The 72,089-nt window shown below is 33.7% G+C and overlaps 2 protein-coding genes and 2 long non-coding RNA genes across 4 annotated transcripts; 1 reads left to right on the top strand and 3 right to left on the bottom strand.

The window, feature by feature from the left end:
• Positions 1-12,476: 12,476 nt before the first annotated feature.
• LOC140178119 (uncharacterized) lies at positions 12,477-14,299 on the bottom strand. Its single transcript, XR_011870362.1, has 5 exons — positions 14,170-14,299; positions 13,627-14,089; positions 12,933-13,543; positions 12,782-12,837; positions 12,477-12,701 (listed from the first exon to the last, which is right to left on the bottom strand). It is a non-coding gene; the product is annotated as an uncharacterized lncRNA (long non-coding RNA).
• A 743-nt stretch (positions 14,300-15,042) lies between these two features.
• On the bottom strand, positions 15,043-21,761 carry LOC140178118 (uncharacterized). The gene is made up of 3 exons (XR_011870361.1): positions 21,155-21,761; positions 20,648-20,722; positions 15,043-15,317 (listed from the first exon to the last, which is right to left on the bottom strand). It is a non-coding gene; the product is annotated as an uncharacterized lncRNA (long non-coding RNA).
• Positions 21,762-55,341: 33,580 nt separating this feature from the next.
• Positions 55,342-57,521, bottom strand: LOC112733068 (uncharacterized). Its single transcript, XM_025781928.1, has 4 exons — positions 57,433-57,521; positions 56,780-57,315; positions 55,465-56,685; positions 55,342-55,349 (listed from the first exon to the last, which is right to left on the bottom strand). Exons 1-4 carry the CDS (start codon positions 57,519-57,521, stop codon positions 55,342-55,344), a joined length of 1,854 nt encoding a protein of 617 aa, XP_025637713.1.
• A 3,212-nt stretch (positions 57,522-60,733) lies between these two features.
• LOC112737751 (protein trichome birefringence-like 39) lies at positions 60,734-67,872 on the top strand. The gene is made up of 5 exons (XM_025787814.2): positions 60,734-61,153; positions 61,890-62,061; positions 65,448-65,623; positions 66,204-66,362; positions 67,000-67,872. The coding sequence occupies exons 1-5, from the start codon at positions 60,861-60,863 to the stop codon at positions 67,286-67,288; spliced, it is 1,089 nt and encodes a 362-aa protein (XP_025643599.1). The 5' UTR covers positions 60,734-60,860; the 3' UTR covers positions 67,289-67,872.
• The last annotated feature ends 4,217 nt before the right edge of the window (positions 67,873-72,089 follow it).

Raw genomic sequence — 72,089 nt, 5'->3', positions numbered from 1 at the left:
AACAATAATGAATTCTAACTACAATTGAATACAAAGAATTAACAACAACAACCAAGGAAATCACAATTATCATGAATTACCTCAAATTGCATTATTGAAAGGGAATAAAAGAAACAATAATCTATCCAAAACAAAGTGAAGAATCACAAGAATTAAAGTACATAACTAGAGAGAGGAAGAGGAGAAGATTAAGAATTGGTAAAGGAGAGTTGAATTAAGACATGAATTAAACCTAGATCTAAGAAGAGAGATTAACCCTAACCTAATCCTAATCCTAGAGAGAAGTGAGAGCTTCTCTCTCTAGAACTACTCTAAACTAAAGCTATCACTTGCTTCTAATCTAATTCCCTATCCCCTTTAATCCTTGATCCTTTTATTCCTTTCTATCAGCAATTGGCGAAAAATGGGTTCAGAAACCCCTCAAAATTTCCAGGCACGTGTTGCCTTAATGAAGTCATGTGCAGACATCGACGCGTGCGTGTCCCTGGCTGATTCCGCAATGTGCGCGCAAGCGCCTTGTGCACGTGTGCGTGCATGGTCGTGATCAATTCTTTGGCTTTTTGTGCTTCTCTCCACTTGCATGCTTTCTTCCTTGCTTCCTTTGATCCATGCCTGGCCTATTTCAATCCTGGAATTACTAGCAAACACATCAAGGCATCTTATGGAATCAAGGAGAAATCAAAATTCATCAAAATAAGGCCTCAAAAGCATGTTTTTACACTTAAGCACAAATACGGGAGAGATAACAAAACCATGCTAATTCATAGGTTAAATGCGAGAAAAGGTCATCAAAATACTCTAAATTCAATACAAGATAAACTCTAAAAATGGGGTTTATCAACCTCCCCACACTTAAACCTTAGCATGTCCTCATGCTAAAATATCAAGGAACTAAGGGGTATGACATTTATTAAATGCAACTAAACTATATGAGTCCTATCTATATGCGAATACCTTAAGCAAATGGAAATGCTTAGTTCAAACAAATCAATTCCCAAGAGACATGTATAAGCACAATAGCTAGGCAATAGGAATTAAGCCCAAACCACAATTGTATTGAATTATCAAAAACAAATCAAAAGAGTCCAAGCTTGCAAGAATATAAATAATATGGGTGAACACATGTACTTGAACTTTTGAACCCTCACCGGATGTGTATCCGCTCTATTCACTCAAGTGTTTAAGGGTTAATTCACTCAATTCTCTTCTAATCAAGCTTTCTAAACTTTGATTTTCTTCTAACAATCAACACTTATTCAATGTATGCATAAATTCATCATGAGGTCTTTCATTTAGGTTGTAATGGGGTTAGGGTTAAGGTAGGATCATTTATGGTTAAGTGGGCTAGAGTTTAGATCTTTGATTAGTATAGACTTTCCCACCTAACTATATAATAACCTATACAAATTCAAACTACTCTAACTACCCATTCTTCACCCTTTTTTTTTTTACATACTCATGCATCTTATTTCTTGAGTCATAACACTTATGCATTGATTCCCTTTTGTTGAACTTCACATCGGGGCATTTTGTCCCCTTTTATTATTTTTTTCTTCTCCCTTTTTTTTATCATCTGTACAAGGACATCAATTGCATAAGGTCTTATACATTCAATCAATACATGAGTATGTTCCCAATTCCTAAATATGGAAGTGTACTACCCCTTTTTATCCCATCCAATGTTCCCAAGCCTCACCAATTTTGAATAATAAACACTCTCACTAGCCTAGGCTAATCAAAGATCCAAACAAGGACTTTTCATTGGTTTTCCGCCTTGGGCTTGTAATGTGCTAAAATGAGAATAAGTTGGTTAAGCCTAGGCTCAAAATTGGCTAACAATGGAGAGTAAAAAGGTAGGCTAATTGGGTAAGTGGGATAATGAAATGATGGCCTCAATCATACAAATGCATGAATACAAGAAATAAATGGACATATAGAATCAAGCAAATCAAGGATCACAATCATAGAAAGAGAACAATTGCACACAAGAATGGAAAATAAGTGGTTATAAAATGTGACCACATCAATAGGCTCAAGTCTCACAAGCTTGTGTTCTTAATTCAATACATGCTTCACAAAGTATGAAATCAAGCAAGTTGCACCAAAAGTTTCCTTCAATCAATTGGGTTGGTGCCCTATGTCCTTTAATTAAAATTCTTGGAAAATCTCAATATTTGACTAAGCATTGTTGTGATTGAAAAATCCAAAAATTTTCCTTAGTTTATCCTTTTCTTTTTCACTTAAAACCAATTTCCTATGCAAAAAGGATGACTAAGTTTTCGCTTAAAACATGATTTCTAATCACAACCGCAAACTAAAAGGAAGGATATACAAAAGAAGATGTGCAAAAATGTATAAAGAAAAATCCAACTAAAAATATGGAATCTACCATCTAAAACATCTAAAGATATCCAAAAGCATCAAAATATCTAAAATCCAAAATAAGCAGTAAAGGTATCCCAAAACGAGCCAAAATAGCAAGAGTATCCAAAATAAACTCGAGATGCATCAAATATATACAAGAGATATGCAAAGTAAGGTAACTAAGAAAGTGGCCAAAATGTTCACCGGTCCTCTAATGATGCTACCGGTGACCTCCCCACACTTAAGACCAAGCATCGTCCTCGATGCTAAACCGGAGGATCAGTGGAAGGTAGAACGGTAGCTGCGAAATCTGTCTGAGGCTGTGGAACCGGCTCCTCATGGGTTTGTGGAATCTCTGTAGTGTCAGGAGCAGCTGGAGGTGCATCCTGCTGAATCGGCTCATCCGCATCCTCCTCCTAATGATCCTGCTCATCGGAGGCCGGAGAGTCTGAAAGCGGAGGTAACTCAGCGCCAATGGAGACAAGTGCCTGATCTATCCGATCCAGTCGGCGTCTGACATGGAGCCTCTCGCGCTCCAAAAACCGAAACAGACGCTGGACCAGTAGGTAAGTGGGCTCAGGTGCTGAAGGAGGTGGGGCTACTGTCGAAGAAGATGGTATAGCTGCCTCGACTGCTGCTCTAGCTCGAGAACGGCGGCTAGTCGGGGGCTTCTCGTGCACCCATACACCCTAAGGAATAGTAACTTCCTTGTCATCGTCATCTGGAGGTGGTGGTGTCACGTCATTGTCCTCCCACGGGACATCAGCTAGCTCAGCTAAGCTAGTAACTAGTGTCGGAAACGGTAACAAGCCGCGAATATGAGCTCTCCACATGCTATGCCTAATCAGTCGGGGAAAATATACCTCCTTCCCCTCCATGACACACCCAATCAAGACTAGCATATCCATCGGAATCTCTGAAAAGTGAGTGGTAGGGAAGACATAGTGGGCAAATATTTGTTGCCAAGTCCTAGCCTCCCTAGTCAGATATGCAAATAGCATGCCCTTGGGCTTTGTGTTGCTCGAATCCATCACCCAGGAAGCATCTGGTGTAGCGATCACGCGCCTAAGCGCCTCATAGTCAAAAGTCATGGAGAGGAGAGCTACCTCTGCCTGCTGGTAGGCACAAGTCTCAGGAGTACCAACTCTGCAGAGCAGTGCATCCTGTAAGGCATCCTCAGTGATCATAATCTCTCTACCCCTCAAGTATACTGAATCCAAGTTTTGTCGGAAGAAGTTACAGTAAAATTCCTTGACCCACGAGATGTTAATCCGTCCCAAGTCCCTATCGACGAAATCCAAGCCCAGCTCAGAAATACGGGCGTTTATGGCACGCCTCACATCATTGGGAAGATTCAGCTTCTTCTCAATATTCAGATTTTTCTTTGCATAACGGGAAAGGCGTAGCTCGCAGTAGAGATTTGGAAACTTGGTTGGATCAGTGGATAGAAGTAACTGATTTTCTTTCTCCTCATCATTCAGCGGATTCTTAGCATAATTAGCATATGGTGAGGGTGTAGAGGTCTTGGAGCACTTCCTCTTTTTGGAAGCAGTGGCTATAGCCTTTCCTTTATCCGACATCCTGAAAACATAGATAATATAACATAAGCCTATAGCCAAGTAGATACAAAGCGCTCAAAGCAAAGCATATTCATGAAGTGAATAAAGGAAGAAGGTTTCTTGGAATGCAAGCAACAGAATACAGAATTCAAATCGAACTTCAAACCAAGAATGCAAACCATGTCTTGCACATTATTCATTAATTGAGTTCAGAAAGCACCATATCCAAAAGAATGACATAAAGAGTTAGGTTGAAAACCAAAAGAAGTTAGTTGGTTAAACGAGTTAGAGTTAGAAATCAGTTTGAAAATTAGTGATATGGTGATTACTATCTCAATTTGAAAAGAGTGAACAAAACAATGCTGTAAGCACGTTCACAATCATGAATTGCAACAAGTTATTGATGATGAAATATGATATTGCTAGAAAGCGACTAATATGAAACAAACCATCAATCAATGTGAAGGATCACTAGTAATGTATAACTTCCAGAGAACTACAAGCAATGGTCAATCGAAAAGCTTATTCAACCATGCAATGCATAGAAGCAAATCAACATGAATAACAAGCAGGAATATGGAAACATGACCAAAGAACTTGTTCTTGAGGAGTTTTCAAAAACCGTATAGGCAACAGAACACTAATTGAACAGAATTCATCAACTAGGGTTGTTACATTCATCAAATAAGATCAATATAAAAACTGTGGTTAATGAAAATCCGGCAGCATTTCAGCAGCAAATTGGCTAATCCCCAAAATTAAACAGTCGCAACAAATTCCATATGAATTCAACAACAATGAGGAACACAAAACCATATGTGAATTCATATAGAAGCAGCAGACAGTCAATAGTTTAACAACAAAACAATTCAAACAGCACAAAGGGTATAAGCAGTTACTGCAATCAACAATTCCTTCACCAATTCATCACAAATGAGCAGCATTAACAGAATGCATGAACACAGGGCAATGCATCAGAATAGAGCAGTTTCATATAGCAACAGAAAATCAAACAATGCCTAATTCCACTACTCAGCCCAGATTCGCTAACCACCTAAATCAAACTAAACTAACTAACTAGCCTAATTCTAACTACACTAATGTAATTAACAAAAAGCAGCGAAACAAACTAAAACAGAGGAGAGGAGGAACCTGGGTGCAGAGATTGAACAGAGAAAAAGGAAGAAAAAATGAAGTGAGGCGGTGAGAGGAAGAACTGGCCGGAGCAGCGCGGCTGTTGGGTTGCACTGGCGGCGATGGTGGTCGCGGCGGTTGGCACAAAGGCAGAGAGGAACGGAGACAGAGAGGAAGGGTGAGTGGAAGAGAGAGGGTGATGAAGAGAGAAGGGCGAGGCAATGATGGCGGCGGCGGCGACGATGACGGAGCGCTCGCCGGAGGTGAGGCGGTTGCTGGGAGAAGTTCGAAGATTGAGTGGTGGGAGAAGGGAAATGGAATGTTAGAGGGGGAGAAGTGTAGTGCGCGAATGCGCTAGGGCTTGCGTCTCTGAGATAAGTGAAAATTCGAATCCACGCGCGCGCACACTGTGCACGTTCGCGTGGGTGGAGGGAATGGAAGAAAGGCGCGGAAGAGCCATGCACGCATGCGCACATGTGAAGGAATCGGGATGGGCGCGGACGCGCAAGGTGCGCGTCGGCGCGGATGTGCTGGGCTGAAGGCATAAAAGGGGCCCAGAGTTGGCACAACTCTCGGGTCTTTTGGCTTAGAGGATGCTAAGAGGCATCGACGCGCGAGCGCACTGTGCGGAAATAGAGAGGGGTGCGGACGCGTACAGCGTGCGTTCGCGTGAGTTGAGTTGAGCTGGGGGCTTAAAGTTGGCCTAGATCCAGCGCAACTCTCTAGATATTGGCCCAGAAGTTGTAGCAGCGGATCGACGCGTACGCGACAGATGCGCGTACGCGTGCATTTCCCTATAGCTGTATGGACGCGCACGCACGTAGTGCGCGTCAGCGTGGAAGGAATTGGGCTTGAGGCACAACGCTGGCCTAAGAGAGGCCCAACTCTCTGGAATATGGGTGATGATGCATCCGCTCAGGGACGCGTGCGCGTACGGTGTGCGCGCACGTCCTCCCCACCCCCTTTTTTTTTCATGCAGAAAAATTATGCTCAGGTGCTCCCTATACTGCTCGCAACTCTTTATTCAATCAACCATCATACAATTCACAAAAATGAAATTTGATATTATTCATCTACTACTAAACACAACATACACGTGACTAAGCTAACAATTAAGTTGTACAACCAAATTATGTGAAACATCTACCTACAATGGTAACTCAAATCACTTATTAGGCAAATTTAAAAGAGAATGGAAAAAGTTTACCATGGTGGGGTGTCTCCCACCTAGCACTTTTAGTTTAAGTCCTTAAGTTGGACATTTTGAGGAGCTTATTGTCATGGTGGCTTATGTTTGTACTCATCCTTGAATCTCCAAGGATCCTTGCTTCTCAATTGGTTGACAGAATTTCCAACCATTTTCGTCAAGCTTGGGCAAAGTTCTACCCAAGATATGAGTCTCCATAGTTGGTCTTCACCTAGCAAGCCGGGGTCCCATATCTTATCCTCGCACCCGTCTTCAATTTGATCTTCATACTTTTTCCTTCCGGGTGGTAGACATATAGAATTCTCTTTAATATACCAAGCCTTCCTTTGAGACCCATGCAAAGTGGTATTCTTCCAATCATCGTTCCTATGCCTTGAAACTTTGACCTTAATGAGCCTAATTCCTAACTTGCAACCACTACACAATTCTCTTTTTCCTTTAAGTCCACAAAGAGCTCTAGGTTGTCCATTATTCTCAATCAAACCATATTCAAGTGAGAAATTAAAGCTTAGAGATAGAGATTTTACCCACTTAAATGTTATATTGGATGGTAACTTGGGAAGGGATACCTCCCCGCACTTAGACAATGCAAGGTCTACTTCCTTGTACTCTTCTTTGTGTGTTTCCACCTCTTGACAAATTTCTTTAATTTCAACCATTTCCCTTTTACTGGGCTTGGTGTTGTCTTCAAGAACCTCGGTTTCTTGCCCAATGGGAGGTGATTCAATTTTGGATAGAAATTCATTGATGACTAATTCCATCTCTTGATCAACCTCTTTATAGTCTTCAATCTCAATATACACCGTGCCAACGTTTTCCTCTTGGTAACTCTCTTTCTCATTGCTCACCAAGGGTATGGGAGGTTGTGCACACTCTTCTATAATTTCAACTTCATGTCCAATGGGAGAAGATTCCATTGTAGAGAGAAATTCATCCATGATTGAATCCATCTCTTGATAAACCTCTTCCATGTCTCCAACGACGGTATGCCTTAGAGGTTGCGCACCTTCTTCGACTTCAATATCAAGCTCCTTGGAAGAGTGCTCCATGGTGCTACATTCCCTTGGACTTTTAACATCTCCTAAATCTTTAACCACTTCTTCCTTTCCTTTAATGATTATAGCTTCCTCTAGTTGCTCCAACACAAAATGGCATTTCTCATCCCCCACCGGAGTTTCCAATCTCTCCTTCATGCTTTGCTCTTCTTTTGCGGTTCCACATGTGGCTACGGAAGCACCTCGAGTATTCAAACATTGGTGGGCTAAAGTGTGCACCACCTTGGTCAAATTGGTCACAAACTCAAGTGTATCCTGCTTCATAGCTTCTTGTCCTTGAAGTAACAAAGTGAGAGGATCGTCTATTGGGGCTTGGGGTGGGTAGGAAGGTTCATCATTTTGGAGAGAGGGTTCATGGTAGGACGGTGGTTCTTCTTGGTAAAGGTATGGAGATGGTGAGTATTGAGGTGGTTCTTGGGAGTAATCTTGATATGGTTGTGGTGATTCTAGAGGTTCTTGCTCATAATGGCCATAAAAATATGGTATGGATGATTGGTTATATGATGGATATGGATCATAGGGTGGTGCTTGGTAATGAAAGGCTTGTGAGAGTGGTTGAGGTTCATGTTGAGGATGAGATTCATAGGCATATGATGGTGGTTGTTGAGTATCACAAAAAGAATCATCATAGCCGTTAAATTGGTATGCATTAGGATGGAAATTATACCTATAAGTATCCGGAGGTTGTTGCCAATAGGAGTGATCAATTCCTTGAGGTTCCTCCCATCTTTGTTGGTTCCATCCATAATGAGTGTCATCATTGAAGTTCACATTTCCTACAACACAATTAGAACCCAACTCATAGCCAAGGTGAGAATTCATAGCGGAAAAGAAAAATAAAACTAACAAAACTAGCAAATAAAGAAAAAAAGTAAGATATTCACACTATTCACATATATACAATAACCAATAAAACAATACCATTGCAAGTCCCCGGCAACGGCGCCATTTTGATGAACGGATTTTTGACGGTTTAGAATTTCTCAAATAAAATCTCGTCGAAGTATAGTTTCTAAACCAAGCAATGATCCTTTCATACAAAAAGTTGTTTGTCACTAAAACAAACCCCTAAATTTATAAACCGAAGTATTCGAACCTCGGGTCGTTCTCCCTAGGAATTGCAATGAAGTGGTTTGTTATTGGTTGTAAGTTATTTTGGGGTTTTAGAATTTTGTGCAAGAAATATAAATGGCAAAGAAAATAAACTAACAATTAACAAAGCTCTTGGCAAGATATGAGAATTAGAAATCCTATCCTAGTTATCCTCCTCACTTGTGATGAGAATTGTTCATTGCTCCCACTTAGTTAACCCCTAACCATGGAGGAAAGTCAAGTGGATGAATCAATTTGATTCCTCAAGACCTAATCAACTCCTAAAGGAAAGACTAGCTTTAGAGGCATTCAAATCAATTAGCAATCTCTAATTATCAATCAACAAAGGAATTAGATAACTCAAGAGTCACTAATCACTCTACCTAGGCCACGAGGAACAAAATCTATACAAAAATCCAACCAAGCATTTCATCAAACACTCGGAAGGCACAAAAGAAAAGTATAGCAAATCACAACAAGAATGAATTCTAACTACAATTGAATACAAAGAATTAACAACAACAACCAAGGAAATCACAATTATCATGAATTACCTCAAATTGCATTATTGAAAGGGAATAAAAGAAACAACAATCTATCCAAAACAAAGTGAAGAATCACAAGAATTAAAGTACATAACTAGAGAGAGGAAGAGGAGAAGATTAAGAATTGGTAAAGGAGACTTGAATTAAGACATGAATTAAACCTAGATCTAAGAAGAGAGATTAACCCTAACCTAATCCTAATCCTAGAGAGAAGTGAGAGCTTCTCTCTCTAGAACTACTCTAAACTAAAGCTATCACTTGCTTCTAATCTAATTCCCTATCCCCTTTAATCCTTGATCCTTTTATTCCTTTCTATCAGTAATTGGCGCCAAAAAATGGGTTCAGAAACCCCTCAAAATCGCCAGGCACGTGTTGCCTTAATGAAGTCATGTGCAGACATCGACGCGTGCGCACAGAGTACGCGTGCACGTCCCTGGCTGATTCCGCAATGTGCGCGCGAGCGCCTTGTGCGCGTGCGCGTGTATGGCCGTGATCAATTCTTTGGCTTTTTGTGCTTCTCTCCACTTGCATGCTTCCTTCCTTGCTTCCTTTGATCCATGCCTGGCCTATTTCAATCCTAGAATTACTAGCAAACACATCAAGGCATCTTATGGAATCAAGGAGAAATCAAAATTCATCAAAATAAGGCCTCAAAAGCATGTTTTTACACTTAAGCACAAATACGGGAGAGATAACAAAACCATGCTAATTCATAGGTTAAATGCGAGAAAAGGTTATCAAAATACTCTAAATTCAATACAAGATAAACCCTAAAAATGGGGTTTATCACCTTTACACCAGCTGCATGAGTTTTAATCCCTTGGTCTTCTTCACCACTAGGTCCATTACCGCCCATATCGCTGTTTCTAGCTTATTGTTTCAACTCGTCAGCAATAGCCTACACTGCAGTAGCTCTATCGTCAACTGTATCACCTCACTCACGTCCACGAGATGCCCTTTGGGTCCTGTCCATACCGAACAATTGATATTAAGGTGATCAGTCTTAATATCTCAAGTCTAGTACTTCGAATCTTCAAAGGTAATGCTCATGAACATTTATGCTTTATCTGTCAAGCAAACATCCTAAATAGTATATGCACACAGCCAGAGTATGCTCAGAAGCGTAATTAGTCCATTTTCTAGGCTCTACGGGAACGAACTACTCCGATACCATAATTTAACACCCTACCACATAGAGTCTGATGCTTAAGTCATAAAACTAAGATGAAAAGGTAGTACGACCTCTAAAAGTAATATATATAATAATAATAATAATAATAATAATAATAATAATAGTTGAAAGAAATTTTATAACGAGGAGCCTTTGAAGAAAAGTCTAAAACAAAAGTTGTAACGCTCACATTAACAAAAAAATTGCGTACGAAGAAACGTAAGATATATATGAATAATAAAAAGGAAGTGTCAAAGATACAAATATTCAAGCTCCAGGCTCAACCTGCGAAGCCAAGGTTAGCCAGAGAATATTTACATAAGTATATACAAGATAAACCCAAAAGGCCCACAAGACAGCTTACAGAACTTGTTTCTCCAAATCACCTCTAAGAAGGAAATAACATAATCTATGCAATGGAGATATATATCAAAAGCAAAATAGAAACCCATAAGGCAAGAGTTCTTCGCTTCAGAAACTTCCATAATGGCTCAGCGAGGTGCCTCACGTCCTGCATCTAAAAATCACAAATATTGTATGGGGTGAGAACTAGAGGTTCTCAGCATAGTAACGGTGCCCACATAACTAACACATAATGTTCCGGGAAAACCAGAGGCGATCCTAGAACTTCGATACTCATATTATAAAACTTAAAGATTTAAAACGGAAACCATAAACATGGTGGTTCTCTAAGGTTCTTCAATTTAACCAAACCCTAATTAAAACTCTCAACTACTCTCCTTCCTCCACAATCCTCCAAAACACCAGTAGAACCACACAGACAAACAAAGCAGACAAAGAAAACACAAGCAGGATATAGATACGGCAGGTAGCAGATATAACAGGTAAGCATAATAATCACATAAGCAAGCCCAATTAATGCACAACCAAATAAAACAAACATATGCATATGCTGTATGCCTGTCCTATGGCTGATGATATCATCTGTTTGTTATATAGCCAACCCGACATGTCTTGATAGCTAACCATGGACTGAAATACCCATTGCGTAGCAAGTGGCTTTGAGCTACAACCCCCTGTTACTACCCGCTTAACCGAGAACAAGTGGAATAACCACTACTGCGGCTACTATCTAGGCGGGTGTTTAAAAGCTCAACCTGGAGCAAGTGGAATAATCTACTACTGCTGCTACTACCCAGGCGTCACAATCACTGACCTGGAGCAAGTGGGACGAACCACAATCCTTGCTACTATCCAGGTATCTCAAACATACATTCATTCAATCAATAATCAATCATCATTATTATCAAATCTCAAACATTGACCCAAAGCAAACGGGACAAACCATAATCCTTGCTACTGCCCAAGTTTCTCATTCAAAAATTCATTATCATATTAATCCTTTCATAATCATTCAAAATTTCATAATTAAACTCAGTTTTCATAATTTTTCTTCCTCATCTCATACCTGGAGCAAGTGAACAACGCCACTGCCTACTACCCAGGGGTCACATATCACAGTCACTTACATCCCATCATTTCTTCATTTCCTCAATCACAATTCATTACTCTAAACCTTTCTTCTTTGTTAGGTTAACTCCCTCTCAAGGTTTAACACCCCACTATGCCTAAAACTAAGTTTTAGGGTCTTAGAAAGTAAAAATAGAAGTTTAGAGGTTTAAAATCATGTTTAAAATCACAAAATACAATGTTGCTGAAAAATAGGATCCCGCGTACGCGAACCATGTCCCGCGTATGCGGAAGTGTAAATTTTTCCAACTCGTGTACGTGACATACTCCCGCGTACGCGAGCATGTCTGGCCGAACCAAACGGCTGCGTCGCGTGTACCCCTGCGTACGCGAGCCTCCCACAAATTCCAAAACTATTAAGTGTTGCATAATTGCCTTTCGCACACCAAACTTCCGACGAGCATAACTTTTTTGTTTTAAAACATTTTTCAACCGTTCTTTAAACGGTGTAAGTTTCATGGACCCAATTTTCATATAAAATAAGTTTGAGGAACATTGAAGGTCCGGAAGCCAAGTTATGGCTCACCAAAGTTCGATCATAAATCAACTTTATACAAAACATTCTCAACCTCTATTTTCACAAAAGTTACACTTTTTTAACAAACTACTTCAACCATATAGAACCCAAATCACACCAATTACACCTTAATTCTTCATTCTCATATCAAGACATTCCTTCCACAAAATCATTAATACCAACACTAACAATTTCACTCATTACAACCTTATTCCTCAACTTACCAACAATACTAATTCATACATCATTAATATCATCACAACATCAATCAACTTCATTCAACACTCCATATAATTCTACACACATCACAATTAACCAAAACTATCAAATATACACCAACATACAATTCATCTTATCCTAAGTCATCTAGCCTAAGTTTTCACGTTACATTATATTTTAATTACGAGAAACCGAAATCATACCTTGGTCGATTCCTCCTAATGCATGGAACACCTCAAGTATTCACTGTAAACAAATATCCACAGCCCCAAAGTTCAAGTTCAAGCTCCCAACTTTGCCAATTAGCCTCCAATAACACCAAATTGTTTCCAAGTACATAATTCAATCTAAATTTTCATACAACAACACTAGAATTACCTTAGGATTCAAAAATTCAGTAATTTGACAAGGATTAAGATTTCCTTACCATTACCCACGAGTCAATTGTGCAAAGCCCAACACTATCCACGAGCTAATTTGACCCTAAAACATCAAAATCATATATATTCAACATAATTTCATATTGAAGTTTCGAAATTGGGGGAGAAAATTCGAAACTGAAAATGTAATCTCCTTACCGAATTGATTAATGGGTTTTGTAAAGAATTCCAATACGAACGCGTGACCGCTGACGACTCATCAATCGGAGCTCCGGATTGAAAGTTATGGCGAATTGAAAATGGAGCAAGGGTTTGGCTATGGCTTCTTCTCCCCCAAACCCATTTCAGCGTGTTTCCATTGTAAATTGAGGAAGAACGGCTGATGCCCTCCATTTTATGTAAGTGGGCTGGGCTTTGGTCCCATTTTGGATCCAGTTTTGATCGATTCGGCCTGTTCAACCCAATCTTGGGCCAAATTCTTTAAAATTAATGTCAAAATTCTTATTTTAATTAGCTCTATCTCATTAAAATATAAAATTGAAATTTCTAATTCTTAAATTAATAATAATTTATTGACTAATCATTTACTAATTTTACGAGTTCTACAGAAGCTGCCAGTACAGAGGTGCGGGGGTCTCGGGCGAAGAACGACCCTAATCCAAAGACGCGATTCTTGTAAGGCTCAGAGGCGGTCTCGCGCCAAACTCTATTAGGATCTACCACCGAGGCATCGGAGCTGGCGGGGTCGTCCCCACTAGGCAGTTCAGATTGCTGGGTCACAACCTCCAATCTCTACGTATAATCCTCCTCTATAACACACATTTTCATTAGAATGATAGTTAATTAACTTTAAACCGAATAAATTTCAAAGTTATAATTAATTGAAACTCACATAATGAGCTGCAGACCGCTCATCGGCAAATCTCTCCTTGTTAGTCTTCAACGTATGGGTATACTTGAAGGTCTCCGCCAATGTCGCCTTATGATCTAACGACTTAGACTACACATATTGAAACCAACAAATAAAATAAATCAAGTAATAATTAACAAATATTAGAAAATAAACTACATACCAGGCTACTCTTCGTCTTCATGAAAGTTGCCGATCCACCAGTATACTTCGACGATCTCGGCGAAGCCCTGTTAGCTCTGTTTGTCAGACGACAATACTTGAACCCCTCATCAGTACTAAAATAGACGTCCAGTTCCTTCTTAATTTCTAGACGAAGCTAAATAGTAAGGTTGTCGTGCCCCTGCTGAATGTCCTGCATTATCTGCTGAAGTCGTTTAGCTATCCGATGATTGTAGATCTTCTTGATCAAGATATTATGTTTCTTATCCCAGATAAATTTATCCTACACAAAGTAATTCAATAACATTAGTTAGCCAAAATAAAAAACAATTAAAATACAATTAATTCACTAAGGATTCTTACCGCCCATTTCTGAAACCATCGCTCTCAAGTCTCAGCAGGGATCTTCGTGTAGCTCGGCCATGCAGTGTCGTACATGGACTTAATTACGTTGGATATCTCCTGAGTGCATGTATTGTTATTTAGTGCAAACCTATCAATGAAAAACTTAAGATTAACTTACACATAAAAACACATAAAACTTAACAAATTCAAAGTAGATTGCAGATAAAAGACATTAAAATAGTGTGTACTCACGCCTGCATGCCATTAGGCCAAATCCTCGTCCGTATCACAAGCTGTGGTGGAGGAGCATCTGGTTGAGACGCAATTAGGGGTGAAAAAAGGTCAGACAGCCTGTCAGGGGCTTGCAACCTGGTCTGTGTTTAGTCTGGCCTGGCCTAGCCAGTTGTAAAATAGGCAGAGGCTCAGACTCATGTAAAAGTCTTAATATGTTAATAGGTGAGGTCCAAGCTCACTAATTAGCCTTATTGGCCTGTCAGTTCTGTTTGGACCTGTTAACACATAATTAAATATATAAATAATTTTTTTATTATTAACAAAATTATGAGATATTTTAAATTTATTATATTTTATTATAAATACTTTTGTATATTTTAAATACTTTAAAAGTTTGAAAATTCTTATAAATATTAAATATGACATATTACATATAAATTTTTTTATTAAAAAATAATTTTTTTAAATAATTTTTTTATTTTTGTAAAAAAAAATATCAAACCTTTTAATATTTTTCAAGCCAGGCCAAGCTGAATAACAGGCCAGACTTAGTACTTTTAAAAAAGTCTATAACAGGTTGCAGACTAATCTCAAGCCAATTAACTACATGACAGACCAGGCCTGTTAAGAGCAAAGCCTGGCCTGACCTGGCCTGTTTCCACCCCTAGACGCAATAGAGGAATCACCCACCACGGGCTATGTCGCTGGAGCTGTAAGGGACGGAGGGGGTATAGCAGAAGGAGGTACGTAATTTGAGTTCGGGACCATGAGAAACTGCTGGTCTGCTGGACCCGCCCGTGACGTCACAAGAGTCGATGGGGTAGTTGGAGTAGAGGGTGATGATTGAGCAGTCCCTGAAAATTCGGTGGAAATCCTCCCTCTCCCACAACTATGAAACCCACTCGTTCTATTTGTGCTACCTGTCGTCATGTCTACAAAGAGAATATATTATTAACACTAATCAAGATAGATACAATACAAATCTTTCAACATTTATATTATTTCAAAAAAATTTTGAAATAACCTCTCCTAAAATTGGACATATATCCACCTTTAATTTACGGTTCCCATAAATCCAACTAACCTCAATCCACAACATCAGTCAAAACTCAATTAAATTCACATATTTCCAACAAAATATATTAACTTGTTTATACATTAAAAAAAAACATTTTAGTTTGAGTTATGCTAAAAAATTTCAACAAATAATTATTTATACATTTAAAGTCATTCGAAGAAATTTCATACCTCCATCACCGTCTATCTTTTTATTCCAAATTCACTTCATTTTCATACTTAATTTATACTATATATATAATATTGTACATATAGCACGCATTTTTACTTAACATATATATATACATATATATATATATATATATATATATATATATATATATATATATATATAAATAGTGTTAAATTTGAAGCAATTTATGCTCATGTAAATTTATTTAAAAGTGCATCTTAATTATTGATACTAAACTTAATTTAATCCTAAATCCTAAATAAGCATATGATAACCAAATTTTAAATCCTAAATTAACTTAATCCTAAATTAGCATAGGATTATCAAATCCTAAACTCTAAATTAATATATAAGTAAATCTTAAATCCTAACTTAACCTTGAATCCTAGATTAGCATGCATATAATAATCAAATTCTAAATCCTAAATTAATATATAATAAAATCTTAAATTAACCTAAACAAAGAAAAAGAGTGACCATGGCACTTAAGTAGCGAACAAAGGAAGAAGAACTCAGAGGAGTGAGATGTGGTGGTTGTGCTGAACGACAACAGCCATGATGTTGGAGAGAGAGAGAGAGAGAGAGAGAGAGAGAGAGAGAGAGAGAGAGAGAGGGTTGGTTTCCCTGAGGGGAGAGGAGGCGGCGACAGAAGGGGCCGACGGTGGTAGGGCTGACAGAACAGCGGGGAGAAGAGAAGGGTAGAGAGAGTGGAAGAAGAGAGGTTAGAGAGAGAGAGAGGATATTTCTAAATGATGGGAGAGAAGGTTTGCACTTTGAATTTTAGGACTCGTTACAGTCGGATAAATCCGACGATAACGCATTGCGGTCACCAAAACACAGCGTTCCACTAAATGGGTTTACCGGTGGAAAAATCCGTCGATAAATCCCACGCTACATTTTGCGTCTATTTTTCCCATTTTTCTTCCAATTATTACCGTCGAAAACAGAAATCCGCCGATAATAATTTCACCTGACGAATTCCACACCAAAATTATCAATAAATATGTCGATAAAACCGACACTAATGTGCGACGCTAAATCTGACGGTAACTCCGACAATAATCAGCGCATTTCTTGTAGTGTTGGTCATTTTAAAAGTTATTTTCGGTTCTTTTAGAAAATTAATCCGAATCATATTTTGGTCTTTCAAAAATAAATTAAAATAATATTTTAGTAAACATACAGGGAATGACATAAATAATTATAAATTAGGACCTGTGAAATTTTTATGAAAATCTGTCTCCATAAATAAATAGGTCAGGAAAGAAGACAGGCGATAAAGATACCCACTCCATAGGGTCTGCAAAATCTCCAAAAAAAATTACTAAAATATTTTTATTTATATATAAAAAGTAAATTATAAATTATCATATTGGATATTTAATATTTATATTTGATTATGTTAAATTGTGCTTAGAACTTTGAATTGTATTATCTTATATTAAACTTTGTTGAATTTTTTGAGGATGTGTTATACATGTGTTTTGTGTTAAACTTTTTTTAAAAAAATGTTACAATACCCATGAATACTTGTGACTATCTGCTGTTCTAATAGAGAAAACTAAACAGAGATATGGGATGAAAATAGAGATCATTCTCATAAAAGGGATGAGGAACGGGGAAGAGATATTTGCTTCAACGGATATCTATTGTCATTCCTAATGTCATATCATATTATATAATTTTGGTTTAAATATTAAAAATATTGTAGTGCAAATTGGAAGAAAATAAATTGTGATTTAAATTAAAATTTAATCAATTTTAAAATTACATGACAAAAAAAATACATGTCATTATATTTACATGCCATTTAAAAAGTGTATTTATTACTTTTCCAATATAAGGATATGAAAGAACCACATGCTTCTCACAATTATTTCAATTCAATAATAGAAACACTTAAATAAATATTCGCAATTTCTCTTTAGCAGGTCCTTTCATTTTCTAGTAATAAAAACACCAGAAGTTTCTGTCCAATGTCTCCGGAACCGCTAAATCTAAAATACGAAAAATATATGCACTAATTTTGTGTATTCTTTTTACATTTTATTAACTTTATAATTAAAAATTATTGATAAAAAAAGTTCTTTTATATGATAAAACAAAATGTACCGAAAAATACATAAAAAATAATACAAACATGATTTATTTTCCTCGAAATTGAAAAGTTGGTACTGTCACTGTTGTATGTTATTCACCGACACATACTAGGGCAAAAGGAAACTGCCAAATCGTAATTATTTAACTTCTGTGATATATGCTCTAAGAGTTAAGTAATTCAATTAATTATAGACCAACTTTCGGATCCCTTTTGTCTATTAGTAGAGTAAATTACTAAAATACTGCAAGTTTATATCGCTAAGAAAAGTATTTTCGAAAAATAAAATTTTAAAAATTAAAAGAATGCGATAGAAATGATTAAATATTAAATATTAAATATATATATTTAAAAAGGTTTTAAAGAAATTAGATTTTAATGAAAATTTTTGTAAGTATTATCTTAAAATTTGGTAATTCTATACAAAATGACTTTTTTTTAATTTGTTAATGATTTTATTTTTTTTAAATAAATAAAAAATATCTGAAGATTAAATTTTATTTTGATTTTTTATATATATCTTTTAAATAATTATACTAAATATTTTTACAAAATTTCAGATCATATTATTTATTAAATATAAAAAGTTATTTATCACATATAAAATTATATTTTTTTAATTATTTTGTGTTTTTTTTTTAATTTTTGATTGTTCAATTAACATTTGTATTTTTTCGAAATTAATTTTATCAGTCGTGTAAACTTTCAACATGGCACCATTTACATGTTATGTTTGCTAATATATAAGATAAGAGCATAGCTGTCATATGACCACCTAATCCAGCATTGATAATAATGGAGTACTAGTAATTTCTTGTGCCCTAGCTAAAGCAAAAATTAAAGAATATGTCCTTTCTTAGGTCCCAAGTTACGTTCATCAAATGCAACCATTTGGCACTTCACTAGATAACACCTCCCATTATTGGCTGGGTAATTGTACTTAAAACTTTTTTTTTAGGTCAATTATCATATTGGTTTTTATAGTTTTATTAATTTTTAAATTAGATTACTATAATTTTTAAATTTTGTAATTGATTTTTTATATTAAATAAAAATTTTAATTAAATTCTTTTTAATTTATTTTGTTAAAAAATATAATTTTATAAATATTTTTTTATTTTGTATTTGATCTATAATTAATTATACAATATTTTAAAAGTAAATATTTAAAAAAAAATTTTACTGAAAAACAATAACTATTAAGATATAAATATAATTTTTTTTATCTAATTTATCAAGATTCAATTAAAAATGTTTAAACTATAAAAATCTATAAGTAATTCATTTTTTATTTAGGACGGATGGGCCTGAGGAGGTTTATTAGGGGGTTAATAAAGTGTATTTTGGAAAAATAAATTATTATTTTTGTATTCATAAATTTTGTGAATGTTAATAAAAATATCCATCAAATAAAAAAATTAACGTTATATCCATAAAAGATGAATTTTATATAATAATACTATCTAAATTTTAATTTTTTGCTAATTTTTTAATAAAATTTTTAAATTATTCAATCTTTTATCTTTACCTTTTTTTTTAAATTTCAAACTTTCACAAGTCTTCTACTACTATCAGCACTTTTTTTTATTATCACTGCCTCTCTTCATTTTCTATTGCCATCATTTATCATCACCACCATTATTACCATCATTTTCATTTTCTTTTAATTGGTAGTACGCAACACTCAAGAACCTTCTTCTTTTTTCCATTTTAGCGGTAAAAAATTATTAGATTCCATTATTGTACACTCTCAATTCAATCTTTTTTCTTGGAATAATGATATATCGGTATGCCATGGTGTGTGTCAGAATAGGAGCATGAAAGCGCACTTCCTCTTCAAAAGGTAAGGCTTCATCAACGTCTCTCACGTTAAGCTCCCTGGTCTCTCCCTCAGTGAACCCAACGTCTACGATTTCGGCACTCCTTATTATAAGCAAATGTTTCATGATCTTCACAAAAAAATCTTGAACTACATCCTCCTCTTCCTCCTTCTTCTTCAATGAATCAATTTTTTATTTTTTTTTTTACATTTTCAGAGATCATGAGTTGCTTCAAATAGATAAAAAATAAAAAGAAAAAATCAAACTTTTAGAAAATACTTGAGTATAAAGAGAGAAACGTGGCCAGAGATACGAGTCATCGTGAGTGAATTACTTGCAGAGGAGGATGGCGGACATAGCTTAAGCCTCCTGGTGAGGGAAGAAGGAGAGGAGGTGTGCGAACTTTAAGAAGAGAGTGTCGAGATCGATCTACTTGCAGAGGTTGAAGAGCGTCTCAGCGTGAAAACGTTGCTCGTTGGAGGAAGACATCAGATACGATATTATGATCTCAAATGGAGATGGGAATGGATCAATGGCTCACATGGCAGCCAGTTCTGATTGCTATAATTGAGTTGACTCTTGGAAATTATTTTTTCTATTTTTTTAGTTTTTTGGTGGCTGACGGTGATAAAGGAAGAAGAGTGAGAATTGTAAAAGTTTGAAATTTAGAAAAGAAATAAATGGGATAATTTGAAAATTTCATTAAAAAGTTAATAAAAAATTAGGATATTAGTACTGTTGTCAGATGAAATTCATCATTTATAAATATAATATTAATTTTTTTGTTTGATAAATATTTTTGTTAATATTCAAAAATTTATAGATACAAATGATAGTTTATTCTATTTTAGAGGGGGTAATAAGTAATTTGTGGGTTTACGGTCATCTCTGATTTGTTTTAACTCCTCACAAAGGCATTTTAGTTCATTTGCTAATTTTTCTTTCTCATTTAGAGCTTCACTCTGTGAAGCCTGAAAAAGCACGTAACAGCATAATGCTCCAAATCAAAAGTATTTCCGATTTTCACAATAATATTTTACGACATGTTAGGAAGAACTGCATTAGCAGGTGAAAAAAAAGAAAGAAAAAACTTACTCGCTGTGCCTCTAGTTCAGAGGGCTTTCCACTTGTGGACCCTTGAGCGTCATTGCTAAGGTTTCTCCACTTATCCTGAATTACGACAAAAGAATAAAAATTAAAAATCGTAAATTGATATTAGATGCGAAATTCAGAATCACATCACCAACAACCCCCAACTCAGAATACCAACTTTGGCCACACATCAAAGTCAGAATAAAATCAAAATTAAAACAGAACACCATGAGCATATTTTCTTAACAAAGGAAACAGAACACTATGAGCCAAAACAACTTCTGCATATAACCAATCAACAAAGAAGCCAAAACAACTTCAATTTTTCAAGCTTTATTCCAACTAAGTCTGAGAAATTGAACCAACAAACATACTGTTCCTGTTATCACCCAAAAAACAAAAGAGCTTCTTCTTGTCTATTCTCATCATACATCCAAAATTAGCTAGAGATTAAACATATCAAATCATTCAAAAAGAAAAGAAAGGCTGGGATAGGGGCAAGAACAGTACCGATGTTCGATGGGGGGAGAATCTGGTGGAGGTCACGCGTTTGGAGACCAGGAGAGGTGCGGACGAGGCTCTATTCCGATGCAGAGGAGGCACGGGGGTGGCTCGTCTAGTGCGCGACTTGGAGGCCGGCGGGAGCGCAGAGGATGTGGGACTAAGAGGCGGCGCAGAGGAGGAGCCGGACGAGGCTCGATTCTGATGTAGAGGAGACACGGGGGTGGCTCGTCTAGTGCGCGACTTCGAGGCTGGAAGGAGCGCAGAAGATGTGGGACTGAGAGGCGGCGCGGAGGAGGAGCCGGACGAGACTCGATTACGATGCAGAGGAGGCACGGGGGTGGCTCGTCTAGTGCGCGACGTGGAGGCCGGAGGGAGCGCAGAGGATGTGGGACTGAGAGGCGGCGCGGAGGAGGAGTGACAGGCGGCTTGAACCTTGAAGGAGACGCGGAAGAGACAACGAGAGTTGGGACTGGGAGAGTGGGAGTTCAGTGACGGTAGGTGAGAATCAGAAGTGAGAACCTTAACCTACTAACCCTAGTTGTTAAAAAGTTATATATATATATATACTCCGGGACGGGTAGGAGCGGGTTTATCCTAAACCCGACTCCGTCCCGCCCTGCTCATCAAACCCGCCACAGTTCAGACCCGCCCCGCACCGGATCGGATTTAAACCCGTCCCGACCAGATAGAGGGGTAGAGCGAGTACCCGCGGGTACAGATACTGCTGCCATCCCTAACAAGACTGGATCTGGTAGCGGTACGGTGCTAATAGTAGTAGATCAACGAAAAAGCTTACAGTACGGGATCTTGAAGATTCGTGCATCGTGCAATAAGTTCAATTTGGTATTTGCTTTTAGTTTATTTTGGTATTCAGTAAGTAGTATAATTATTAAGAACGGGTTTCTACCTGTACTAATAAGGATAATGTTTTAGGCAACAGATTCAAGTTTCTAATAACAAGGCGTGTGTTGGATTGTATGAATTACGTCCTAACATTGTTTAATGAAAATTAGCAATTAAAAAAACAAGAAGAAAATCGTAGGTTTAACATGTTTTGTAAACTTGATGGTAATATATACCAAAAGAATTACGATAAGGAAGATCAGACTTTTGATTTAAACTTAAGAAAGTACAAAAGATTAATTTTTTGTTAATCAAGTTAGTTAACTTTAAAATTTAGGTTTATAACTTAGAATTTCAAGTTAATAATTTATGATTTATGATTTATGATCTATAATTTAAAATAAATAAAATAATTTAAAAAATTAATTAATATTGATAAAAAATAATTAGTTATCTAATATTACTCTTTTATACTCTTATCTTTACATATGAGTCGAACTTGAACATAATTAATAGAAGGAAAAAAAATAATTTAAAAATATATATTTTGTCTCTAAAATTTATTAAAAAATATTTCAAAATATTATTTTGTTTCATTTTTAGTTTAGACGTTTTCAATTTGTATTAAATATATTTTTGACTATTAGTTTATTTTTAAAAAAGTTTAGCACCATTTAATAATAATAATTTTACAAAAACAACCTTTAATACAAATAAACTAATTAGACACAATTTTATTAATGATTTCTAGTTAAATATTATTATTGAATTAGTCTCAAACATCTTGAAAATTTAATTGTCAAAAATATATTTAATGTAAATTAAAAAATTTTAGAATAAAATTAAAATAAAATAAAATTTATGATGAATTTCAAGAAAAAAATAATACCTTATCCAAAATATTATATTATTTTAAATTTTAAGAAAAGCACAAAAAATATATATTGCACGTTCTTTTGTCCACCTAATAGTAGTTAATAAGTAACCGTATTTGTTTAGGAACGACAGCCATGCATTTGAAGCAATTATCGTCCAGTTTAGAAACAAATATGAAAAGTTGCTTTTACATGTTATATCAAAAGAAGGTGACAACCCATAAAACAGAAGGTCCTACAAACAAGGGGAGGGTGGTGGCTGCCCTAAAGTTAGCCAGCAAATTTGACAACGATACTCTCACATCATCAATAGCAAACCTCTTTAAGAGGATAAGTTCGTTATTAGTTTCTTTTAAAATATTCAAACAGTGACATAATATAATTCTAACTGGAAGAAATAACTAATATTTAATATTGCCAATGCATGTATGTTTCTGGACAAAATTCCTAAAATGTTAATATTCTTGTCGCCTACAAATTTGGATTAGTGTTGTTTACGGTGTGATTTGAATCGATTTTGAGTAAAAAATTTATTCGATTTGAATATTAATTTTATTTGCAGTGTAGTTTGGATTGGATGCTTTAAAAAAAAAATCGACCCAATCTAATTTCAAGCGATTTGAATTAGATTGGATTTACAGTTTTATAAATTGATTAAAATAATTAAATATATATAAAAAATCTCAATATTAAAATTTAAATAACTAACAATGACATAACAAATTTTAATAATATCTTAAAAAATCAACGATAACATAACAATAGAAATAAAATTATAGGTTAGTTAAAATAAATAAATAAATCATATTTTAAATATAAAATATTTTTAAATAATAATACATGAATAATATAAAAATATATAACAAATTGAACATGTTATAAGTATAATTGTAAATATAATAATAAAATAATAATATTATAGCACATTGTGCGGTTTTAATTGTATTAGATCGATTATAAAAGATATATCTAAAATCTAATCCATCAATTTGTAAAAGATAAAATCTTATCAAATCTAAATTAATGCGATTTTAATCGATTTTGGTTTAAATTAAATTGAATAAACAATTTAATTGAATCGATTTAGATTTGAACACCCTAATTTAAATCATTGAAATTTGAAATATTGTGATATTATTTCACTCTCCTCCATTTCAAATTAAAATAATTTCTTCAATATTAGTTTATAGAAATATCAAATTATGTATTGCTATGTAAAATATCAAATTTTGATCATGAATTATGATTCTCGGTTTCAATATTACAAGAATCCACGCTTATATACTCGTTTTTCATTCTTAGTCATAACTTAAAAGGCATTTATTTTCCATATGCTCCGTGAAGCTCAGGGTTGAGTTTGTAACTGAAGGATTACCATGTGTTCATAACACGCAGCGGAATAAAAGAAAATAATCTTTAAAGATCTATTTTTGTGTTTAAATTTTATTCTAATAATTTAATATATAGATCAGATCTAAATATCTGAGTACGCTAGTAAAAATCATTTTCTCCTTCGATGGTACGAAGGCGCTATGCGTATCCACACCGAGACCAATTTTTGCTGTCAACTCTTTGACCAATGGATATCTGATCTAAATTGAGAAACCTCTTGCAACTCTTTGCACACCATAAAATTCTTCTCCAGGAATTAGGCTCACATACATTTATATGCGTAGAGGTAAATGAATAAAACTCTTGTTATTGTCTTCTCATTTTGCTATTTTCTCTACTCTTGGCATACATATATATAGTATGAGATTTGTTACTGATTTCAAATTTGATTCTCAATTCAAATTTAAATCATATCTTGAAATTCTAAATCTGAATCCTTCAAATTTATGAATCATATTATAACTCAATTTGAAAACAAAATCAGTTAGGATCTCATCCAAATTTAGAAATAGGATAACTAATTATTTTCAAATCTCATTTAATATTCTCAATTATCATACTATTTTTATATTCTTGGTGCTAGCAAAAAATATAATAATATTCCATTTGAATTAATATAATTATTTATTTGATCAAATCAAAATAATAATTAAATAATTCTACAGCAAAGATTAGAACACTCGTTAGTGTGTGACCCCATAGGTTCAATACTAAACGGGTAGTAAATTAGTCATACTAAATTTACTAATCAAGGTTGGCGTCTAGCAACACTCCTCAACGACCTGATAGTATGAAGTAATATATTTTTACTAAGAACCTCAGAAGAACAAAGTATAATTCCTTCCATCTTTTCAGCTCTTGGTTAACCCTTAGAGTATGGTTTAATTGTCAAACTCTAACTTGTTACCATTATTATAATGAACTGTGAATGACCTAAGAAACTCATTTCTTCATTCATTCAATCCCCTTGTCCAAGGTTTTATTCATCTCAGTCATTATAATCATAGAGCTAAAACTCTTTACCGAGAGTTGACGGATTTCTTATTGACTAATCATTAATTCTACAAGTATTTAAATCATACACAATATCCATTCAACTAGCACCCTAGGGTATTAGGTGTCCGGAATCAAAGTATAATAAATACATTGTTAATTACTATGACAGTCGCAGGTCAAAGGAAACTCTATTACTATGTTCATCTTGAGAATATCCTATTGACAAATATACAGTAATTATAACCATTAGAAATTCTCAAAGTGAGTCAGTTCAATGGTCATATCTCTATATGCACCATCTATATATATAATTTAATAAATGAGATCTATTAATCTTCATCCAATGAAGACCATTATATATATATTTATCTTTCCGGATTATTAATGTCCTTTTTAATAATCCTATGACCAAGAACAATTTAGATTAAATTATAAAAGATTTATCTCTCAATATTATGATCACTATCACAATGATAAATATTTAAATTTAATCAAGGACCTTATTATATTAACATTTTAATATAATAACAACAACAATTTATTTGACACGTGATTGATTGGATTGTGGTCATACTACTTATTCCCAACAGGAACAATCCCGCTATGTTTTTAATAGCATTTCTGTCAATTTCTACTAACTCTTATTTATAATTGTGTTTAATAGAAGTATTTTTGTGAATATGTCTAATAAAAAGATATTTTTTATGATTGAGTCTAATAGAAATGTCTTTATAGATGTATTTTTTGTATATGTCTCTTTATACATGTGTTTAAAATATAATAATTAATTATTATTGGTAATAAGTTGACAAATAATCTATTGGTACCCTATACTTTTCCATGAGTAATGTTAGGTAACCAATAACTTTTTTGAACAATATGAACAACCACCAATCAAATCAAAACACAATATACCTTCAAATTACCCATCTAAATCTTAATATTAGAATAACCATCCACATACCTGATAAAATGAACATCCAATATATTATTTAGTATTTTTTATATCACTTGCGATTCCGAAGGAATATGGATAACAAACAACTGATTTTTTTGTGTCTCTTTAGGTATGGGTAATCATGGAAGTCATAACACTTCGTGAATTGAATTATACCATATAAAAATTGTTCAAGTACTAATAAAATAGAATTTTGCAAAATAATATAATTAGACTATAAACTAAGTAATCATAAATAGGAATGTCAAAGCACTGAACCCGCTATTTTTTCTTTCTAGCTATCGCAATAATACTTTATTATTTTGAAACATTTCTATCAATATATGTGTTGGTAAGGGCCAACCAAATTCAATATCGGGTATGCCTTTGATCTTTTCAAAAAGTGTTATATTTTTTTTTGGTAAGTCAAAAAGTGTTATATATTCCCCACCACTTATAAAAATATCTAATAGGCTAGAATGCAGCAGAACATATATAGTAATGCATGAACAGAAAATTACGGAATAGACAACAAACCTACTTTTGCTAGCTTCTTTAAAAGAAAGAAAACATTTAACCTTATATTAATGCGTTATAATTAGAGTCTTTTTTTTTTTGTGACTTATTAGAGTCTTATTTGTTATTCAATATCACGTTTATTGATGTTTAACGTTAATAAATTTAGTGTAATCTTTGTTATTAGTTATTTTGATTCACTAGTTAGATTATTAAAATATAACGTGTATACCATGTGAAAATATAAATAGTTTAACAGGTAAACCACAAAAAATATATTCGAATTATTTTAGTATTGTTGAATCATCAATTTTTTTTAATGTAAATATCTTAGATCACAAATATATATTTTTGTCATATTTTTAAATAATTTAAAAATTATTTTGTTGATAACAAAATTTAGGAATTTCGTCAGTATCAAAATAGTTTGGATGTTTTTTGATAGTTTATCCAAGTTTAATTTATTATCAAAGTTATAAATTTCAGAGTTGTCTTTCAAAAAAAAAAAATCAGGTTTAAAATGATATATAGTAAATGATCGAAGATTGAATTTGTCGATATATAATTAACAAAAAAAAGTTAAAATCTTGACATGCACTAACTACTTTTTAATTAGATGATAATTATATACGTATGTACATACATTCATAACAATAGTAATAATAAAAAAAAGTAATATTATATATTCAAATTTTTTTATAAATAAAATTTAATTAAATTAAATAATAAGACTTAAAATAATATTAACTATAACAAATTTTTATTATATTAAACTAATTTAATTAATAAAAAAATTTAAATGTGTATATTATTTTAATAAAAATAAAATCAAAGTTTCTAATTAATTAATTAATTAACGATGGACTGGATGATAAGTCACGCATGCCAGTGAATCAGCACAATATATTGTATGTCCCGTCGATCTATGATGCCGATTAAAATAGATCATGAATTATATGATAGAGCTAACTTCATTCATACCTCGTGGTAACCAATTTTGAATTGGGCAAAGTGATCAATTCATTTATCAATATAAATAAATATCGAAAATTTAAATTTTACTTCATGTATATATTAATTTATTAATTAACGATAAATTTTTAAATAAAATTTAGATCAGTAAAAAATTAAAAAAAAACTCCATACCTCAAAAACTAACTTGGCATAGTTAACTATATTAATAATTAATTAATTGATTGATCAAAAATTAATAATTAAAAAATATTATAGTTATACTAAATCAATTGAGTATCTTACGTTATTTTCATCTATTAAAATAAATATTGAGAATTCAAATCTTATCATATACTGATATACATATAGACATATAGTTTTTATCTATTTTGAAAATTAACAAAGAGCATGTGGCCTTTAAGCTAAGAGCCGCCAGAGAACTATGCTTCGTTCTATTTTTTATTGAGTCAGATCTCTAGCTGGAGCTGTTGATTACATGTACACATGAACACATGAGAGGGCGTGATTAATTCCTTTTACACAAGTAGACAAGTCAGAACAAAACATGTCACATACATTTTTATTTTATTGCAAAATTACTCTAAATAGTAAATACTAATAACTTTCTCGTACGTAGAGTGCTGGATGGACTGCTGAACCACACATACAGACCCTACACTACACACTCTTTAATTGAATTAGTTTGACATAAATATCATGCATAAAGTGTAGATAATAAAGGTGATCTTCCTTAAAGACAGCACCTACTAATTAGATTTTTCTTCGCTTTCAAGTTTCATCTGCTCCATTAATATACAAATCATACAATACATATTGCTCACTAAAGTTCTAAAAATTGAACTGGTTATTTGATTAATAGAGTTAGATGTTAAAAAATATAATAGTTTAAACCGAGAATATAATAAAATAATATAGAAAAAAGTTTAAAGATTAGCAGAATTTAATACTTTTAGCTAGTAATTTTAGCTATGAATTCAATTTTTTTAACCTAATAATCTAATAACATATTTTTAATTTACATTTTTAAATATTGTTAGCTAATTACAGGCCAAAAAAATAAATTATGTTAACTCTGTAGTATTCCTTAATAATATATTTATATTAAAATATATATTTTTTAATAAAAATTATTTTTAAATTTTATTATTTTAAATCGATTAACTATTAAAAACGTACCCATTCAATTGATTAACCGATTTCTTAATTTGTTTTTTTATTTTATTTTTTGATCGATTTGTTATTAGCCAATTTTTTACTTGAATCAAACCGTTCTGATGATCAATTTTCGATTAATTTAATTGAATTGACTGATTTAGTCTGATTTTTAAAATCATATTGCTAATATTAAAGATTAATCCCTTCATCACTCGAGTCTTTAGTTAAAATTAAGTCACACATACAGTTATACTGAATGCTCTCTCCCCAAATTAATTAAAAGCACATATTTAATTTACAAGCTAAGGATTCAACTTTTTTTTTTTTCCTTTTGGACGTAGGCAAAGTTCTGTAATTCACAACATTTCGTCTACTTTTGTGGTAGACCGTAAGAACCTAATAATGAATTCTAGGTAACTATTAAATGGAAGGTTACAAGTAACTATTTTTTGTTATCATTGGTTGCATGAATGGCTACAAAAGACGTTATTACACCATAAATATACTAGCATTTTATCTGTAATAATTATCTCAAAGAAAAATACAATTAGCTCTAGTATTACAAAAAAAAAATGTTAAGTATCGTTGAATTTAATTTAATTCATCAGTAATATATTTATCGGCAGATTTTTCATTAAAATTTATCCGACGGTATAATCCTTGCCGGTAATTAATAATTGTTGGATTTTTTAATCCGTCGGTACCTACCAGCGGATTGAAAGTACCGTAGAATTCTGCGACGGATTTTTTATTTAATCCACTGATAATTATCCTCGAAAAAGTCTTACTGGTAGTCTTGGCACTCCACTATTTTTTTTTTGCCTAATTACCGTCGAATTTTACTCCCAATGAATCTAATATTTATTTATTTTTACTCAATAGGTGGTCAAATTCTATTCTTTATTTAAATTTAATTTTTTGCACAATTAGTAGTTAAATTCTAAATAATAGAAACTAAATATGGTAGATTAAATATCAAGTGTATAAAAAAAATTAAAAATAAAAAAGATAGAATATACAATGAATCAGTCTACAACAAAATTCTAATAACTAAAGATCCTAATAGTCATCGTCGTTAATTTTTAATCAACTTCAACTCAATCATTTAGCCAGACTTAAATATTCAAAATTAGATTAATGAAATCTTTAAGATAATCAAGCATTACAAGAAAAACGCTAAATACCGTCAGAATTACCGTAAAATTTAGTGGCGCCCATTACCGTCGGATTTAGCGTTGGTTTTTGCGTTGAATCCAGGCTATATTTGGTTCCCCGAATTGTTTACCGTCAGATGTAATGTTCCAAATATAAATCTGACAGTGAGAAGTGGCGTGGAATTTTTTTTTGGCGTCAAGAGTACTGGCAGATCTACCATCGGATTTTGCCGACAGTAACTCACTTCAGTGAAATGCTATGTTTAAACAATTTTCCATCGGAAGGTGCTGCCAGTAAATCCGACAGTAATATTGGGATTAATTTCAAACGCGAACTCCCTCCCCCTCACTTCTCTGAACTCACTCTCTCTCTTCTTTCTCTCTCCTCACTACTGAAGCTGCTGGCATTGCCGCCATCCACTAGAGGCTCTGTTGCTGCTATTGCTGTTGGACGTTCTTGCCACTACTGCTGTTGGACGTTCTTGCCGCTGGAGTTGTCGGTCACTGTTGGAGCCGTTGGGAATGTCGCTGCTGTTCGCGTTTGTTGTCACTGTCGTCGACGATAGTGGCGTTGTCACGGTCACTGCCACCTTATGTTACTACCACACCTCCACCATCCGGCAACCACCAACAGAGGTAATATATATATATATATATATATATATATATATATATATATATATATATATATATTATTTTTTAAGATTTTTATGTGAGTTTAGAATTTTTTGGAATTATTGATTAAATTAGTTTTTTTTTTCAATTTTTTTGTGAGTTTAGAATTTTGTTATATATTTTATTATCAACTTATTGATTAAATTAGGGTAATAAAATTTGATGTGTTATTAAATTTGTGTTTGTTCTAATTAATGCATGTAGTTGTTTCCTCTGTGAAAACTGTTATATTTATTTGATGAATGTTTCTGAATTAAGAAAAAGTTCTGCCAAAATTTCGTTTAATTTATTTTAGAACATGTTTGGTTTGTCAAAAAATGATACTTGTATTCGACAGGAGATTCTAATTATAAGGAACACTTTACCGAAATTTCTAAAAAATTTAATAATTTTTTTGTTCGTTGAATTCTAGGGTGTGTATTTCAATAGGATTCCAAGTCATCGTCTATGGATGTATGAGGGGGATAACAATGGCTGGAGGGTTTAAAACCCGAATTCTTTGAGGGAATCGATGCGTTTATGGCACATGTCTTCAGCATGGAACCGTTTATGTCTGCAGGGGTATCAAAGTGTCCGTGTCAAAAGTGTCAGCTGAATAAGTGGTTAGGACCTGCGGACATAATGCTTCACCTCTACCATAACGAGTTCAAGAATGGGTATTGGATATGGACAGAACACGGAGAAGTTGGACAAGTAGGTAATTAACCAGTCTGCCTCTAAGTTGAATAGGTCTGGTTGTTAATCAATGAGGGTTCGGGTGGTGAGAGACCTAAACATGGATGAAATGACATGAGAGGCTAACCAAGAGAGATACAACGAAATGGTGTATGATGCAACAAGTGTTACAGAATTGGAAGAGGCTGAAGAATAGCTTAACTCGAAAGCAAAGATATTTTTATCATCTGTTAGAATCTGCTACAAAACCTTTATACGAGGGGTACGTTCATTCGGAGTTGTCTACGTGTGTTAGAATAATGAGTATTAAGTTTGAGTCAACTCATACCCAAGAGTCTTTTGATAAGTGAGCCACCCTTTGCCACGAACTGGTACCCGTAGGGTCAATTGGCATCCCTCAAAACCACTGCAAAGCAAAGAAGCTGTTTTGAAATTGGGTTTAAATGCGGTGAAAATTGATTGCTGTTTGAATGGTTGTATGCTGTACTACAAGATGGGAGCATACCTTAATAAATGCAGATTTTTGTAGATCACCGAGGTTCTGTTGAGAGAGAACAGATTGGTAAACGTCGATTAAAGAAAATTCCAATGAAACAGATGCACTACTTGCCCTTAATCCCTAGGTTGAAATGATTGTATGTATTGATGAGTTCATCTCCTCACATGACCCAGCATAATAGTTAGAAGAGAGATGATGGAGTCATGACGCATCCGTCACACGGAGAAGCTTGGAAGAATTTTGATCGGGTCCATCCTATATTTGCGAGTGAGCCCAAGAACATTAGACTAACTTTATGATCTCACGGATTTGCACCAAATTTCAATTTCGGTAACGCCTACTCTTGTTGGCCCGTAGTCGTGGCACCTTATAACCTAAGTCCCGAAATATGCATGAAGGACCCTACATGTTCCTAACTTGCATCATACTTGGTCCCGACAATCTAAAGGCCTAAATAGATGTCTTCTTGTGCCCTTGGTGGACAAGTTACAGGAGTTGTGGATTCATAGTATACAAACGTATGATATTTCGACGAAGACAAACTTCCAACTGTGGGTGGTGTTGATGTGGATCATTAACGATTTTCCTATATACGGCATGTTGTCAAGTTGGTCCCCGCAGGGCAGAATTGTATGTCCTAGTTGTATGGAGGATACAAAGGCATTTTGGTTGACGAATAGCAGTAAGGATTCATGGTTTGATTGCCATCAAAGATTTTTCAACATGGATCATCCTTTTTGGTGCAAAAAAGACTCGTTCAAAAAGAATAAAACTGAATACGAAGAGGCACCTGTGAGGTTGGTTGGTAGGCAAGTTTGGCAGTGTGCCAAAAGAATCCCATTAATCGTTGATAACGGGGCAGGCCTGAGACCTCTGGGATATGGCAGGGAGCATAATTGGACTAAATAAAGTATACTTTGGGAGTTGTCTTATTGGAAAGACAACTTGGTTCGACATTGTCTTGATGTGATGCACATTGAGAAAATGTGTTTGATAACATCATGCACACAATAATGGATGATGAGCGAACAAAGGACAATGATAAGGTTAGGTTAGACTTGATGGACATTGAGGCAGCCAGATCTGAACTTAAGGAGACTTGATAACGGGTGTGGGATAAACCAAAGGCGGTGTTCGCTCTAACGAAGGAGTGGAGAGAAAATATTTGTAAGTGGATTAGAGGATTAATATTTCCTGATGGTTACACCTCTAACGTGGGCAGATGTGTAAACATGTCACAAGGTAGACTTGCTGGGTTAAAGAGTCACGATTGTCATGTCTTCATAAAGTCCTTACTTCTATCATGTGCAGAGAACTTCCAACCAACATCCAAAAACCCCTTATATAAATAAATGAGTCCTTTAGGGTGTTATCACTACAACAATTCCGGCAGATAGCGGCGGAAATTTTGCAGCGCAGATAGCAGCGGTTAAGGGTTGTGACTGCAATTAGGCTGACATTTAGCGGCGGTTTTTCTCGAACCGCTGCTGTATTTCAATTAGGTATACATTTAGCGGCGTATTTTTGAAAACCGCCGCTATATATACCGTCAGGTGAGTTATTGTTTTACATTTTGCTGCGGTTTCATTTAAACCGCCGCAAAATGCGTATTACTACATATTGCAATATTTTTCTTAGTAATAAACCATCTGTGAATAATCTAGTTAAGTAAAGACTACTATCTTAAGCTACATATGTTTAAATCATTGTTATTTAAACTCGTAACACTTTTTTTACATTCGTTTTACGTAAAAAAAATTCACAAGTTAAATAAGCTATATAAACTCATGTGAACAAATTTACCAATAAGATTTTCTTGATTACATTATTGGCATTTAAATTTGCTTTCAAACATGGATGTAAAAGAAGAAAATAAAATCATACTCTGAATTTATAAAGTTAAAATAAAGTTCTAGAGAGCATAAATCAAAGTTACTCCTCTTTAAGGTTATGCCTTACTAAACCTAAATCAAGAAACCCTAAAAGTAGATAAATATGTACAACTACGACCCAAATTATTAAACTAAAGAAATCAGCATAACTTTTTTATAATAAAAGATCAAAATTTCTCTCCAACATCGTACTGACCCGACAAAAAATACTCTGTTATGAATCTATGGGCTTCACGTTTTAGAGGATCTGATATTTCATCTCCATACCATGGCATTTTATTCAGATCAAAGCACCTTTTCTTAACATGTACATCATGTTGTTTATCTTGTTGGTCTTCTAAAGTTTCATCGTCTTCTTCCGGAACCTTATTCAGATCAAAGTGCATGGATCTGTCGACTGCGACAGAGGAGATATCATCTAAATTGTCATCTGAATCAGACTCTTCTCCATCTAGACTGTCAAAAACTATTTCTCCAGAATATTCAGGTAAGACTGAAAATATCAACATGCACATAACAGATTGAGACAACATAGAAGAAACTGAAAACTCCGAAGTCATTAAATACTGACTTAGAGAAAAAACCAAACTACAAGATGCTAAGATAATTTTAAAACTAAACACAAATTTTCGACAATTACCATCACCTTTGTTAGTAGTTTGGGCAAATTTCTCAAACAGAAGCTCTGTAGCAATTGTTGTGCTTGCAGAGGATGACGAAGAGTCCTCAGTTTTCATTGATCATGTTCCACCATCATGTTATGTTCACTATTGTTTTCAAAACGTAACACTAGTGAAATTATATTGCGTAATAGATAGAAAGATTATAAAAAATGCAACCCTAAGAAAAATAACAACTGTAGAAGGAATAAAAATTTAACGTAAACTAACTTTTTCGTATTAAAATCATTGAGAGAAACGAAAAATTTGCTTTTACTCATGAAAATTCACATTAACAGTAAGATATTAATTGAAATTTGAAAATTCCAATCGTGATATAACTATCAATCTACATAAGCGATGAACATTAAGCAACACATTAATCATAAAAAGACCGTTGTTAACAATCGTTGACTTTAACCCTAGTTCTGTTATGCAACCTCGTCAGTATTTTCATCTGCATTGTCTGCGGGGTCTTCTATATCATCATCCTTGGTCAACTGGAAGTCTCCAATGTCACCTGCCGCTGAGAAGTTCAACCCTGGTTGTGGAGAAAAACCAACTTCAGCTACTTCATTCTCTTCTCCCATGTCATACAAGTCTCGTGGCTTGACTTGAACCACTACACTCTATTCTTTATCTACTTCGTCATCCACATATTATACAAGATGAGCCTCTGATGCCAATATGTACGGCTCAAGGTCCTTTTGATCACCGGTGCGTATCGAACGAGAGAAGTTAACACTAGTAAGACCCAAGTGATCTTGTTTTATGCCCTTACTAGTAGTCGTATCCGCCCAAACACACTTGAACAACACAACTGAGAATCGACAGCTGTAATTCAACTCAATTATGTCTACTATTTTGTCATAGTATGGAACACTACCAACAGCCACTTTGTTGTCACGCATGCTTGCATAACTTTGTATATTAGACGAGACATATACTCCACTATTTTGGGTTTTCATCCCTTCCTCCTTTTCCATAGTTCTAAACTTATACTCGTTGACATTGTATGCCCCATAACGTGTTGCTTGAAGTATCGGTCCACATGCAAGCCATTTAATCTCGTTTGGATACTGGGTGCTCTCCATTGGAACCTGCTACCATGTAACAACCATTCTTAAATTCATCAAAAGTCGTTTTATTATAGTAAATGTTTTATGCTATCAAGGCAATTGACATAATGCATACTCTTTGCTCACCTGTTGCTTGAGCCACTGAACAAATTTCTTGTGCACAATGCTGTCTATTTTCGATTGTGACCTTATTTGATCTCGTAGCTTTCTCTTTGTTTTAGCTCTAAATGAACTATATGGAATTGCAGAACATTATTCGCAAATAGTGCACGTGTTATATGATTTATCTCCGAGGTTTGAAATATTACATAAGATTACTTACTCAATAAAGTCAAAAACAGCCTCGCAGTAGACTAGCACGTGACGATGTGCTTGAAGTCGTTCCATTTGACTTAGCTTAAAATATGTTGCAGTCCTTATCGCCTTTCCAACTTTCGGAAACATGGTTTCATATGCATTAGGGAGTACTCCGCTAGGTTCATCGTCAACTCGCACCAGTCGATTCATTCTAGTCTCAATGTTATCCAGATATCTAGAGCAGAAAGTTAGAATTTCCTCCAATAAGTATCCCTCTGCAATTGAGCCTTCTGCTTGAGCCCTGTTGCACACATACTGCTTCAGACGACCCATATACCTTTCAAATAAAACCAATTCGTACGCTTAGGATCATAAATTGTTCAACTGCATGTTATATAGATAGGGTTATTTACACACTAACCTCTCTATCGGATACATCCATCGATAATGCACTGGGCCACCAAGTTTTACTTCTTCAACAAGATGAACGATAAGGTGTACCATGACTGTGAAGAACGAAGGAGGAAAAATCATTTTCATACGACACAGGGTATGAACAACATGATTTTGGAGTTCATCAAGCTGTAGAGGGTTAATGGCTTTCCCGTAGAGTGTTTGAAAAAATGATGAAAGATTGGCAATTACGATGTCCATGGGGCTAGGCAGTGCATTCTTAACCAGAATTGGAAGTAAATGTTCCATCAGAATGTGACAATCATGACTTTTCAATCCAATCAACTTACGCTGTCGCAAGTCAACACAACGCGTAACGTTGCTAGCATAACCATCGGGAAAGACAACTTTCTGGAGAGTTTTCAGAAATGTATCCTTCTGTGATTTTGACATTGTAAATATTGCAGAAGGATTTTTTCCACCATCGCGCGGCCACAACTCTGGCCTTATACCCATGCATTGTAAATCCTTTCGAGCTTTCAAATTGTCCTTTAACTTGGCACCATCATTTAATACAGTGAATACTACGTTATCGCATACATTTGTCTCTATGTGCATTACATCGAGGTTATGGCATAGCATATTATTTTCCCAGTATGGGAGTTCAAAGAAAACACTCTTCTTCTTCTAATTTGAGTCAACCTAGTTGGCATCTTCACCACTGCATCTTTTATGTCCTATAACGTTTGTAACCTTTCCGTATGACACGTGAATATTTGATTGTTGCCTCAAGATATCTGTTCCAGACAACATCTTCGGGGAATCCCTGTTCTCTACTTGGCCATCAAATCTTACCTGGTCCTGTCTAAATTTATGTCACTGACTTAGAAATCGACGATGACCCATGAAACACCATTTTTGACTAAATGTGAGTCGTTGTGCCCTAGCATCCAAATTACAGGTAGGACATGCCAAGCCGCTGTGCGTATTCTACCCAGATAAATTTCTCAATCCTGAAAAATCACTAATAGTCCAAGTCAATGCCGCAAACAGCTTGAAAGTGCATTGCTTATTAACATCGTATGTTTCAATGTTATCCCATAATTGTTTCAATTCATCAATCAAGGGATGCAGGTAAATATCTATATCATTACCTGGCATTTTAGGCCCAGGAATAATCATGGATAGAATGAAAGAGGTCTGATTCATACAAAGCCATGGAAGAAAGTTGTACGGGATAAGAATCACCGGCCAAACGGAATACTGTTTCCGAAAGGATTAAATCCATCGCTAGCCAAGGCCAGTCGAATACTATGCGGATCCGATGAAAAAGCAGTATGCTTCGCATAAAAACTTTTTCCATGCTTCAGCATCCCTTGGATGCCTCAAGAAACCGTCATTGTTATGACCCTCCTTATGCCATAACATGTCTTTAGATGTCTTGCTGCACATAAATAACCGTTGCAGCCGCGGTATGAAAGGAAAGTACCGAAGAGTTTTTGCTGGTATTGGTTTTCCATTTCTCTTGACATGAGTTTTAAGATTGATGATAGAACCCTTCCACGCCTTTTGCTTCCATCTTGAAGTCCCGCATTGTTTGCACTTGGTCAAGTCTTCGTCATCACCCGGTATAACATGCAATCATTTGGACATGCATCTATTTTCTTGTATTTAATTCTCAGTTTCCTAATCGTTTTCTTGGTTTCATAAAATGTCCTCGAAAGTTTAGCGTGCTCAAATGCATCTCGCAACAAGTCTAGGATCATTGACATTGCCTTGTCACTAACACCACACATACACTTTATGTGGTAAAGCTACACCAGGAATGATAGCGTTGAGTATTTTGAGGATCCGAGGTATAAACAGCAATGCTTATATTAATTATACGGTGCACAGCTGCAAAATTTAGTTAAACAAATGATAATTTATTAAACATGAGAATCATTAAAAAAATTGACTTCATAAATGTGTTTTGTAGTGAAAATTTATACTCATTAAGAGAGTAAATAGATAATTCTCTTAATTAAAATAATAATAAAATAAACTCAAAATAGATACAGTACATTTGATTTAAATTTATTTTTTCAGAAGCTGAAAATTCAGGATTCATAATTTCAAGTTAAAAAGAGACCCAGAAGTGTTCAATCAATATTTTAATTTGAGGATTACTATATGAAAAATAAGTTAAAACAAATTCATGTGTTACATAATATTTTAGTGACCGTGGTTTATGAAAGTTAGTTAATATTTATGTCATGATGGTGAAATAGTAATCGTAATTAAGTAGATATAAAAATAATATTTTTCTTCATAGCTAAATAATTAAGGTATAAAAAAATTAATTTTAATTTTTAAATTAAAAAGATTTAGTTATAAACTAAAAAGCATTAACATGGCACATAGAGTCAATAGAGATGAACATAATCAACTCAGGTCATAGACTTTATAATCATAAATTAGAAAGCAAAAAACATGTACAACCAATGGTAACAAAAAATTATGAAGAAGATAATCAAAACATTTTCAAAAAGTTAATTGAAATATTAGAAAAATATTAGCAAGTAAAATAATTTTTTCGAGAAGATATTAGCCTAAGTTAGGAGTGAATAACATAATTTCACATGCAGAATAAATTTAACATATACAATACCACCTATACCTGGGTGAATGTCACAAAAAACCAAGAAAAGATAAATAAAAAATAATAGATGTTGACTTTAGGGAATGGAATTTGAATTGAAGAATATAATTCTTAATAAGAATTCTTCGGTCTTAGTAGAAGAATATAGAAGTATTTATATAGCCTTTACATAACATAAAATATATCTGTTCATATTTGACTTTAAATTTCTTAGAAAAAACAACAATAAATATTTAAAAAAATCAAATTTCAAAAAAGTTTAAATTTGTTGTGTAAGCATTCTAAATTTTAATATTTAAAATAAATTTAACAGAAAGTTAAAATAAAAAATTTGACCAACGAAGAATTCAAATATATTAAATAGAAACAGTTACACGTTATATTTAAAACTTGATTAACAACACACAATGTGTTACTATGCTGAAGGATAATCAATTAGCATAAATATATTTTATAAAAGTCTCATTTAGTGTAACGGCACAAATCAGGCCCAATATTCCAGGAAAGATTTTAGTAACAAATTCAAAATTTTAGCTTTAATATTCCCACACGTTTATACCCCTCAGCACACACTGTTTCACCGAAAACCCTAACTTAATCTTCACCACCTTCTCCTCACATTCATACGCCTAATTTGGGGCCGCAAGTCTTATTTTATCTCGCCAAACCATTGCGCCAAACTCTGCTATATAGTTTACGCTGCATGTTTCAGCTATTGTTGCTCCTCCTCTGTTGCAGCTTGGAATCGTGTTTTGTTGACCAGATTAATACGCTTATTGTGTTCGTTATTCCTCTTGGATGTACTTGTACAAGGTCTTCCATTGTCTTCGGTTGGTCTGGTCCTTGTTGACATCACTCGTTTGCTGCTTTTGTGGTAAGTTATTCTATCATTACTAACTTTTCAATTTATCCACCGAATATTCTATCGTAATTGTTTTATTAAACATAATTTAAGTGCTTAAGAAATTTGTTGTATATTTACTAAAGTCTATGAAAATTGATAGTACGCCTGATGTTAGATTTATGGAATATTGGATAGTCAGGAAATTTTGTTAACCCATTGAAATTGATAAAAGCTTGTAGCTATTTTACGTTTCCTTTGATTGAATTTATTTTTTATTTTTAGTTAATTAATTTTAGTCAATTATTGAGTCCTGTTAAGGGATTCCTTCACTTAGAATAAAAGAGAAAAAACGAAAAAAAAAAACAAATTTCAAAGTTTGACTAATATTAAATATATTAACTATTAATTTCAATAAATTTTTTAATATTTGTTTTATTGACCGAAGACCTTTAAATGTGATAAAAAAATTACATATTAATAGAGAGAAAGAGTATGGTAGGTAATGTAATGGCTGAAAGCAATAATACTATAATCAGAGAAGGTTGAAACTACTGCACTAGTGCTACTCTTGATCACAACCCTTCCTTAACTAACTTGGATTGCAATCTTTGAATATGTTTTTTTCTCAAGCACTTCTAGTTCGATTTAAACTCTTGTTTGGAAGCTCATCTTGTGTGCTCCCCTGCACGATTTTTGTCTTGTCAAATCTATGGTGTCATTTTCATTGCAAAATTTCAATAATAGATGTGGTTTTTATTTAAGGCATGTAATCTGTTTAGTTACAATGAAATTTTAAAGTTATTCCATTTTTATCATTCGCTTTTGGTATATTTTACTCTCTAATAAGTGTTAGCAGTTTGCTTGAAGGTTTGAAAATATGCCTAAGAAACCGCGGTACAGGTTTGAAAATATGCCTAGGAAACTGCGGTACAACTGTATCTCCAATGCTAACACTGCTGACAAAACTCAACATATCAATTCTGAGCCTGCCCAAAGTTCTTCAGATGATGAAGATTATAATCCGAGGCTGACGAGGTTGACTCATGGGATGATTACGTTGATGACTTATATGCTGAAGAAGAAGCTGTGCCCCGTAACAAGTCCAATGGTCGCAATGATACGGATTATTGGAATGTTGTTGTAAGCGATAAAATTTCTATCTTTAGTCTGCATTATTTAATTATAATTGGATGACTTTGGTATTCTTTTTAATTTTAAGGCAACACTAATGCAATTAATCCTTGTAATTTGTTTTTTAGATGATGGCGTCACAAGAACGATGAGTTTGAGCGTCAAGGAGGCTATAGTACTTCCTCCTAGCAGACAAATCATTCTGGAGTTTAATGAAGAGTTACAACCGATTGGTCAAGCAGTTGGATTATTGAGTGGGTTTCTAGGGAGTCTGAGTGCTGACTTTCAACATTTTCCCATCAATGAAGACAGTTGGAAGACAATGGACAATGCTTTAAAGGAACATGCATATGACACAATTAAGGTATGATATTAAAATCTGGAATTTATTATGTTATGTAAAATTAGATCAAATTCTTACTTTTCCATTTGTGGACGTGCATCGCATTATGTCTCAAACTTTTAGCGCACGTTTCGGTATGAGGAGGATGACAGCGGAAAAAAAAAACGGGTAATGATTTAAAGGCTAGGAAAAATCTGGAAGGAAGCAAGAAACCACTTGTTTCACAAGGTTTACGACGAGGAAGAGAGTTTTGAAGAAAATGTCAAGCGTAAACTATCAGGAATAGATGCACAGCAGTGGAGATGGTTCCTTAACTATCGTTTGAAGGAATCTACGAAGGTAATTAATATTGAATTGGTACTCCATTTAGTGTTGCAGTTTTAAACATTTTTAATACCTGGATAAAATGATTAATTGAAAGTGATAGAATTAAAAAGCCAAAAATCAGTCAAATAAATTTCAAACCTTAAAAATAAAATCCGGGACACTATGAAGGGGTCATTACTTTATACAATTCATTACATCATCAACTGTATTTGTGTCTTTATTTATTGAAAAAGTGTAGACAAAATGCTATAAATCAGTCGAAGCAACTATATACACATACTGGGTTATTATCTTTGATACATATTTTTTTGGTTTGTCATATTCTTTTGTAACATGTATGATTGTGTAAATATTTAATGTGGTTATAGGAGAAAAAACAGCAAAGGCGCATTAGCAGAGGAGAGATGTTTATTATGACTCATAAAAAAGTGATGGCTCATATATGAATGATGATGCATGTGTTGTTGGAGTAAGTATTTGTTAAGAATGATTTACATCTTTTTCTCTATTCATGTTGCTAACTTCGAAAACACAAAAACTTAACTCTGGTATGTCTGTAGGAAGTGATTACGATTATCGAGAACCAAGGTGGAACCTTGAAGGAGATTTCTGTTACTGATTCGCTTGCGCAAGTCCTTGGAAAGGAGTATTCAGGACGAGTTCAGGGGTTAGGTTTTGGACCATGACCAACTGAAATTGTTCGTAAGACTACGCAATCGAATTCTGGAGTGCAAATTGAGGAATATCAGAGAGAGATTACAGAATTAAAGGCAGTGACAGCAGAACAAAAGGCAGAAATTACAGAATTGAAGGTAGCAGCAGCAGAACATAAGGCAGAGGCAGCAGAAGACAAGGCAAAGATACAGACCATGGAGAACCTGGTAAAATACATCATCCAACAGCAAGGACATACTTTGCCACCTGAAATTGATGCACAGCTGAAGTCTTTGAGGAATGGAGCAAAATAGGGATCTTAAACACAATTTTTTTTCTTTTATAAACAGTGCACTTTGAGAACAAATTGTTATTAATTATTTTCTTTTGTGATATATATATAAGTTGGAATACCTTAGCATTGGGTTTAAGCCAAGTACTTTTTTTACTGTAGTTGCAAACATAATCAGTTAAATTAATACGTAACATTTTAAAATTAAAAGATTTTTTAAATATTGATTGTGATATGAAACCAAAATTCAAATAATCAATTTAAATGAAAAAAAAATTGAACTTTTAGCGACGGTTACTATGGAACGCCGCAAAATTCTTTTTTTAACTAAATTAAATAGCGGCGGTTATCTACCCGCCGCGAAAAGGTTCTAAATTCAGTCTTGGAAGATAGCAGTGGTTGCTAACTGACAAACCCCAATTTGACGGTTTGTTTTGCATTGAATTTAGAGTATTTTGATAACCTTTTGTCACATTTAACCTAGGAATTAGCATGATTTTGTTGTCTCTCCCATATTTGTGCTTAAGTGTAAAAACATGCTTTTTAAGCCTTATTTTGATGAATTCTAGTTCTTCTTTGATTCCATAAGATGCCTTGATGTGTTTGCTAGTAATCCCAGGATTGAAATAGGCTAGGCATGGATCAAAGGAAGCAAGGAAAGGAAGCATACAAGTGGAGAGAAGCATAAAAAGTCAAAGAAGCAAAGTCAACCATGCACGCGCACGCGCACAAGGCGCTCGCGCGCACATTGCAGAATCGACCAGGGACGCGCACGCGTACCATGCGCGCACGCGCCGATGATGGCACATGACCTCATTAATGCAACACGTGCCTGGCGATTTGAGAGGGTTTCTGAACCCATTTTTGGCGCCAAATTGCTAAGGGAAAGGAATAAAAGGATGAAGGATTAAGGAGGATCATCATCATTTTTGACCAATCATCACTCCCAACCACTAATCACTTTTAGTTTAGAGTTTTAGAGAGAGAAGCTCTCACTTCTCTCTAGAATTAGAATTAGGATTAGGTTTAATTCTTAGATCTAGATTTAGATTCATGTTCTTCTACTTCTACATCTCAATTCCTTGTAGTTACATTGATTCTTCTTCCATTCTTTTATTGCAATTTCCTTTATGTTGTTCTTGTATTTTGTTATAGATCTAGTATTGTTCCTTTTTCTCTTTCTCAATTCAATAAAGGTAATTCATAATAAATGTGTCTTCTTTGCTTTTCTATTGTTGATCTCTTGTTTTTGTAGTTGTAGATTCCTTTAATTCTTGCATTTAATAATGTTTACTCCTCTTGCACTTTATGTGTTTGTTGAAATGTCTCTTTTAGTTTTAGTGTAGATTTTGTTCCTCTTGGCCTAGGTAGAGTAATTAGTGACTCTTGAGTTATCTAATTCCTTTGATTGATTGATAATTAGAAGTTGCTAATTGATTCGAATGCCTCTAAAGCTAGCCATTCCTTTAGGAGTTGATTAGGACTTGAGGAATCAAATTGATTCATCCACTTGACTTTCCTCCATGGTTAGAGGTTGACTAAGTGGGAGCAATGAACAATTCTCATCATAATTGAGAAGGATAACTAGGATAGGACTTCTAGTTCTCACACCTTGCCAAGAGCTTTTTATAGTTGTTAGTTTATTTTCATTGCCATTTACTTTTCATGCTTCTTATCCAAAACCCCAAAATAACTCATAACCAATAACAAAATACTTTATTGTAATTCCTAGGGAGAACGACCCGAGGTCCAATACTTCGGTTTATAAATTTTAGGGGTTTGTACTAGTGACAAACAACTTTTTGTATGAAAGGATTAGTGATTGGTTTAGAAGCTATACTTGCAACGAGAATTCATTTGTGAAATTCTATACCATCAAAAATCCAATCGTCACTAACCGCCACAAAATATTTTCGACGCTAAACATAGTTTGGCAGCGGTTATTCCGGCGGTCATAAAAATCCGCCGCTAAAGGTTTACCGGCGCCCTTACTATCAGAAGTCGACCAACCATTGCAGAATGTTTAGCAGCGGTCAAAAAATCGCCGCCATCTGCCGCGTTTGTTGTAGTGTATGTACTACATAACTTAGCATTAATGACCTCACAGTCATGGACAAGAATATTTTCATTATACTTTGTAAGTTAGAGAGGATATTTCATCCGTCCTTTTTTAACGTTATAGAACATTTAGCAGTCCACCTACCATACGAAGCAATACAATATGGGCCGGTCCAATTTCGATGGATGTACCCATTTGAGAGGATGATTGGTTCATTCAAGCGCACTGTGAAGAACAAAGCTCGGATTGAGGGCATCATCTGCGAATCATTCCTAGCTAAGGAAACTTTTGCATTTTGCTCATTCTATTTTCAGTCTGATGTTGAGTCCCATAGAACAAGGCTGGCAAGGAACGATGAGAGAGGAGAATTCTGGTCAAGTGGAATAACATACCCAATCTTTTTGGCTGAAAAAGCTGCAATGGGTGCGGGCAGTGACTACTGGTTAAAGCAGAAGGAAATTGATGCCACACATCTGCATGTGTTGCTTAATTGTGACCAAATTTTACCCTACTTCATGTAAGTTTTTTAAATCTTTGTAACTATTGCAATCAGTAAGATACTAGCTACTTAATCTAATTAAAACATTGTTATCCTATTTTATTATATAGGTTATTCCAAGAGGTAAATCCTGAGACTTCATTAAACAATTTTTCACATTGGTTCAAAGAATACGTCAGCGTGCTGCTATTGACACAACATATTCATAACTAGTTGCACGTAGTTGGGGCCCAATGAATAAGGCCACTAGCTACCCGATATACAATGTTAACAGATATCGGTTCCATACCTTACAGTGGTCGATTGGAAAGAAAATAGATAACACCGGAGTTTGGATTCGTGGGAATTTAGGCAGGGGTCATTCTAATTAGTTTGGTGTGTTGCTCAACATAATTGAATTAGAGTATTTCTCTTGCACTGCGTACAAGGTGTGCGTGCTTAAATGTGAATGGTATGATCCAAGTTCACGACAAGAAACACGTAAGCACAAGGACTACGATATCACTGAAGTTAATGTAACCAGAAAATATACGCACTACGATTCTTTTATACTACCGCAAAATACACGACAGGTATACTATTTGCCATATTTGGGTTCATGCAAGTCTAGTTGGATGGTTGTCGTTAAGACTAAGCCAAGATGTCGCATCGAGTCTGATGATAGGATAGAGGGTTAGGAACTTTACTACATTGAAGACCCAACTCCTTTGAGAAAGGTGTGGTTGATACTGGTGAGTCAATCACCCTTAGGTCTGTTATTATGGATAATAACATCATTGACTTGGACTAGATGCCGACGCACTTGCGCTAGAGGATGACGATCTTCAAGAAGAAGACAAGGTCCATGGCAACGAAGAAGAGGAAGACGAGTTCGATGATAACTAGAAAACTACCTCGGAAGATGTAAACATAGTTATGTTATGTGTATTTCTTTAAGAAATATTGCGTATTTGTAAATATTTCAGTGAATGTCAACATAGTTTTGTGAATGTAATATAGGTAGCATTGTTTTGGATATTTTCATTACCAACATTCCGTATTTGTAATTTATATTTTTCGTACTTCACAACATCAGGTTTAAAGAACTATTTCAATTGTCAATTATCAAAGTACATTAGAGATTGATGCGACAAGATGAATAAAAAAAATCTACTGTCAGAATTACCGTCTGAATATAATATTCTGACTATAACATCCCAGTCAAATTTTTAATAAAAAAATTTTAAAACGATGGTAGATACCGGTGGTAGATTGACGTCATTGACCTTGGAATAGATGCCGACACACTTCCACTAGAGACGATCTTCAAGAAGAAGACGAGGTCGATGGCGACGAAGAAGAGGAAGACGAGTTCAATGATAATTAAGAAACTACCTTGGAAGAGGAGGATGGTTAATCAGAGGAAGAAAATGATGAATCTGAATATGTTTAATGTAAATATAGTTTTGTGATATGTATTTCTTTAAGAAACTTTGCGAAGAACGTAATATAGTTAGTATTGTTTTAGATATTTTAATCCCACATCATTTCATATTTTTAATTTATATTTTAGATATTTCACATCAAGTTTAAAGCATTATTTCAATTATTAATTATTCGGGATACAGTATAGATGGACAGAAAAGATTATTAAAAAAATAAAAAAGACTACTGTCGGAATTACTATAATAGCCTAACCATTTTTTAAAAAATAAATAAAAAATATTTCTGTCGACATTATCGTCGGAATAATCTGCCAATAAGTTAGTGAGGAGACGTACAACATGGTACTAACGTTACTGCCGGATAATTTCCGCCAGTAACATTCAACAGATTTTATTTTTGTGCTAACTATATTTCGTCACTAAATTCAACAGAAATCATTGTTAGACGTAAGAAATCCGCTAATATTATGTTACTAGCAAAATTTATACCGTCTGATTTATTTCGATGATAAATATGACAATAATAAAAAATCCGACGGTATTTAATGTTATTTTTTTTTAGTGAATATTGGACTCATTAAGGCACTTCAATCTACAAATATATAAGGAAATTTTCCCAGACATATAATCTCAAACTATAAAGTTTTTTTGGATTGGTCTAGAACTTGTTAAATATCACATGTAAAGAGAAACAATAATAGAGTTACACGTCTAGATAAGATGGCTCTTATCATTGAGTGAATGAGATTCCGACAAAAATCTATAAACAAAACCATTTTAGTTTCTTATATTCTCACTCTCTTCCACTGTTATTATAATATAGTCTGATTTTCCTTGCAAAGTTTGACTTCCACTATAATTTGCCTTCCTAAGCTAGATTCATTTTTCATGAAAATTCAATTAATCTGGGTTAATTCTGCCTACACCTAGAAAAGAGCTGAACCTTTAATTTGTAAAGTAATGAGTTTTTAATTGTTTTAGGTAATTATTAGACAGTTTTATTTTATTCCAGAAAATTTTTCGAATAAATTCTTATCTAAAATATCACTTTCAATTTTTTTTTTTTTTGAAGGAACTAAAGCAGTACCTAAAAGGATATTCAATTCATGTTACTTTATAACAAAAGTGTTTATATATCCATTCCAATAATTAAATAGCACATGATGAATGACAGCTCAGACTTTGACTTGTAGAGTTATAGTCATCTTGCAAGTTTGATAGGTGCTGCATGCTACAACTTGTTGAAGAATGAAGACAAGCTTAGCTTTGTCTTCAAATACTTTAAGTTTAGGGACCCTAGCTACCTAATTCAGCTTACAACTATACTACACATAATGAAAAATAACCAATAATTAGGGGTGGCATCATATACCCTATTTTTGGGTATCTAATCCGATCCCATTTGGTTAGATAGGGTTGTCAATCTAATCTGCAACGGATAGGATAGGATACAGGTAGAATTCTTGTGCAGGTCGAGTAGGGTGCGAGTTGAGCCTAAATTCTACCTAATCAATCCGCACTCTATATATGTATATTTTATATACTTATATAAAGATTATATTTCAAGTGGATGTTAAACTAAAGACCTCTCACTAAATGTAAAAGATTTTTAGCCACTAAAAAAAATTATTAATTGATAATTTAATATTTTTTTGCACATAAAAGTCAATTCTATTTTAAATTATCATCAAGTTATATAATAATGTTGTATCTTTTTTGTAATCTGCAAGTAGGGTTGGGTATCTGTGAGTTAAGAACAGATAGGATTATGGTTGAGTTTATATAAATTTTATTATTTTATTATGATAAGTTGAATTATCTTGTTAATAGTTATATTTTATTAGAAAAATATATGTTTTATGAATAAATATATCTAAATATACGATAATTTTGTTTAACATATTCTCAATAATGATTTAATTTAGTGCTTTACATTTTATTTGTGGTTTAATTTGGTTTTTGATTTTTAGTTGAATTAATTTAATCTCTAAATTTGATTTTGTAACCCGAATTAAAGTCCCTCAATGTTAGATTAACTGTTTCTCTGAATTTGACATTTCGCCTTAATTCGTTTCTAAATTACTATTTTGTTATCTCTGTGTGATGATGTAAGTTGATGAATACGTTAATTCGTTTATCTCGGACCTACATTTGTTGAGTTATTTGTTTAGTTTTATTAACTTCACATGATTTTTATGTTAATGTAAAAATGGTTGAAGAATTAAATTGAATGATTTCGTTAAATTGATGTTAAATTATTTAAGATTATCAAATTAGTTCAATTAAAAATTAAGGAATCAAATTGAATTATAGCTAAAATTTGAGGATCAACATGTTGAATCACTCATTTATTTTTCTCTCTTATTATACTCTGCACCGTCTTCCAATTGGACCGTTGATAAAATATGAGCTAGGCACCTGAATATTTATTTATTTTGGTTAGCGAAGCACGTGAATTTAACTATGATAATTTAGAATAGGTTAAAAAATTAACGAGAATATACTAGATATATAATTATGAAAAATATTTAAAAATATAAATTAAAAATATATTATTGAATTACGACTACACTAATAAAATTAGATTAATAATTAAAAATATTAATACAAAATAATAAATTTTACTTGCCTTTAAATTTTTCTCGTAATATATAGGATAAACCATGTTGATTTGTGTGTCATGCTGCTTCTATATATTTAAAATTTTCATATGTAGTTATGCTCAAATACAGTGAAGATTGAATCAAGAATTTCATTGACATAATTGAAGAAAAATCTCAAATTGAGTAGAATAGAAGCAGCTGTATGATTGGCCCTTATTACTAATTAAATTTGTGAGAATAATAAAAATTAACCAACAACTAATTGAGATTGTTTTTTTATGTGTATCTTTTAAATTTTTAAATGTATACGTTTTTACCGACTGATTTTCTGTTGTTTCTCTCACCGTACCAAAAATAACAACATTCTATACATCATAATAATTTAGCAAAGAGGGACTTCATTCAGTTAATAAAACATACGAAAAACTAGGAATTGAAGAAAATAGTACAATAATGGGGAAGGAAACTTCATTCATGACAACTAGCTAAAATTCTTTGAGAGGAATGTTGGAGGCTAACAACTTTTGTGTTTTGTAATTATTAATTGGTTATCAATAATGTTTTTAATGTTGTGAGATTATATTTAATAGTGAGAGATCACTCACTTTTCTTTTGATAGTTAAGTGCTGGCCACAAAACACAAAAATTACTGATCCCCTAGACTTTTCCATTCTTTGATTTGAACAAAATATATATTATATATATATATATATATATATATATATATATATATAAAATTAACTATCATATCAATTATTATTACTATTATTTAAATCAGTCATTATTATTTAACTTACTTTTAATATATAAATGTTTTACTATAACAAGCTTTTAAGTATCATCAAACATATATATAAGGTAAAAAAAAAGAGCTTTTAGTATGTGCTAATATTAGCTCACATCTTGTTTTATTTGTTACGATTGTTATTTAAACGAGAAATTCTAAGTGTCAGTAATTTTTAATATTTTTAGTTATTATTTAATTAGTATAAATATTAAATTATTTTTAATAAATAAATTTTATTAATTTATATATAAAAATTTTAAAAAATATGAATACAAACTGTATTAATTTATGTGTATAAAATTTTAATAAATATAAATATAAATTATATATTATTTGTGTATAAATATTTATAAATTAAATATAAATATAAATTATTACTAATTAAATATTAATAAAAATTAATAATATTTACTGATTATATTATATAGCTAATTCTATAATACTTATAAGTTAATATTTAAATTTTGTCCAACTTAATTTTTTAGTAAATTTTTATTTTTTTAAAATTATTTATTTTTATATTTTTTAAATTAAATATTAATTTTAACATTTTTTAATAAGTAGATACTATTTTGTAAGCACTATAATATTCACCATCCTGAATTGCTTGAAAAAAACTAATAAAGAACTTTTTCATTTTGACACCGAAGTACACGTTTCTAATAAGGTAAAAATGATAGTGAAGCCTTCATTTTACAAGAACCTTTCACATGCGTAAGGTGGCTAGTGGTTTATTTTCAATTAATCTTCTTTTTGTTGCACTTGCACCCCCACAGCTACTAATTAATTATTATCAAACGCACACGCCAAGTTGCCAACGATCCATTTAAATTTTAAAGCCAAAAGAAATTAAAACGGAGAAACATATCAAAAACACTTTAATAATGATGTACAGTTACCAATAAGTTCGTCATGCGTATGATTCAATCATTCAAGATATGATTTTATATAAAGTTTGTTATATATATAAATCTTTTTCGCATATAAATTTATACAAATCAGCCCAAATTCAATAAAAACAATTTTTAATTTGAAGAGCATATAAATATGCGCTTTCTTAATTTTAAATAGTACAAAATGAAAAATAGTTTTTTTTAATGTTTGTATTTTACATTCTTCCTCCTTCTCCTTCTTCTTTTCCTTCTTCTTCGCATTTTCATCTTCATCGTGGTTCTTTTTATTGTTGTTATTGTTGTTGCAAATTTTTCCTCCTACTCTTTCTATTGATTTGTAATATTATGTATTTTTTCTTTTTTTTTTTAATTTTTCTCCCAAGAAGAATTATAAGAAAACGAAATAAGAAGATGAGGAAGAAGAAGTAGTAGAAGATGAGAAGGAGGAAGAGGAAGAGTTATGAATTATGCAGAACTTATCAGAATAAAAATTCATTCAAATATCTTCGTGTTACACCCAAATATCTTCATGTTACACCCAAATTTACTGCAAATACAGAAAAATATTTCTTCTAATACTGCATTTTTTTCTTCTTCTTCTTTTCCTTATTTCTTTTTTTTTTCTTTTAGTTAAATAAATGTAAGTTCATCATCTTTTAAGTAATTTTTTGCAGTATTATGTGTTTTTTCTTCGTCTTTGTTTGATTTTTTTGTTTTTATTCTTGTTAAGAGAGTAAAATAAGAAGAAATTTGAGAAGGTAAAACAAAAAGGAAAAGATGAATAAGGAAAAAAAGAAAAAGATGGTGATGATGATAAAAAAAAGAAGCAGTAGAAAATAAGGAGGAGGAAGATGAAGAGTTTTGAATTATGCAGAACTTATCTGAATAAAAATACACCCAAATATCTTCGTGTTACACCCAAATATTTTTGTGTTACACCCAAATTTACTGCAAATACAGAAAAATATTTCCTCTAATGCTGCATTTTTTTCTTTTTTTTTTCTTTTAGTTAAATGAATGTAAGTTTATCATTTTTCAAGTAATTTTATAGCATTATGTGTTTCTTCTTTTTTGTTTGATTTTTTTGGTTTTATTCTTGTTAAGAGAGTAAAACAAGAAGAAACTTGAGAAGGTAAAACAAAAAGAAAAAGATGAATAAGAAAAGAAGAAGAAGATGGTGATGATGATTAAAAAAAAAAAAGAAGTAGTAGAAGATGAGGAGGAAGAAGAGGAATAGTTTTAAATTATACAAAACTTATTAGAATAAAAATACACTTAAAATTCTGAAAATACACCCAAATATTTTCGTGTTACACCTAAATATCTCAATGTTATACCCAAATTTGCTGTAAATATAGAAAAATATTTTCTCTAATACTACAATTTTTTTTTTTCTGAATTGAACCACATCTCAGCCACTTGATTGGATTCAAAACAATAAAAGGAGAAGAAGAAATTTCAATAAAAAAAAGAGGAAGAGGAGGATGAGGAAGAGGAAGAGGTGGTATTGATGACGACGATAACGAAAAAGAAAAAAAACGTGCAATAACAACACAAAACGAGGGCTTTTTTATATAAATATGCATTGGAATCACTTTTTTTCCCAGAATACGCATGCTTCCAAAATTTTGCCGAAATGCGCATGCTCATATCAGGTACTTCGCCCACGAGATGGAGATGCACAGCATTTCAGAAGCGGCGCCAGCGAAATGGAGGAAAGAGGAACCAGGGTCTCCAATTCGTGCCTGCCACCAAGGACTTGAGGCACCTCCAGGACGGCGCACACGAAATGGAGCTTCTCATGCTCACCGGCCACGAAATGGCCCATTTAGTTGGCGGCGACCACGAGTTGGGGACTTCGTTCCTGGCGGGCACGAATTGGACGGTCAAAGCGGCTGCAGCAGGAAGCTCACATGCATTGGCGTATTCGGGTGGCAGGGTTGTATTGGAAATGGAGCCAGGAGTGTTATAAAAGGAGGGTGGGGAGAACCTTCATGCACCGTGAAATTGAAATAGGGGTAGAAAAAAAAAGTTGAGAGTGATAAATGAAAGCTGAGAGTGGGTGAGTTTGTGGTGGTGAGTTTTAAAAAAAAAATTAAAACTAAATATGAGTGGGGGAGAGGTGAACGTGGAGGAAAATTTGAACCGGTTGGACAAACTTCACATAGCGGCACATTTATTCCATAAGGTTAGTTTACTTTAAATTTTTGGATTGCCGTTGTTAGGAAATGTTATAACTAATTTCGTCAATATTTAAAAATTTTATATAGTATTCGTAACTTTTGTTTTTCTTGGCTTTTTATGTTGTAGCCCACACGTGTTCTTACTCCGCATGGCACGCTGGTTGATGTTTTCATGTTAGAGGCTGAGGATCCAACCATGGCAATTAGGCGGGAGAGGCTTGAGCCTTATCTGAGACGCACTGGATTTTATCATGCCTCGTTGATCAAGCGCTTCGAGTACGACAATCCACTTATTAGTGCCTTTGTCGAACGATGGCGACCGGAAACTCATACTTTTCATCTCCCTTGGGGTGAGTGTACCATAACCCTAGAAGATGTAGCCATGCAGTTAGGTCTACCTGTTGATGGTCAGCCTGTTAGCGGTACGTTAAGGTTATGGAGTAAGTTTCACCAAAGAGATATTTGGGAATGGTGTCATGAACTATTAGGTGAGGTTCCCGCAGGACACGTAGGGACAACGAAGTACAACATCAAGCTGAAGTGGCTCAGAACTCGTCTTCAACAGATGCCCCTTAACCTAGATGATAATGGCCTCATGCAGTATGCACGATGTTACATACTTTACCTGTTGGGAGGCGTCCTTCTTCCAGACAAGGCCAACAACACAGTCCATGTTCGATATCTGCCTTTACTGGCTGAGTATGATGCCATAGGCACCTACAGTTGGGGCAGTGCCGTCCTCTGTTGGTTATATCGTGCTATGTGCCTAGCAACATATTACAGTGTTGAGGGTATGGCCGGGTGTCACACGTTGCTCATGTCGTGGATATACTACATATTACCGTTTTGGGCCCCGAATGTCACCACACCCTACAGTTTTCCTTTAGCCACTAGGTATTTTATTGGTCTCCATACTTTGTGAATTTTGTCAATTATCCTTTCATGACGGAAATAGATTTTTTAATAAAGTCTGACATTGTGATACAGGTGGGCAGGGAAAAAAGGACAAAATGACTATGCTGAGCAGCGCCTACTTAGGCACCGGTTGCGGTTGGATAATCTGCAGGTCGACGAGGTTGGTGCCCGTTGTTATTAATATGTTTTCAATAACAACTTATATGGATGTTGTGACGGGGTTCCTTTTCTTTGCAGTTTGTTTGGCAACCGTACTTGGAGCCTTGGATTCTGTCTAGAGTTCCTGCCGAATTCCTCGGCCATCCGCATGGAGATTTCTATACCGCCGTTGTGCCGCTAATATTTTTCAGGTGGATTGAGATCCTAAATGTTGATCGGGTGTTGCGACAGTTTGGGGGAAAGCAAGGACCTCCAAACCCTCCGCTTAATATAGATACCTTCCATCGACAATCGGCTCGTAATGATGACGGATGGTGGCCGGTTCGACTATCCGAGTGGTTTGAGGTATGGGCCAACCGGCGCACGGATGCATACCGGCTGCAGATTGATCGTGCAGATACATTGCGTCCCAGTCAGGATTACTATAGGTGGTACTCTCAGAGAATAAGGAGGTTTCTGTCCACCCCTAATGCATTACATGACCCGAGAGGTGACGTTGTACCCGCAGACGCGCCGGCGGAGTATGGCAGAGGCCCCGTGGTTAATTTGCCTCCGGTTCCCCGAGACCATCGCCGTCGCCGTCCCCGGAGGGTCAGAGTTGAAGATCAAGCAGAACATGCGGAGGGTGAGCAAGATTTGCCTGAACAAGACCGACCCAGTTTTGAGCCTGACATGGGACACCATATTCCATCGCATGCTCCTCCAGCCGCAGTAGACTACTACTACCCGCAGCCGGTTGTATCAGCGGACCCCCCCAGCCATCTTCCATTCAGCAAGTTATGCCATATCAGAGTAGCTTCGAGGTTGGGGGTTCATCCCAAGGAGGTACGCAAGACTTGATAGATTCTATGGACAGAGTTGGGTGGACAAATTTCTCTTCCTTATTCGACGGGTTGGACCACTTCATTCCTCAGCAGTCATCCCCACACACACCGACAGATCTTGCACTCGCCCTGCCTCGCTCCGACACGTACACTCAGGCTGCCTATGCGGGGATGAGATCTGCTTCTGTTGGTGACACGGCTGTTTCTCCACTTCGACCATATGACGCTATGCAGATGCCCAGACGACGTCTCTCATACACGGGGGCTGATGCTACCCCGGAGGAGGTTGAGGGACCTGCTGCTCGTCCCCGCCGGGACACTCGAGCCCCCTCGTGTGGCACAGGCGGTAGATTGGGTCACGACCACCATTAGTGTTATGTTAGTTTATTTCTGTTGTTGTTTTTACATGTTAGTTTTGTTGTCTGTAACTCCTACTTGTTTTCATTCGCGGGTTCGTTAGTTATCTAAGGCGTATGTGATGTTTCGTTAGTTGTTTATGTGCTATTTTGCTATTTGTTTTAAGTATGGACTTTATCATCATTAAAATATAAACGACAATGCAAATGTAACACAGACAACAAAATCAACCTTCATTAAATATGATTAAGACACTACATTTGGGAACAAAATACATTACACATGAAATGGATGAAACTTAGCTTGACGAAACATGCGGACAATTGCGCCTGGTATGTCCTGGTGTCCTGCAAAGGCCGCACCTCTTACCTGGTCCCGGCTCAACGTCGTCCATTTCATTCCGAATCCTAGTAGACACCGGACGTCCTTCCATTGAACGTCGTAGGAGGGGGTTGGGATGAAGACGGCGTCCTTCTCGAGGGGGCCATATCTCCTCATCCGACATTGGCTGGAATTCCTTTTCGTATACCCGAAACACGCTCTCAACACGGTAGACTAAATCAACGTACTGTTGCCAGTCCAATCTCGCATATGCGCAGGCGGCCAAGGCATGTGCACAGGGATAGTGTAACGCCTGGAAGAAACCACAGTCATATCTGCGGTACTGAAGGTTAACCCGGAACCGTGACTGCACCCCTACAGCAGCTATCTCGTCTACCGTGAAAATAGTAGTATTCCTATCGTACGGCGTCACTAACATCTGCGGAATCCCCTCACGGTTCGCTAGTATGGCTTTTTGCAAGAACTGTGAGAACACCTGACCGCTTGCAATCTGCGCTTGTGCTTGCCGACCCTTGAGGACGAACAACTCATTCAGGCGATGGTAAGTAGACTTCACAATTGCACAGACTGGTAGATTTCTGGCACCCTTCAGCACGGAGTTGATACACTCAGAAAGATTGGTTGTCATGTGACCATATCGCCGGCCCTCATCAAGGTGCTGCAGCCATTTAGGTGGCTTTAACCCTCGGATCCACTCCATCATCTGCGGAGATGTAACTGGATCCTCGCTACTAATAAGCTCTAGGTAGTACTGCGACTGCTCTTGCGTTTTCGAATATGCAGCATTAACCAGGTGTCTTTTGGCTTCCTTACTCTTGAAACTGGTTGCGAAGTTGGAGGCAATATGTCGTACACAATACACATTGTGTTCCCATCCACACCCCTCACGCTCCAATGCCGCCTTTATTGCCGCATGCCTATCGGATATAAGCAGAACTCCTGGCCGAGTTGCGACATGCCTCCTCAAATTGGTGAGGAAGAAGTACCATGAATCTGTGTTCTCTCTCTCAACTAGTGCGAAAGCCACCGGTAGAATGTTGTTATTGTCATCCTGTGCTATGCCCATGAGAAGGGTGCCTGCGTACTTACCATACAAGTGTGTTCCATCCACTGACACCAGTGGTTTACAGTGCCTAAAAGCTTCAACACACGAAGGGAACGACCAGAAGACCTGGTGGAACATGACACTCTCACGGTCGAGTGTGTTTCCCACATAATAAGGTCGCGTTTCGAGGTCAACAATTGTCCCTGGTGCGAAAATGCGTACTAAGTTATTACCATGTTAAGGACTCAAAGGATAGTAAATATCAAAGACCATTCGATAATAAAACGCAACTAATACCTGGGACGAAAGCCTGCAGAGCAGTGAGGTATCTACGCAGCTGGTCATACGACTCCTCCCAATCGCCAAAGATCCTTGCGATTGCCTTTTGCTTCGCGTGCCAAACCTTCTTGTATGACACCTTGTAACCGTACGCTGACTCTACCGATCCTTGCAATACCTTTACACATATTGTTGCATCAGCATGCACCATGGGAAATATGTGCTGACAAATGACATTACTGTCAAGTTGAGCGTGGTCTTGAGACATTGAACTTGCCAAGCAACTGTGAGGCCCTAGGTACTTACGGATTTTCCAAAATCTAGAGGATCTCGTCTTCGCAACCCGTACCATCCAGCGACATTGATCCCCGAACTGCTTGCATCGACATACGTACCTAGTTTGGTCTGACTCTACCACCTTATATTCTGCACTCCTGCGGATGTTGTAGTTTTTGACTGCTAGCATCGCTGTTTCCCGATTAGGAAATTTCAATCCAATCTCGAGCTCCATCTCTCCTGACAAAGGGTAGCTGCTCGGTCCGTCCTCTGCGTTACTGGATTGCATTGCTCCAAGATTTAGGGACAGGCAGTATGCTGGAGTGGTTGATGATACACCACCACCTACCGGTTCGACCCGTGTTGCCGGAACAGCATTTTCATGCAGAGGCTACGTCTCCGGAACGGCTTCTGCCTCACCATCACTGAAATCTTGAATATCATCCTCGTCAGATGAATCTGCAATAGCATCATCAAGAACCATATCGACCCCAAAATGTGTAGAAGGGGCGGGGCGTGCAGCACGAATACCAGCACTCTATTCCCGCGGGACGAACGCGTTGAAACTTGGACTTGGGGCCCTACTAGTATCCCGAGCCGGAACAAAATCAGTCGCCCCAACATTTCTCACACCCTCCACATTATTCGAACTGGATGAGCTTCCACCAATTTCTTGAAGATTCAGACAAAGCTCCAACGAATAGATGCTTCCTATGCTGCGATGGTAAGAAAACATCATCGACACATGCTGATCGGATTTTATTTGCATTTTTTGATAGGAAAACGAGTTGGCCACTGCAACAGGCATCCTGTAAGTCAGCTTCTTGATTTCTTTTTTTCCAACCATTCCGGTATGCATCAGAATCAGATTCTTCAACTCTTGCAACGATGTCTGTGGTGGAATCATTATCCACAGTGGATCATCGCAAACGAATGTAATACCTTCTGCTGTATGAGAGATTTCACCGTTTGGGTATATAATCACGTAAACGTTCTCCGAAGCCATAGAAATAGCAACTAAATCTTAAGACCAGAAATTCTTTAAGAAAGAAAGAGGGAAAAGAATTGAGAGCAACTTTTGAGAGTGAGACGAGAGTGAAGATACTGCCTTCTTTCGGGTCATCTGCGAGCCTTTATATAGCCAAATTCTGGTCTCATTTCGTGTGCGGTAGACCTGAGTTCATTCCAATTCGTGGCCGCCGCCCCAGAATTTGCCCCATTTCGTGGATGGCAGCCACAACATGGCTCTCCTTCCATTTCGTGGGAGGCAGCCACTAAATGGCTCTCCATTTCGTGTGCGCCAAAGTTGAGTTGGAACAAGCACCTCTCTCCTCCATTTTGCTGGCGCTGGTTGTAAAATGGTGTGCATCTCCATTTCGTGGCCGATGCTCTTGATATGCGCATGCGTATTCTCGGAAATAAAGTGTTTCTAATAATTATTTATATAAAAAAGCCCAAAACAAGTGAATATAAATAATTTGTAAAAACTTATATAAAAAAAATATTTATATGTAAAGAATAATTCCTTATTTTATCTCACTGTACACTACATACATATTATTTAACACACTTTGGTTTAGGAGATCCATATCTTTGCATGGCTCGCGTGCCCTTAATTCAATATTCATAGATAGATTTTAATCAAGAGAACCAAGTAATATAAACTATATTAACACTTAATTTTCCTAAAACAATAGCAATAACTATATTATACAAGGTTTCAATCTCAAATAAATGAAAGATCCAAGTTTTGAGAATTTAAATTTCGTCTTAATTTATGCATGCAGCAATTTATTGATGAACTTAAATTAAACCGTCCGACTGAAAAAGATGGTGTGGAAAAAAATGAGAAGATAAGTTTCTAAAACGAAGGTCATGTGAAAGGAGGCACATACATGTGGTAGGAAGAGGAAGGTAACAAATTCTCCTGGGGTCAACACTGACATATGCTCAGTCGTCTCTGTTATCCAAATCCAAATAGTATAGGATATTCTGAAATCATCACACCATGCTAAAAGCACCCACAAACCCTTTTCTTTTTTTTTTTTTGATTGAAAAATCACAAGTCACAACTGAGGCAGGCTCAAGCTTGGACAAAAACATGATACTTTCATATCTGAAACGATCAGTGTACTATATTCTCATCAACATTAGTCATAGTAAGTCCAAAAAAAAAAATAGTCAAAGTTAGTGGTAGGTACCCTTAACATTTTAATAAAAAATTGAGTGAATATTATTTAATCATTGTTCAAAACCTCTTCTTCGTCGGCCAGATTCTTGACATCAAAACTCAATTATTGTCAGGGTGGAATAAAAAAAAAACAAAAGTTCCATAGTTTCCTTTCTTTTTCTTTTTTTTTTTTTTAAGTTACATTGAACTGTAACTGAGAGACTGATTCAATATCATGTTTGTTGGTTCAGAGATTGGTATTAAAATTTCTGTTTCTGTCTCTAAAATTTCAATATTTCAGTATCTCTAAAAAGTAGAGACACATGAGACTAAAATTTTTAGAGATAGAAACTGAAACTTTAGTAACATTTTATACCTAAAATATCTTCATTTCAATTAGTTAATTCCAATTTTATTCTTTATACAAATTAAATTAGAGTTTCGTTCTTGTTTCAATTTCTGTCTCCTATTTTACACCAAACAGAATACTGAAATTTATTTCAATCTTTATTTCTTAATCTCTGTCTCTCTACTAAACGCTACCTAAAAGTACCATATTACACAGACTGAATGGTAAATATGAAATTTAATCAACAATAACAAAATCATAAAAAGACTATTTCTCGTTTTTATTTTCAAAATCATACTACATTTTAGTGAAAATTACTAATGAAGCGAAGAAAATAACATTATATTCAATTTCAATGCGTGAAGTACAATACACCATTATTTCTTGAATGCATAAATAATCGTTCATGATTCATTGATTTTTAAAGCAACATGGGCTTGGATCCAACCCCACATGATAGCTACGGTAAAAAGCAGTAATCCATTCAAATTTTCACGGTTTCTCATGAGAATTAAAAAATTCACGTGCACAAAATTAAACAACAGGTAATAAAATTGTATGAAATAGCAAATTAAATGAACCAACATCAATTTTCAAACTAATAATACAAGCAAATTAACATCGATTGGGGTGACAAATTTGAATCTTGGATGTTAATAAACCATAAATCTTTCTTAAATGTTAAAATTAATGTGGTTTAAAAGATACGAAGACAATAATTTAAAGTTATTTTATCTAATTTAATATTTATAATTTTATACACATAATATTTTAAATTATATATTTATTATATTTTTTGTTGTTCACAATATCTCCTAATTCAATGAACAAAAACTTAATTTTGTACGGATCTAAATTTTATTTAAAGATCTATTATTAGCTAATGAGTTACTACATACACAAAATTCGAACCTCTAACACTTACCTAAATCGACGAGTTAACTGATTATTTAATCAATTCAAATTGATTACATACTTATTATATCTAATATTATACATTTATTTTAAAAGTAATTAATAAATATAAAACTCGATAATTTTAAACAAATTTTTATTATTTTTCAAACATCTCTATAAGAAAGAAAATGGAAGCAAGTTGTTCTCTACTCTTTTGTCCTTTCACACCCATGTGAATAAGTGAAAAGCCCTCTTTACCCCTGTCTCTCAGATCAAACAGTCACTTAATGTTACACACACAGCTATTATATATACACTTGTTTGTGACAAGGTTCCCTTGAGAACACGTCCTTTATTTATTTTCTTTCCTTAGAAAAAAGAGAAGGGGGGTATCGAAACCCAAGAAAATGGGTTCAGTGCCATTACTCCTAAAACTGCTTGCTTCTTCAATATTCTTGTTTCAGATTTGCCACCTAACAAAAGCTTCAAGCTTGAATGAAAATGAAAATGGACCGAATAGAGAGCTTGTAGGAAAATGCAACATGTTCCGTGGGAAGTGGGTGTATGACCCTTCATATCCTCTTTATGACCCTTCAAAGTGTCCATTCATAGATCCACAATTCAATTGCCAGAAGAATGGAAGGTCTGATAAAATGTACCAGAAGTTTAGGTGGATGCCATTTTCATGTCCCATGCCAAGGTACCTTTTTTCTTCCTCTCTTTTTCTATTTATTATTATCACATTTTACTATTTTACTCACTTTCCATTCTTCTTCACCATCTTTATCTTCTAGTACTGTTTTCTGGTGCTCCTCATAGTATTAATATTAAGTCTTATGTTACATTCGCTTTTACTCTCAAAATAAAGTGTTTTTTTTTTTTCGTTTTTATTACTCATTAAGAATGTATCTAAACGTGACATGACATAATTTTTTCAAAATAATAAGCGAGATATATATATTTAAAATAAATTTTAATAAAAAATAAATAAATAATTATCCAAATCAATCCCATTTTTAAAATCAGATTTTTAGTTCTCAAGTTTTAAATTACACTAATATTAAAGAAACTATTTTAAAATTTAACAAACTAAAATATTCAATTTTAAAAATTCGAAAACTAATTTAAATAATTACTCAAAATAAAATTAGATAAAAAATGAATATTTTTAATAAATTCATAAAAACACATAATAATTTTGTTTTTTTTTTTTTTACTTTTGCTTTATTAAAAAATAATTTTCCCTTTTCACTCCAATTTTACTTTTCAGGTAACATTATTCCTTTAGATATACTAGTTTTTTCATTGTATTATATTTTGAATTGGAAATCTACTATTAATATATGACAATAATTTTTCTTTATGAATACAAGTTCTGGGGGTTGAATTAATAATTAAGGGTGGACATTATAGTAATTGTCGTGTATGTTAATCAGGTTCAATGGGTTGGAGTTCTTGGAGAAATTCAAGGGGAAGAAGATCATGTTTGTGGGTGACTCATTGAGTTTGAATCAGTTTAATTCATTAGCGTGTATGATTCATGCTTGGGTGCCCAAATCGAGAACCACTTTCAGACAAAAAGATGCCATCTCCTCTGTCATATTCCAGGTCTCTCTTTTCTTTTTCTTTTCTTTTCTTTTTCCCTCCATGTGCTGTTTTATTTCTCGACAAGTGTTGCTAGTATTTTGTAACACAGACACGTTGGGATAAGACATCCAAAGTCCAACAAAAATGCTAACACAAAGATGTTATTGTATTAGTTTTTTCTATGTTAGATGCTTAATTGCATTTTTGAAATTAAACATTGAATTTAAATTTAAAGGATATTAGAGAATTATTAAAATTTATTATTTTTTATTATTAATTAGTTATTAATATTTAAAAATATGAGATAAAATATGTTATTGGATTATTAGACTAAAAAAATTAAATTAAAAAAATTGAATTAATAATTAAATGATAATAAAAAATAAAATTTTGATGGTTCCTAGTTTCTTTAATTTTATTGTGTCAATTATTTTAATCCATTAAATATATTTTTGTTTTATTATTTTTTGTTTATCTTATGTGTATAGATATTAACCATTATTAGGGTAATTATAACTTAAAATATTAATATATGGGCAAATCAGTAATAAGGCAAGGGGAGCAAAATTTTACACGAATCAGCCAAAACAAAAAGTGCTTTATGAATCCACCAATATGCACGTTTATATGTAGTTCGAACCAGCTAAATTCGAACTCCATTTCTACATAATTCGAACTAGGTTGGTTCGAATTATACACAAACACACGCACACATAATTCGAACCAGCTGGGTTCGAATTATACACAAACACACGCGCACACTAATTCGAATCTACCTGATTCGAATTACACACAGTTATTCATGGTATAATTCGAATTATGCTCATGAATATTTTTTAATAAATTATATCATGAATTATACCATGAATATCTGTGTGTATAATTCGAATTAGGTAGATTCAAATTAGTGTGTGCGTGTATTTGTGTATAATTCGAACCCAGCTGATTCGAATTATGTGTGTGCGTGTATTTGTGTATAAACGTGTATTGATGGATTTATGAAGCAGTTTTTGTTTTGGCTGATTCGTATAAAATTTTGCTCCCCTTGACTTATTATTGTAATTTACCCTTAATATATTTTAGGTAAAGTATTCTTTATGTTATAATGCCCTTTAAAATATTCAAGAATATTTTAACCACAAACAACGTTGTTAAAGCTACCGACAAATGGTGAATATATTCTTGAATATTATTTTTTTTTGTAATTTATAGAAAAATGTGTTCTTATATAGATAGAAAAACTTGTTAATAATGTAGAGTGAAAAGAAGACTATAATATCTTAAACTTTGTTATAATTAGGTTGATTTTTTAATGAATATTTCACCATTTTTATTAGTAGTATTCTTTATTGAGCTAACCGTGGAATAATATTGAGTTACTTAAAATATTTATAATATAAATAAGACAAAAAGGAAGACTAAAAATAATATTAAGGCTTATGCTAAATGTTTGTATAAAAATAATACTCTAATCATTTATCTTTTACATATAGGTTGACGATTATTTTAAAACAAAAGAAAATATAAATCTTACCTTTGTATGTATCTCGCTCCGTACTAATTAATCTATCCTTTTTCATTCATTTAAAATAAAACATGGCTCTTTTCCGCTCGTCTTTAAAAACATTTACAAAAGAAAGGTGTGCAGAAAATGATTGCTTTAATTTTTTCTTTTACCTTTTCAAAAAAAAAAATTAAGAATAAAGTATTGATGTAAAAATTAAGAACGTTCTTAATATTTGGAGTAGGTCCTAATTTTATTTTTTACTCTTTGGTCAAAATATTTTTTTTTTAATTTAATTTGGATGTTTATTTTTTATTTAATAAGTAATAAATTAAAGTGGGAGCAATATTTGATTTGATCGGTGGGAACCCTTTGCTTCCTGCTGGGGACATTGCTAGCTCATTGTCGGTATAAATAAATGAATAATAATTATATATATGATTTTTTTTTCACTTTCAGCTTTTCTGATAAAAAGTCACTCTTTTTTTAATAAAAATATTAATTATTTATATAAAATTTATAATATGTAATTTTCTATATAAACTAAAGTTTAAACTTTTCTGAAAATATAAATAGAGTAATTTGAAGAAATATTTTTTTAGCATTTTAAATTACATATTATCAAATATCAATAATTTAAAAAAAAAAAACTCAAATTACAAATATACCTTGTATATATGTATCTATAGTTCTATACTATGGCATGACTCATATTAACTCAATTCATTACAATCTACCGCTTTTCAGTTTTTTTGTTTTATGTATGTTTTGTTATCCATGCAAGTCCTATCAACTTCTCTTTCATCTTTATTTTTCCTTAAAAAGTTATAGGGTATTTGTGTTTTATCAAGTATTTTGCATATATTTTGTGCCATTTTGAAGCAATTGAGTATGAGCACTAAAATTTGGGACATTGTTGAACTTTGAAGGGATAATTATTGTTGTTGTATGTTATTATTAAGGAATTCACTTACTCAGAAACAAAAGCTAACTTTTACTACTACATACGTGCCTATTCATTTATTATTTATTTTTTATTCTCATAATCAATAGCCGTAAATTCAAACATTAAAATTTAAAACTAAATATCTCAAATCTCTTTGTACATTTTCTTGAACTGTTAATTTTTCCAATTGGCCAAATTCAAACGTGCACGAAATTTTCATAGTACGAAAAGATAAAGATAAAAGGACAAAATTTTAGTTACCAATTATTAGGACAGACGTGGAGTCCCAGTTAACCATATATTCATTTGGTTTCAATAATGAGGAAACTGTTTTACTCACTTTATTTTCATTATTATTTTTCTCAGTTACAGTATTTTTTCCAATTCTTTGTTTCCGTCTATTTTCTACTTTTGTATAGAAAATCTATTAACTGCTTTTCGTGTCCATTTTGTTCAACCAATACTGGCCAAAGCCTAATTAATTGCTTCATATACAAACTTTTCAATCAAATGTCTCAGTTGGCAATGATTAGAGAAAGCGATCTAATTTTTCATGCCAGTTTTTATGTTAAACCAGAAACTGTACTTAACATATATTATTTTTTCTTTTCTTTTCTTTTCTTTTTACATATTTGCCTTTTCATTATGTTAGTTTATGATATAAGTTTCCATAATACTATGCTGCCAATTTCATACTACTAGAAATAATTATACATAATTGCATGTGTTTAGTTGAGATTCGGAAGATAATAAAAAAGATGATTAATTGTATTGTGTATAGTTTTCACCTTTTCAGTATCTGATTAGTGATTATAGCTGGTCTAGCTCAAATTTGATGCATTTACGTGTATTTAGTTCTGTAAATGCAATATTATTACTACAACTTACAAGTTATATGCAATACTTACATTGTGTAATTTGACAAATAAAAATAAAAATGTTGTGGAACATTTTCAGGACTATGGGGTAGAATTATATCTGTACCGAACAGCATATTTGGTAGATCTTGACCATGAAAAAGCAGGGCGAGTTTTGAAGCTTGACTCAATCAAGAGTGGTGACGCTTGGAGAGGAATGGACGTTCTGGTTTTCAACACGTGGCATTGGTGGACCCACACCGGAAACGCACAACCGTATGATCAATTCTTTTTTTTTTTTTTAAAATAAACTATCAAAACCAAAATAATATCCAAGAAATTTTAGTATTAACTTAATACCAAAAAAAAAAAACTGAAAAAGTTTGAAAATAATAAATATTTAAAACAAATAAAAATTTATATACCTATATTGTTATGTAAAGTTAATAATTAAAAAAATTATATAATTTAATATATTTGATTAAATTATATAATATTTTTAATTATTAATTTCATGTAAAAATAATTACACGTAAATTATTTTGAAAAGAAAATCCAGTTATCAAATAATTCTATTTTTATAATAAAAATTTATACTCGTGTCGTCCACTCACATTTACGAAATCAAGGTTATTTATTAACGAAAACAAGATTATTTGACGTTTGAATTTTTATTTTGTCAAATATCTACTTTTTTTTTTTTTGAGATTATTTGTCTTTTTTTCCTTTCAGAATCTTCGTTGTCAGTTTTTCAATTTTTGGATAGCATGGCATCTTCCTAGTTTGTGTGTCTTTTTTCATAAAAAGAAACAACTACCTCTGTATCTTCATATCCATATTCAAATTTTGATGGCAGGTGGGACTATGTTCGAATTAATAACAAGTTGTACAAAGACATGAACCGTATGGTTGCATTCTACACAGGGCTAACAACATGGGCCAGGTGGGTTGAGACGAACATAAATCCATCACAAACCAAGGTCTTCTTCTTAGGCATTTCCCCTGTGCATTACCAGTAAGTTATTCATTTCTCCTTCACTCTCCTTCATTAATCCATCACTTAATTATATTTTACTGCCCTAAATTTCTCAACATATACATGCTCTATAGCTTCTACTATATGTATTTTGCTTAACATAAGCGTAATTATATACCCTTTCAAACTTTACATTATGTGCAAATTATCCCAATTTTTTTTAAAAAGAGAAATGCAACTTTGACATTCTCAAATTTGATACATGTGTTTTATTATTACTAATTTAATTATTAAAAAAAAAAAACAAAATGGTACATTGAGAAACCTTATGAATTCAATTTTCATATTCTTCTTAAAGTTAAAGAGTTGAAGTACACATGACCTAAAATTTATTTAATTATATGGTACTAGTTCTTAGTTAATAATTTATTATGGTGTTCAATTTATGGTATATGCGGTTGCGGTAATATTAGGAAAACAATATCTAAAATTATCTTATACAACATAACATCCATAATTTCATATACATAACATTCATAATTACATATTTATTACATCTAAAATTATATAATTATTTTAGTGAATAATTAATGAATACTAAATAAAGTAATTTTTAACTGTTTGAACTTGTTTTTTACTATCTCCCAAACATTATTGATATGGGTGTATATGTTAGGGGGAGAGATTGGAATCAACCAGAAAAGTCATGTATGAGTCAGACAGAACCATTCTTTGGGTTGAAGTACCCGGGAGGGACACCAATGGCTTGGACTGTGGTGAGCAAGGTGCTTAATAGAATAACAAAGCCAGTGTATTTCTTGGATGTGACCACTCTCTCACAGTACAGAAAAGATGCACACCCTGAAGCCTATAGTGGAGTTATGGCTACAGATTGTAGCCATTGGTGTCTACCAGGTCTTCCTGATACTTGGAATGAGCTTCTTCATGCTTCTCTTGCTGGTTGAAGTAGACTTTGAAAACTTTGTTTGTTAGGTCAAAATTGTTCTGGAACATATCTTTATGTGTGAGATATTACGTTGATGGTGGTTACTTCTATATGAAAACATCATGATGTAAAAATGGTAGCGTGGACTGTTAGATGGTTTGATATATTTGATTGAATATATTTGATTAAACCATCTACCGGTTCGTAATATCATTTTTAGACGAAGATGTGAAAGTAATCACCTACGTTGATTTTTATTCTTTTTATTGTTGGATAGGAAAACCCAATGTAAATGGATTGGGTTTTGCATCATATCCAATAATAAATAAAGGATAGATGGACGTAATGTTTTATGCTACGTATGTATACGTGTAATAGTAGTAATTGTTAGATGAAAACCAATTGTTTTCAACTCTAGGGGACATTTAATTTTGCAATTTGTTGGTTTAAGTGGACAATAAGTAGGCTTGGTGCTCTAAATTGTAAATGTAGATTAGTGTGGCAGAAACTTGCCTTGCATTGTACTATTGTAATTGTTTTCTTCGTCGACTGTCAATAATGAATAATGTAACTTAGTAATCAAATTTATTTTCACAATCTTAATTTACAGAGCCAAAGTGATTTTTCTTATGAATATCTTAGTATCTAACTTTTTTAGTAACAAATGTGTTTTAAATTCAATTTCAGAGATGAAGAATTCAATTTTTAAATTCAATTTTAAAGCCTTTATTCTTATAGAGTCTCTCTTTTTCTTCACAAATTAACATAGATGTAGAATTTAATCGCATCAAAATTAAAAGTAAGAAAGGTAGAACGTGAGGAGAAAGCAAATATGCGAGGCGAGTAAGCAAAATAAAATGCAAACATGAAAAAAAGAACAGAGGTTTAGCTCATGGATTTTAAAACTTTTTTTTACCAGCTTAAAGAGTAAAGAAATGTTTTTTTGGTGAGAAAAGTATTTTCAAGATCTTGAATAATTATAGAACAAGATGCCAAATGAAGGGTTGAGATGGCATCCGTACAGCAGTTGTTGAAAATGCTAGTTTTCTTTGCATCTCATTTTCATTTTAGTAATTATATTAGTTGTGGTTTAGTTGTTTGTTAATTAAATAAGTTGCAAGTATTTGCTTGATATTGATTGGGCTGTTTCTTGTTTGGAATCTTGGCTTAATCTTTGATGAAGATGTGCACTAAACATTAAGTCTTTGTCTCATTGTCTAGATGAATTTTGAGTTTGATTTATATGTTGTAGCTATCATATGCGTTAAATTATATCCTTGTTTGGCAATTTGTTTTTGAATTGTGCACCTTGGATGATCATTGATATTATTCAAGATTGGATTTTATCAAAACACTTATACTTTGCTTTAATTTACTAATACCTAGTGGGTTTGAATATTCATGTTTTGATTGCATCCTAGGACAAATTATTTATAAGTGCATATTAAATTAAGTGAATTGAGTTGAAATTACTTGTTCATCATGATTTTCATATCAAATTCATCACATGACCGGTACTTGTTTGTTGTTAATGCCTTGCATTTGTTTGAGTGACTTGACTTGATTCTTGTCAAGTTTGTTACTTTTTGCAACAAGTACCTTTACCATGTGACTATTTCACTATGTTTCATGATGAATAATGATTTTTCTTTTCATTATTAGATTGGTTATTGTTTATTGTGCTTCTATATCAATTTTGCTCTTTCACTTGCACAATTTCAATATCCAATATCTCATATATTCGATTCACTTTAGTTGTGGTCACCTAGGTTTGTTTGTGCCTATACTCTTACTTATTCTTTACTTGTAACCTAAGCTACTTAATTGAGAAACACATGCTATTTCTTTTTGATTGTGTGGTTGTCGTTTTACCCGACCAATGTGTATGTTCTAAACCATGCACACTTAGAATATACATATTGTCTTTTATCAATACCACACTCATATGAACTCTTCCTCAATTCCTGTTTAATTGTTTTATACAGCAGTTCGAGCCCCAGTGACCACCAGCTGAAGGAGGAGCCTCTTAGATCTTCATCTCCCGAATTATGTGCATGCATGAAGGACCGTGCAATGATTAAGTGTGGAGGAGGATCCGCAACTTCGGGGCATAAATTTCTCTTTCTCAACACTTTGCACTATTTTTTAGTTTTAGTAGTTATGAATTTTGTGAATATTTGTTAATATTTCATTGTATTACACTTTGCTTAGTTTGCTCTCACACACACATCTTGGCTTGCTTATAGTCTTATTGTAGTAAATATTTGCATTTGCATGTTGCCTAGTATAAGAAATGAGTTAGTAAAAACAATAAAGGATTTTTAAGAAATTTCTTTTAGGGCATTCCATTGATTAGATTTGAAAACTTGTTTTTTTCAACTTACTTGAAGTATTCTTCTTATGGAACATAGAAAAGAGCTTGAACAAAACACTTAGTGAGATTTGAGCTTTAATTGTGTGGTTTCATATTTTCAACCACAAATTTTGTTCTTGTGTGTTATACTCCTTTATGATTGTTTAGATTTGCTTGAGTTTTTATGTCCTATATTTGGTGTTTTGAATGCATTTAGTATGATTGAGGTCATTTTTGAAATTGAACTCACTAACTCATATGGCCAACCCTTATAGCTACCATTGTAAACCACTTTTGAGCCTTTTAATCTCCCTTTATTCTAATTTTTAAGCACATCATTCTCCCTAAGTGAAATACCATTATGTCCATGAATTGTATCTTTGATTAGCTTGGGTTGAGGAGTGTGTGTTACTCAAGTGTGGGGGAGATTTGTGGAAAACATTGGTAATCAGTTTATTTTGGGTATTCATTGTGAAATTTTGGAAAAAAAATAATGGATAAACACTCATGCATTCATTACTTGAAACATATGCCTCTCTCTTTGCTAATAAAAGAAAATTTAGGTGTATATACTTTTGCAAAAAAAAAAAAAAAAAAAAAGAAGAGAAAAAGAGAAAAAGAAAAAGGAATGAATGATAATAATAATGTTAAATAAAGATGTATATGTATGAGAATTAGAAAGAAGATGCATGAGTGAGTGAGAAAAAGGAGATGAATGGGAAATTAGGTTGTTTTCTTTTGTGTAAATAGGTTAATATAGGACTAGGTGGGATACTTGAGCTAATCAAAGATCTAATCTACTAGTTCACTTAACCATATTAATCCTACCCTTATCCTAACCCCATTACAACCCTCCAAAGACCTAATGATATTTGTATTCATGCATCAAGTATTTGTTGATTGTTAGATGCCTAGCAAATCCTAGAAAACATGATTAAAGGAGAATTGAGTGATTAAGCCCTAAATATTGAACGACTAGAGTGTATACACATCTTGTGAGGGGTTCGATCGTTCAATTTTATGATTCCATCTCTTATCTTGTGTTTTCTTGCAAGTTGTTAAAATTAATTTTGAAAACTTCAAATCAAATCTTTGAACATTGATCATATTGCATTAATTTCTTTCCTTGGCTCTAATGATCTATTTTGGATTAATTGAAAATCTCTTGTTTATTTTTTTGCCAAACTCAATAGGAAACCATAATATAGATATAGATAGATAGCATTTAGTATAGTTGCATGCATGTAGATAGTGTATTAAATAAGTTGCTTGCCCCTTTTACCTTTCTCCTTTGATTGTGATTAGCATGAGGGCATGCTATTGTTTAAGTGTGGGAGAATTGATGAATCCATATTTAATGATAAATTTTGGATTAATTTGGGTGGATTTCATCATATAAACCCACATTTATTCACCTAAATAGCATGCTTTTGTGTTTTCTCTCTAAATTATGTCTAATTATAAAAACATGCTATTTTTGTACTTAATTTGATCAATTTTATTCCAGTTTCATTCTATTTGATGCCTTGATAGTTTTGATGAGTAATTTCAGGTGTAATAGATAGGAATGGCTTGATAAGAATGGAAGAGAAGCATGAAATTGGGATAAAACATGAAAAAAACAAAGAAGAAGCACATAGCTAAGTGTGCGTACGCACAATATCCTGTGCGTACGCATAAGAGAAAATCAGCATGTGTGCGTACGCACAAGTCCCTGCACGTGACTTCATTAAAAAGTCACGTGCTCGCGATTTGGGGGGCTTTTTGGCCATTTTCTGAAGACTTTGGAGCATATAAGGAGGGCAAGCAACCACACAACAGACCATACATTATACAACACACTTAGATAGTTTTTAGGGTAGTTTTAGGCTAGTTTCTCTTAGGTTTTCTCTCAACTTTCTTAGTATTTAACTAGGGTTTATGCTACAAATTTGCATTTTTCAATTTTGATCTTGGATTATAATTATTTTCATTGTAAGTATTCTTTAATTTTCTCTTTTATTGCACTACTTGTTCTACACTTTCTTATATTTTAATGCACTTTATCAATATACATATAGTTTTGCAATTTTGAGTCTTGGTTGATGAATTTGATGTTTAGTGATTTTTATATTTTTATTGAGTTGCCATTGTTGATTTTGTTCTTTGGTTGTTCATAGTTTTTATCATTTTCTTAATTTTGCCATGTTTTATGATTATGCCCACCATGCGTTTGATGAAATACCAATTTTTATTATGGGGTAGATTTTCTCCCCTTGGCTTGGAAAAACGAATTTATAGAATACTAGAGTCATAATGTCCGATATTTAGTGATAATTCTTGGGTTGTTAGTTGTTATTGTTTGCACTAACGCTAGCTTTTTACTAAGGTAATTAGTAAGTTAGCTAGTATTTGTGGATTAATAACAATTATGCTCACTTGACTTACTCTTCGATGTTAAGGGTTGACTAGGTGAGATTAATCCATC

The sequence above is a fragment of the Arachis hypogaea genome, chromosome 13 (genome assembly GCF_003086295.3).
Source record: "Arachis hypogaea cultivar Tifrunner chromosome 13, arahy.Tifrunner.gnm2.J5K5, whole genome shotgun sequence".
NCBI lineage: Eukaryota > Viridiplantae > Streptophyta > Magnoliopsida > Fabales > Fabaceae > Arachis > Arachis hypogaea.
The sequence above is the reverse complement of the archived record's forward strand: the minus strand, read 5'-3'. Positions and strand labels throughout refer to the sequence as shown.

Coding starts and splice junctions, on each gene's coding strand:
- LOC112737751 (XM_025787814.2), top strand. CDS start 60,861: ATGGGTTCAGTGCCATTACTCCTAAAACTGCTTGCTTCTTCAATATTC. Junction 61,154..61,889: donor TTTTCATGTCCCATGCCAAG/GTACCTTTTTTC, acceptor TATGTTAATCAG/GTTCAATGGGTTGGAGTTCT. Junction 65,624..66,203: donor CACACCGGAAACGCACAACC/GTATGATCAATT, acceptor TTTTGATGGCAG/GTGGGACTATGTTCGAATTA.
- LOC112733068 (XM_025781928.1), bottom strand. CDS start 57,521: ATGGTTCTTGATGATGCTATTGCAGATTCATCTGACGAGGATGATATT. Junction 57,316..57,432: donor GCAGAAGCCGTTCCGGAGAC/GTAGCCTCTGCA, acceptor AATGCAATCCAG/TAACGCAGAGGACGGACCGA. Junction 56,686..56,779: donor TCTGCAGGCTTTCGTCCCAG/GTATTAGTTGCG, acceptor TTTTCGCACCAG/GGACAATTGTTGACCTCGAA.